Source organism: Lycorma delicatula, chromosome 8 (assembly GCF_047948215.1).
Source record: "Lycorma delicatula isolate Av1 chromosome 8, ASM4794821v1, whole genome shotgun sequence".
NCBI lineage: Eukaryota > Metazoa > Arthropoda > Insecta > Hemiptera > Fulgoridae > Lycorma > Lycorma delicatula.
In genome coordinates this window covers 6,296,859-6,368,947 of record NC_134462.1, presented here as the reverse complement: position 1 = coordinate 6,368,947, position 72,089 = coordinate 6,296,859, and the positions used below count along the sequence as shown (strand labels likewise).

The 72,089-nt window shown below is 30.7% G+C and overlaps 3 protein-coding genes across 6 annotated transcripts in view; 1 reads left to right on the top strand and 2 right to left on the bottom strand.

Moving 5' to 3' along the window:
• LOC142328669 (dehydrogenase/reductase SDR family member 12-like) overlaps positions 1–2,547 on the top strand; it is a 21,129-nt gene extending 18,582 nt beyond the window's left edge. For all 4 annotated transcript variants that reach the window (XM_075372576.1, XM_075372575.1, XM_075372577.1 and 1 more), the window contains exon 6: positions 1–2,547. This exon is cut by the window's left edge and continues 1,121 nt beyond it. The gene's annotated coding sequence lies outside the window, so the exon portion shown is untranslated.
• A 15,307-nt stretch (positions 2,548–17,854) lies between these two features.
• LOC142329124 (death-associated protein kinase 3-like) lies at positions 17,855–39,360 on the bottom strand. The gene is made up of 5 exons (XM_075373462.1): positions 39,225–39,360; positions 28,720–28,858; positions 22,556–22,773; positions 20,771–20,966; positions 17,855–18,109 (listed from the first exon to the last, which is right to left on the bottom strand). The coding sequence occupies exons 2-5, from the start codon at positions 28,804–28,806 to the stop codon at positions 18,014–18,016; spliced, it is 597 nt and encodes a 198-aa protein (XP_075229577.1). The 5' UTR covers positions 28,807–28,858; positions 39,225–39,360; the 3' UTR covers positions 17,855–18,013.
• An 8,969-nt stretch (positions 39,361–48,329) lies between these two features.
• LOC142329114 (putative aarF domain-containing protein kinase 5) lies at positions 48,330–69,481 on the bottom strand. The gene is made up of 5 exons (XM_075373449.1): positions 69,478–69,481; positions 68,338–68,508; positions 57,532–57,709; positions 50,794–50,961; positions 48,330–48,590 (listed from the first exon to the last, which is right to left on the bottom strand). The coding sequence occupies exons 1-5, from the start codon at positions 69,479–69,481 to the stop codon at positions 48,488–48,490; spliced, it is 624 nt and encodes a 207-aa protein (XP_075229564.1). The 3' UTR covers positions 48,330–48,487.
• Between the last annotated feature and the right edge of the window lie 2,608 nt (positions 69,482–72,089).

Sequence of the window (72,089 nt, the reverse complement as noted above, 5' to 3'; positions counted from 1 at the left end):
ACATGCAATGCATATGTGAATTTCACACAATTCACAGTGATTTGAAAGCATTATGATCTTTTGTGTTGAGAAATTGAATCACACTAGGGATTTCACAACCAGCAGGATTGTTTATTTTTGCAGCCATAATTAATCACAGATAACAATAAGGCAAACAACAACAGATTGCTGACAAGTAGCTTCAATTCCTAATGAAACAGTTAAAGCTACTGCATATGCATCATATGATTCATTATTGCAATAATTTTTTATTGGCAATCTGTCGTTATTTTAATAAAAAATTATTAAAGACTTTACGATGCTTAAATAACAGAAAAAACAATACTTTTATGTGTAATGTATTGTGATTCCTACATGTTTGTTTAAAATAAATTAAAATTTTCAAAAGTAAAATTACATAAATTTCACATTATACATATTTTAAATCCAAGTGTTTATTACATAACTTTTTTAATAGTTTAGTACAAAGTATATCTGTTAAGATTAATTCTGTTTAAATTACTATTATGTGAGTGTCAGTAAGCAAGTCACAAATGACTGTTAAAAACTTATTCAGCAAAATAGTTACTTGAAAATAATTTTGTAAATTAAAGTAAATTCCATGAAGATTGATAATAATTATGACTAGTTGTTTAGAGGAGGGTTGCTGTTTCAGCCATGATTGAACTTCTTATTCAACATCTTCATTACATTAACTGTTAGCCACCCAGATGTCGTTTTAATGAGTAAAATATCATAGTGATAGTGCAATCAAATTTTTACTGCTGTTGATCATTTTCTTTCAATATTTAAACATTTTTATTACACTAAGTGGTGCATACTTCCTTAAAACAGGAAGTAATGGTTACATATAAAAAATTTGTGAATTAACAGAAATTTTGATTTACTAATATTTTCATTGCGTATAAATTTTGATAGGTTCATTGTCTCTTTCACATACACATATAAATAATGTTGATCAAAGTTAGTCACCATGTATTTCCTGTGATATTACTTTTCAAAGATTTCCTTTTTGCTGTATGCCCTACGTTTATTAGACCTTATTAATTTTATATTTTCCATTAATTATTATATCAGTATTTTTGCCACTTTAGAATAATTTTTAATTTTAAAAAACGTTTGTTTTGAAAATAAAATTTTATATTTTATTAACATAATTAATCCTTTTTAAATATGTGATAGCGGAAGAAAAATTTTAGAATAAATTTTCTCTGCATTATTATAATTTACTCAACAAGCATGATCATTTATAACCATTCTTGTGTAATATTTTTATCCATGAAATAAAATTATTATAATGTCCTTTAAATGGTAAAGTTGTGAAATTACTTTTTGTGAAACCTATGTCTTTACAGTGTTATTCCAACTATTACAATTGTAAAAAGTATGTATGTTTCATCAGATTGATATCACTGTAATTTACAATTATTTTTTCTTGTGTTTGGTTTTATAATTAACTAACAGCATCTATTTTACGTTAAATTGTATATAATTTATTATTTATTACACTAATGAGTAATAAATTGTATTAATATTGAAAATAGCAATTATCATTTTGTTTAGAAATCTGGCTTTAAGAAATCTGTGCTTGTGTATGTTGTAGTTTTGGAAAGATTAATAAAATTCTTTATTTCATGATTTATGTGATTAAAAGGAAATCATAGTAGCGTATGCATTACATGTTTTAAAAAATACTTAAATGTGGTTGCCGTTTCAGTTTCACTGAACTGTTTCATCTGAAACTGAAACAGCTTTCGTTAGTAGGAATAAATAAAAAATGTTACGAATAATTTGAAATATAAACTTATTAATGTGCCAAATGTAAGGTTACTTCTATTTCTGGCAGATAATTTACTTACTTCTACTGTCACCGTAGAAAGAGGTCCTACTGTTTCCTAATATTGTTATTCATGTAAATCACCTGCATTACTACAGGTGTTAGTAAGAGTTGCTTTTAAAGTAATATTGTTCAATCACTACCATTATCCAAGTTTATATGATGCTTATGAGTGGTTGAGTGTTTTATATTTCAATGGGTTTGGAATGCTGATATGCAACATCAGTTTTTGAAGTTACTTGTTATTTAGGTCAGGTCACCTACAACCATTATAATTATGAAACGCAGCTTATGTGTTTGTTTCTAATAAAAATGTATAACCTTCCATTTGTCAAATACATGTTGAGTTATACCAATACACAAATTTAAAATAATGTACAGAACAATAATCTCTCCTCAGTAAGAGAATAAGCTGCAACTCTTACAAACTGATGCAGCTTATTCCAAGAATGTTTCAAGAAGTAACTTCTTGGAAACTGGAGGTAATAAAGTAAGGTTAATTGCCTGTATCAGTGTTCAATTAATCCAGTAGTTTCTGTACATCACTGAAATTTAGAATGATAGACAGTTTGGCATACTATTGGCATTTTATAATACCTAATGTTAGCAATCTGTAAATTAATTTAAAATACAAAAAAGAAATAGGTTAATTCTTATTTTCCTAAGATAAAAAAATGAATAATGATAATAAAAATTAATAATAAATATTATATTTTATGCAATTTTTTATTTCATTACTACCAATTTATTACAATCTTTTGGAAATTTTACACATTTTTAGGTAAATGAGTTGTTCAGTCCATCTAATCTGTTATTCAATTTATAAATCATTGTTTATAAAACTAGTGATAATTACCAAATTTGATAAATGTTTAAATCAACTATGATGCAATTTCTCTCTGCCAGTTTAATTGTTTGTTAAAAATATACATTACCTACATCAAGCGAGTATATAAATATAGATATCAAGGGACGTGGATTAACACAAACAAGGATAATATTGAAAAAATAAAGGCAAGGATAATACAATACATTTATATGTTTTCATATTCATTTTTTATATATATTCTCCTCTATGGAAACGACATATCTACCCTTAATAATCCAAAGACTGTAAGCCTTTGAGATTTGGTTACCCAGAAATGTTACAAATAGCCTAGACAGACACGGTCATGAATGAAGAGGTCTTGCATATAATGTCAACAAAAAGATAATTAATAACTATTATAAAAATACCCAAATTTGAATATTGTGATATATGATTAGAGGATAACATTATAGACTTCTGAGAGTGATTATGCAAGGAAAGATCAACAAAAAGCAAGGAATCAGAAGACAAAGAATATTCTGGTTGTGCAACTTTATAAAATGGTTTAATTGCACATCAAATCAGTTATTAAGAGTTATTGCTATGAATAAGATACAAATAATGGCAGCCAACCTTTGTTCAAGGATGGCACAATAAAAGGAAGAACTGTTTATTTATTATACATACCAGTTTAATCGTAATTATACGCTTACGTAAATAATTTATGTAATTTGGAGCTTCTTTAATTACATATGTAATTTTTTTATAGTAAGAATGTACTGTTTACTGCTGTAATTGGAAATGTTTATCTGTAATGTTATAACTGGATATATTTTAATTTCAAGGTAATGGTGTTTACAATAGTCTAAACCTCCAATTTTGATGAAACATATATTAAGTCAAACTAGAATAATAAAATTGACAATAGTCACTGCAAAAGCATTATGCCTTTGGACATTGCATAATAATAGTAATTTTAGATTGTAGTATCATAATTTTCATGAAATGTAAAATATTTGTTTTAATTTAATGAAACAAGTGAGTTAGTCATTGCAAAAACATTATGTATAAGATAGATCCTTCAGAAGTTGCAACTTCCTACAGTAGTTGTGTTTGTGATGCTCACCCTATTGGATATGTCATGCTCACACCACATTAAAACACTCTTTGCAAGATTTGCTCCAAAGTAGTCACAACTTCTGCAAGATGCATTTTGGGTGTAATGCCTTAGAGACAACTATTATTTTATTCCAATATTAAATAATAAGTTTAATACAATCAAAAGTGAGACCAGTACAAGATAAATAGGTACAAGGGTAGACCAGTACAAGGGTTATAGGTAAAATTCTAAAGTTTATATTGAGTGCAATGAATTTTTAATAACTAATGAAACATTTATTATTTCATTTGAATCTGTTATACAGGGTTGATAATTTTTTACCAGTTTTTATTTACTCTACTAATTGTAATAAATAATAGTAAATTAATAAAAATTATCACCTTGCATTATAGTGCACAAGCATATTGCCAGGTTAATTGTCTCCAATAACGTGATTCTTTGTCAATGGATTTTTACAAATGAGAAGTCATTTTGTTAAAAATAAAGTGCTTAATAAATTTTGTAAACATAAAAATTTGATCAAACAAATAAAATTACAAAGTTATTGAAGATTAAAAAATTAAGATGGCCACCATTTTTAAATTTTTGAAGGTAACATTATCAAAATTTTTTATTTAACAAATAAAAAGGTTTTGGAATTAATAAATTTAATTAAAGTAGGTTTCCCCATTCCTGAGAAATAGTTTTTTTTGTTGAAAAGCACAAAATGGCATCCAGAACAAAAACAAAGTAAATTAGGACTTATGTCGATATGCGTTTCTTAGCTCATTTTGATGTCCTGAATTAGTTCCTGAAATTCAGCTAATACGACCTGGAACACTCTGTATATTTAAAGTTCTATCAAATCAGAGATATAATTAATTTCTAATAACACGACACAAAAAAAAAATTTGCAACCGAGATAAAAGTAGGTGAATTATGCTGAATGTGAAAAAGTAGAATGTATTTTTATGCTGAATCTTAAAATGAAATCAGTTTTTCTTCATCACCATAAGATTTTTAGTTATGAGCCTTTAAAATATTAAGAAACCTTTTAAATAATAGAATACAAAAATAATAATAATTACAACTAAAATTCCTACCATTTTAAACATTTACATTTATCTTACTTAATTTATTTTTTTATTATTTTCCTTTTGTGTTCAGTGAAGTTTTCTCTTTTTATCATTCAGCAGTAGATTCGTCCCATCTGCTTTGTTCCACCTGCAATATATCTTGGTGGAACCTTTCTTCTTGTTTGTTGCTGATGTCACCCGAGTTTAAAGGGAAAAAATGCAAATGAGAATGTAAAAAATGGATTTTCAATGACTCCGCAGCCTAAATCTCTGTAGTTCACTAAGAGTTCATTTTATAAGCTGATCATGGTGTTTGTTTCCAAGAAAACCAGCAATGACATCTTTGAGCAACTTAACATGGTGCTAGTTATTTAGGATTCAGTTTGCTGTCGGATACATTTTCACAAATTTATTTTCTTATTTATGGCCCAATGAATATTCCCTCTTTTAATTTGTCCTCACTTAATTGTGAAAAAACCTCAGCGAAATTTTTAACATCATCTTCATATTTATGTAACAAAAATTCTTCATCGGGCCTAGTTTTACATGTAGAGGTGGTAAAATAATACGATCTGCTTCAACAAGGGGAATATTGACAACATTTTCCTTTCCTGGGGTAAACTGATTTCTTTTTTATCAGTCTTTAACTCCACAGTGCTTATCTGTAGCCCAAGTATCTCACAAACACAAGAAACATATTATTTTGTAAAGCCACTCTGGAGACCGAGAAAAAGCCCTATCACTTTCAGGTCAGTAATGATTCGCCATGAGTGTTCATCATACTTAATAGGTTTTAAAATTGTTTACATACTTTCATATGTTTCTTTCATTCCTACAGCATATACTACTGGTCTAGAAGAAAACTTATTTGAGTTATACAACACTGTCTTTAAGCTCCTTTTTGATGAATATAATTAAACACCAATTGTGAAAAACATATTCAATGTCCAGTAAAGACATTAGCCTCTTAACATCATGGCAGGAACAAATTAAGCCATCTCTTCTAAAGTATTTCAGTAAATGTTCATTTCGATTTCTATATACAGTACTGAAATTTTAATATCCTTGTTTGATAAATTCAATTCTTTAAGATATGAACTTCGGAGTTCTGCATGTTATTTCAACAAATACAAGTCACAAATTAGGTCACTCAGTTCTGCTGTATGATGAGGTGAGGTTCAATGTCTGATTTTACTGGAATGTAATATCTATTGAAGTTGAGAATTCATCAGTTGAGGCTTCTGTGGAATCAGAAATTTCTTTCCAAGAACTTGGAGTAATCGGAATCAGTAAATCAAAACCATGAAGTACTGGTCTCATAGCTGAACTAAAATTTGGGTATGCAATACTGCTTTTATTGTTTGAACTGAAAAATTTGTTCAAAAATGAAGCAAAAATAGCAGTCATCATAATGGTTAATAGGCTCTCACCAAAACACAGGTTCGCCAAAAGGCAAATGCTCTTTTTTTCCTTTTAACCACTGGGTTAGTTTAACGAAGCTACATGTGGAACCCAGGATTTATCTTGGTCTCCCAAGGGACAGTTAAAGTAATGTTTGTAAGCAGATTTTGTACTGGTTTTCGTTGACTTCTCATGGTGAATTCTCTGCGAGCGTAACAAAAAATATTTGGAAAACGTTTACAAGGCCAATTTTTGTTCATTGTAAAATTCAAAATGTTTTAATGAAGTAAACTGAAATATTACAGAAACTCTTAATTATGAAAATAATTAAGTTTTAATTTATAAATACTTAATTACTTAAAATACATGATAAAAGTTGTTTCACCATGAAGTGCAATAAAACAACACACACACACAACTTAACAAATCTTGATGTTCAATGAAATAATACCAAAAGTTGTTGTCATAAAAATTTTTCACTAAGTTTACAGCATCACTTATGAAACAATCTTTATAATATGTGTATGATAAAACCACTACCACAACTAAAGTAACAAGTCATACCAAGAGCCGAACTTGTACCGAAGAAAATTTCATTACATTGAATTACACATTACTTGACTCACTGACATGTTTGGCTTGACATGAAATGACATCATTCAACTTATACATCAAATATAGGTCTACAGAATGCGCTACTGTAGACGTCGAACGATATCTCCTGCAACTGGTGGATATGAAGAAGTAGTAATGTAGAGTCCGGAAAGAAAACCACGTAAAAGAGTAATACCACTGAAAGATGAGATGATACACGTATGGAGCGAGAAGGTGGCAATAACTAAATGGTCAAATCCTCTTAGAATGGTGGCAGAAGTATATAGAATCTGATAGTACATTGTCCAGCAACAAAGTACGAATTGGCTGTGCATCATTTACAAGGAAGGTTCTCTTCCAGATGGTAAACCTCGCAACTACTGAACAGACTTTGTCGAGAAGAACCCATCTGGGAATGTGAACCTGCAATCGGCACAACTCCTAAAAATTCAGAAGAGAAAGTGCTGAATAAAAAGAGAAACAGCAGATGGGTAGAAACTGTCAAAAATATAACTTCAAAGCAGAGTATTGGTCTGGGAGGAAACATTCAAATGCAGCACCTCTTTCCAGATGTCCCTGTAATGTCAACTAGGTCGAATCACTACTATAGCAGCAACAGACTGGCAGAAAGAAGAAGTGAGAGAAACAAAATTAAGAGATGAAGATATCAATCCAAGTTTAAGTGAGAAAGAGACTGAAGAAAATCCAAAATGAGAGAAGATCAGCGATTGAAGCCAGCTGTACAGTGGTTATTGAGCACAATAGAATTCTCTGGTAGGGAAAGGATGGTGTCCTCTACCAGGAATGGCTGTTCATCAATGGAAAACAGTGTGTCCTACAACTTGTTCTCCCAAACATTTTTTTTTTTTTTTTTAGGGTGTGCAAATAAATAAACTCTATTTACCAGGCGACGTTCAGAATTGATGTAAGTTGTGTATCATGTGTAGAGCTAGTCAAGCACCCAGACAGCAGCCAAGACCACATGCAACAGTGCAATGGGAGAACACTATTTGAGCATGTTGCCATCAATATTTCCAGACCTTTCTCGGTTACCAACATAGGAAGTAAGCAATTGTTAATAGCCATAGATTAAATGACCAGAATTCTATGCTTTACCAAACCAAGAATCATCGTCATTAGCAGAAGCTGTGGTGAATTAATTCTTCTGCCGTTTTGAGGTACCAGAAAAATACACAGTGACAAAAATGAACTATGAATTTTGTCTTTTGTAAGAGGTTTTTGAGAGTTTTGGTTTACATAATATGAAAACAATGTCTCTTTTTCATTTGCAGTCAGGTGGTGAACAACTCTTGCCTCAAATTTTAATAGTTTGGGTAATTCATTGTACTGTTTGTCAGTTACTTAAGAAAAAAGTAACAGGTATTGTTAGGTTAGACTGCAGTTTTATTTTAAGTAACTAAAAGATTGTACTGTAGTCTTACACTTTGATTATTTAACTCTTTCGAGAATGCATTGGTCATAACATTAACAGACCTTACCAGCACAGAAATATTTTTTGTTAATTTTGCCCAAATTTATTAGTATTTCTAACCAAGTAACCACAAATATACTAGGAAAAAATAAATGAATAATTATTTATTAGCTAGCAAGAGGTTCACAGTTTAGATCACCATGCCATGAAAGTAATTTTTATATCTTCATAAAACTAATTTGTTCATCAACAAATAAATTTCAGTACACAGAATAAAATAAAAATGTTCAGTAACAAACTGTTTAATATCATTATTATAATTTGTAAAGTAAAAAACAAGCATAGTCAAAGCCTAAAAACTACTATGAACACAGACAGTTTATAAGGGACAACACCTCTATCATATTTCTTGTAAAACTATTTACTTACCTAAATAAATTTGTAAAGTAATAAAGCAAAATGGCTTATTAATACTTTTACTATACCTAATGCAATTAATATTTAAAATGTTATAGCCTATCATTAATATAATTACAATGCAACATAATAAAAAAAAATTTAATTAATGAAAATTTATACAAATTGTCGTGTGTTTGCAGCTCAATCAGGATATTGAGAGATTGACAGTTTACAATGATTGTATAGTTTCAGATTATTGATTTAAAATTTTCATAATTACAACCAGACAAATCAATAATAATAAGTGACAATAATAAAACAGTTAATAAAAAATAGTAAACAAACAAATATTAATCATATAACCACAATCATCAATAGGAAATAATAGTAATAATAAACAGCAGTAGATGATAACACTACATGTCAATAAAAAACAAGTCATACATAATAAGTAATACATAACATAATCATGACATAAACAGAGCATAATACTTAACGTAATCAACGAAGAGTAACAATAATAATATTACACATCAAATAGCTATAAATGTCAGTAGTAGATAGAGATTACACACAAGACAGAGTTTAAAAAAATAATCATTAGGAATTTATTCCAAATAGATAAATAGAAAACTATAATTCAAACCCGGTTACAAAAGAAACCGCTAGTCTTAACTCTTTTTAACCACTAGTCTTGTATTAATTAATCCTATAAAGTTCACTTGCAAATACCATTGCAGTCTACCTTAACAGTTGAGAATGAAATTTGGTACATTATTTGTTGTACTTACAGTTTTACAGTATCTCACCAATAGTATTTCTTGTTTACTGGAATTACTCATGGCATCACCTTAATCATATCGAACTTAATTCAATTGGAATTCGCTCCCTTACTGTCTTCCCCACAGAATGCTCTCGCTAGACTGGTTCGCAGAACTCTGCCGAACTGACACAACTCGCAGCCTCTGTTTGCTGAACTGATGTCACACCATCTCGCTGGACAGAACTGATTCACCACGGTAGAACAGGTGTTCTACCGTGTACCGTGACATTGTGTGTCAGTAAGCAGTATAACAAAAGACGATTATTAAACGAACCCATATTTTACAAAAAGGGTTCCTTTCTGGATTCCTCCAATTATATTTTCTATTACTTTCATAATTATTCTTGCCCGCTATACCAGTCTTCCTACAATATGATACTTTATTAGTATGATATGTTTGTTAGGAGTCTTTATTTTTTCCCACATAATGCAACATTTCAAGTACTACATGCCCAGTCACTTTGTATAGATTTGTCCTTTGCACTACACAAAGCACAAAATCTCCTAGTGCTTCTTTCTGGTTGATGAGCTGATGAATTTAGTTGTGAAGAAATATTTAGGTTTAGTGTGTTTAATTTCAGTTGATGGTAAAGCAGCAGATCACTTTGTTGACAATTCAATTAACTTGTTACTTATAAGACCATCAATGACCTCATGACAGAAGTCTTTTAGGATTTTTTTTGGTTTTACAGATTTTTGTATATAATATTTAAGCATTGACCACACTGGCATTTAAGAAGTGAAAAAATGTATAATGCCACCGCTTGTGGCTTTTACAATCTATTTCATACGCTAACTTCGGTTGATCAGATTTGTCAACCAAATTCATGTTTAAATTATAATCTTTAATGTTTTTGGACATGATACTTCCGAAACAACACCATCTCGATCCCACCTAGAGACTGTTTCAATATCAGCAGCATTGTGAAAATTTTATAAGACACAAACACATCTTTTGTCTTTCCACAATACTACTAATAAATCATTTCATTTCCACCAATCAAACTCATCCTCATGGAGACATTTTTCATTTACAAATTTTGCCAAATTTCTCCTGCTCTTATTTTATTAACAGTTCACAAACTAAAATGTCATCCCTTCTTAATTCCATAGAATCTAAACTATTGAAATAGTTGTCAAAACAGACAGTTTGAAATTTATTGCATAACTGAGATATCATTCTTAAAATCACTTGTTCCCCTAATTTTTTACTACTATATTTCCAACTTTTCCGGTGTAAATGCCAAAATCAACCCTGTTGTGTCAGCCAGGAGAAACACCTTATACCCCCTTTATATAGGCTTGTTTGGTAAATACTGTTTAATGCTGGATTTAACTTTATTTTAGATTTTCTTTAGATTTATTTTAGATTTATTTTAGATTTTCTTCCAGACTGTCTAAATAAGGCCTTACTTTGTACAGTTTATCGTAACTGAGAAAGTACAAATTGACATAGTACTATTGTCATTTATTTGCAGATTACTTAGTAACCATCCAAAATTATCAATGCACTACTCTAATAATCTCTGTAGCCAGGTGATTTCTTGATTCCCATCATTAGATTGATCCCAAGAAAGGTTTTTATTTCAGCAAAATTGGTGGGAGTGTACCTTTTACCAGATTTCTGGGCATAAAAGTTTGTTTTAAATACTATACTATTAATAATACCATCATCAAATATTAATGAAAATATGGGCTTATATATTCTAGATTTTTAACTATTGTTGTTGGCCCAGTGCAAACGATTGTTGTCCGTGCGGATGATCAGAACTTACAACTGTATTTTTCAAGTTCATATTTTCATTATAGAGACACTGCTGATCTCATTTTGAGGTCTGGTATAAAATCCTACGTTTCTCAGGTGGCAGTCGATTCATTGTTTGTGCGGATGTGAACGGTAAGTCTCTTTTGTGGCATAGCGGCTTCAATGATGATGGCGGTGAATTAATAGGTTGGTTTTTTCGCACAACATAAGTTGCAGTATGCAATGTAACTGGTGGGTTGCCCACCTAAGAAGGTATGGTGACGAGCGTCTGGTTTTTTTAGTTTGAACAAATACATGGACAACCATAAGTTTGGGAAGATACTGTAAAGTGGTTGCCCGCAGGGTAATGTGTTGGTCAGTTATTGTGAGTGGTGGAGTTTGATTCACTTCTGAGGCCGAGGTTGTTCAGCTGGTGTGGCACCGTTTCTTATGCTGATGATGGTCTCCTGCTGGACAAGAGAAGCTCTTGGAAGAAGGTTGAATTTCAAGCCGCTCAAGCATGCAGGATAATCAAGCAAAAGGGTCATCAACATAAGTCGTCCATTAGCTCGGATAAGTCCACGACGATGCTCCTCAAAGACATCAAAGGCTGTGAGGCGGCCAGTCGGCGTATCGATGTATCGCTGTATTAAGGAGAAGGGTTTTAGTCATTGAGAGTACGACATTACCGTCTGTACAGGCAGATGTTGGCTGGCAGAGCTTTCCGCTCCATCAACATAAAAAAAAGTAAAAAGTTGACTATGTAATATGACTGTTGAGTCAACTGGTGGTTTAAAGTCTTTCATTCATAAATTTGTTTCACAGGCTAAGTTATGTTGTTCTTGCTGCGCATATTTTAATATCAAAATTTGAAAGTAGGAAAATTCACATTTTCCACATGAAAAGTCACCTTGTACTGAAAGGTAGTTGTGGATGGGCATAGTTAACTGGCCAACACACAACTCCTAAATCAAAGTGTTGAGGGAATAGAAATTACTGAAAGGCGCATAACATCTCAAATATAACAATATTTTAGATTCTATTTGATTAATTTCAATAATTAATCAGATACTTGTTTAATGTAATCAAACTAATGATAAGTCATTTGAATTGTTTTTTCTGTAAAATTAGCGTAACAGTTGAAGTAGCAATATCCATCACGTAAATAATCGCACATATAGATCGAGACACTTATCTGTTCCTGATACAAACAGAAACAGGTACTTGAATGTTTCTGATACAAAGTAGCAGAAACTAAATAACTGGTGCCAAAATACCTAGCAAGAGGAAAACGTTTTTAATTTTTATATAAACAGCCTCTCTTTCTGTTTGTCCTGACAGAAACAAAATCCAAAGGTTCTGTTTCTATCAGTTTGTTCCAGTTTGCAATGTTTCAAGGTTCAATTGTATTAAATTCTCTTAGCTCATTAACTGTATTGACACTTCCATTTTATCAAACAATACGGTTCAGACATGTGCTTGCCTAGTCATGGTGCCTCTTTGATTAAATGATGTTTAGTCTATGAGCACAGCTTTTTATAATGCTAGTTTTTCGTGTGCTGATTAAAAGATGACAATAAGTACAATAGGATTAAAGTAGTGGGAAGAAAGCAAATACAGTTGTATATGAATTAGGTTCAACTCTAACTGAACGAAAACAGAATCGGGTTGGTTTTGTTTTTAAAAATTAGAACTGTAATCAAACCAAACCATCCAATCACAATGCAAATAGTTGTTCATTGCACTGATTCTGTACACTGAATTTAATACTGCTTAGTTTGTGTACCTGGTACAGAATGTACTGGGAGATTTAGGTGCGTACCAGTTTCATGTTACTATACTTTGTATTCGAACCAAAGAATCGGCACCCCAGCTTCACCTAGCGAGTCCATATTTTGCAGACTTAATTCATTTCAGGAAACTAATATATCTTAGTAATATAAGTTAATTCTATACATAAATAAAATTTTCCGAAATATCTCGAACCAAGCTTCACCTAGCGAGTCTATATTTTGCAGTCTTCAAAGTTGCAGAATATTTTACTGAGGATCCAATGACTTATGTTGCTGATGGTAATGGTTGGTTACCGAACCATTTCATGAGAGGCGATCTGGGTGATTGCGGGAGTGAAACCAATCCATATTGTTGATGCTAGTAATTCTTGCTGCATAGACGTTATGCTGCTAGGATGTTGGATGAGTTGACTTCCGAAAAGATCCTGAAAATCGAGGAGCATAGATTTGATTTATGGCAAGCTAGATGGGATGTGATAGAAGACGGGCATGATCTCTTCCCAGATACTTGGTGCTTGCGGCGTGCTTCTTGGATTTCTCCAAACAAGTATGTCACACAGTTTCTTTCAGGACACGAGGCTTTTCGGTGCAAGCTGGCGAGATTAGGCCTGGTTGATACGGTTTTATGCCTGCAGTGAGGGGTGTTAGATGACGATTTTCATATGCTATATGAGTGCATGAAATATGAGAAGTGTATGAGATCATTTGTCGAGTGAAAATGTTTGGGCAGTGAATTTTTATCATAACTGCGATAATGGTTTGTAGTTGAGGAATTCATGGTTTATCTAACAAAAGAAAGGATAGCAGAAAGGGTTTAGTCCTGTCTGAGCTTCCTTTGTCTCTTTTTTTATTGTTATAGTTTCTTTGTTTTTGTTAACTCTTTACTATTTACATTATGGTTTAAGTTTTAGTTCATGTGTCAGACACACTTTTTACCTTCTTGGGTAGGTGTAGGTGATTTCAGTTCCTTCACTCAAGACTGCAATCACCTAAAATCAACTGAATCTTTGCAGATTCAGTCTTCTTTAAGACTAACTGAGATGTGTTTTGTTTCTACGTGTCCACCTTTGCTAGAAGTACATTGAGACTGCAGTATGTATACCGCTAAGGTTTTTGGAGATGACCTCCAGTAAAGCCATGAGGGCTAAGTACAAAAGGGGTGGCGTGGCGGCCAGAAACATCACATGGTGGGTGTCATTCCATTCAGGGTCAGGATGTGTCTGCCCACGGCATTCGGGAAAGAATCTACCTTTTATCCCAAATAACAGAAGACACCACCAAGTCATCCTAACGTGGCTAAGGATTGGGCACACAAATCTAAGTCACACCCACCTATTTGGCTCCTCTCAGCAGAACTGTGAAACGTGAAATGTAGATTGGTCCATAAATCACTGACTTCCATATTTCCCAATGTTCAGGACTATTCATTATCAATTAAATCTGGGTTCAGATGTAAGGGTTTTCTCAACTGGAAGAAATACACCAAAAGACTGTTGAGGTTTCCCTGTGATAGTGGTAGGAAGAACTCAATTTAACAGTTTTGCATACATGAGATCACTTCCAGAATATTGTGTGTGCAGTGAAACTAGTTTAATTGTCATGTTCCTGTTTCAATATTTGCTATTTAAAAAACTTATTGAACACTTAGTTTCACTTGATGCCACTATAAACAAATAATGAAAAAAATTTTTTTTACAAATGATGAATTAAATAAGTTATTATTAGTTTTGCTGGATAATTTTTAATTCGTGTTTTTTTATACTACCATAAATAAGTAGATTAAAATATGAATGGTTGGCTGAAAAGATTGTGTCTTTTATTTATGCACACACATACATATATTACACATTCATAGAAGATGCAACTTGACAATAATTGATCAGCTGCAATGCTATACGTATTGTGTGAGCATTCGGTAATAAATTAGTTTTAAATTTTTTAAATTCTTTTTTTATGTATTATTATTTATAATAATATTATAATTAACTTAAATAATAATTAAATATTATAATTTCATAACCAACCACAGTTTTCAATTTCTGCTGTAAAACTTTTTAACTAGTGTTAAAAATCACCTTAGTACAGTCACATTTGATGATGGGGAGACTCCTCCCTATGGCTGTTCAAAAATCCAGATCAGTGAGGAAGAGACTGATGACCATATTTTTTAGTGTGAGATGAATTTTAAAGCACGTTTTGTTGGAAACTCAGAGGATAGTTAGAGAGAAGTTTTTTATCGAGGAAAGCCTGCGGTTTATAAGCCTGAAGTTGTATATCTTAGAACTGGGACAACTTTAGATGCCTAGAGTTGTCCCAGCTGTAAGATGCTGCATCTAAACTCAAGGATAGAGACATGGTTTCTTCACCATGATGATAATGCTCCAGTGCAGAGCTCCAAAGTTTGCTCCGAGTATTTGGGGAGCACTGGAATAGAACAGACTGAAAGGAAGGCATTTTACGAGTGATGATAACCTCCTAAGGGCTTGGGATGATGAGTGTGCCCAGATCTTCAATGAAACATGGACAGTATTTTGAAGACTGGTTTCAAAGGATTATAAAAAAGTAAAATCATTAAAACTTTTCTACTGGCCTTTGTAGTTTTTTTTTCGGTTCTACTATACACCACAGAATTCTAGGAATGGACAAGGATTTATCTTAGGAAAGTGTATGCCTCCTCTACTCATACTCATACTCACTGTCTTTCTTTTGGAGATGGCATGCTATGATCTACAGGAAAGTCAATTTGTACATCATGTATCTTACTTGTAATGTAGAATTATTGACCAATAATGAATACTACTTTCATTCTGTATAACTATCCTAATTCCGTCCCTTTGTGAGCAGAAGGAGTGTTCAGAAAGAATGAGCAACCCACTATCTTGGCGGCAATGTGTGCTGCAATGAATACTAACCTTACCACCCAGTCAATTTGCAGGAACTACATTGTTATTCCATGTTTTATCATCAACTGTAATTTTTTTTGTATTTACATGTCCTCAAATAAAAAATATGTATTCACATTAAACTGAATAACAGCATTTAGGTATACACAAATTTACTAGAGAGGCTGCATATACTAATTGGTTAATTTTGATTGTAGACAAAAGTCAATTTTGGAACAGCTGTTGCAGTATGCTGACCTCCTCAATTAGTTATCTCTATAAAAAATAAGTAATCAAAATAATTTTTTTTAAATCTGTTTTTTTTTTATCCTGTTGAATATGTGTAAAAATAATATAAGCTCAAATTATTTTCATTAACAATTGGATTGTTATTTATTTGGTAGTTATTTTAGTGGATAATTTCATACATTTAATTCCCTGTTATTTCATGTATTTATTATTTTTAATTGTTAATATGGAATTCAACCATTTCTACTTTTTATTTTGTTATTAGTACTTGTGCCACTTGTACTTTGTGGTATTGCTCTGATCTAGATTTTAATGTGGTTTCCCTTGATCCATCCAGGCAAATTCTGGGGCAGCTCTGTTTTTTATTTGTGGAGTAGAACATTCTCCTGATGTGATATATATATATATATATATATATATATATAATGTATTATTATACATATCACATAGTAACACATACCATTGAGTAATTTTGTTTAAATTTATTAAAACAATTCACTAAAGAAACAATCCATCAAAAAACACGACAGACTGCATTTTTTTCATTATTAACCAATAACAGTAAATGATATGCATCATTCCTTTATTAGGGAAGTAATGTAATATCTGTTAAGCTTGGACCATGTCGTTCATGGATTTCCCACCTAAATAGTTTGGCAAATTTATTTTTGGTAATGTAAAAAAATTGTGTAAAAGCAGAATATAATTGTGTAAAATTGTGTATAAAAAAGTTGATAAACAATGATCTTTGTTCAAACTAGTTTGAACAAAAACCTCTTTATGTATTCTCTCTACATTATGTGAATACATAATCTGATAGTTGCCCTCATCTGACATAATCTGTCTTCATCTGTTTGTTACTTTTTTATACTATATATTACTTGCTGCACAACTTACTGTAAAAATTTCCCTATAATTTATTTTTAAAAGTTTTATAAAGAGATTTCAGTTTATACACAAGTAAAAAAAATATTTCTGTAAATAATTCTTTATTATAAGAAATAAATTCTGATGTCATATTTATTTAATATTATAGCAGTATGATATAATATTAAATATAGTATACTGACAATATGTACTATATTATATCATTATTATGAGAGTAATAGTAAGTACTGTCATTATTTTTAAGTAATAAAAAACAAAAGACATAAACATGCAAACTAATTTCATATATCTGATTAGTAAATTTTATATCAAAAGAAAAATATTATAAAAAGCAAATTTATTCATTATTTTTTTGTTTGATCTGTTTAATGATTCATGGTAAGAAAAATTTATTTGTAGTAAAAGTACATTTGATAAAGCTATCAAATTGTCAAAACAACTTTTTTAATATACATTTATAAAAATAAAACATTGGTCACAAATCAACATGTTTTGCAAAATGAAAGACAGGAAATGAAAGCTTGAATAAATATATTTATAACCTTAAAAAAAAAACTATATATATATATATATATATATATATATATATATATATATATATATATTTATTTATAACTATCATAAAGAAATCAGTGAGAAAAAAGACTTAAAAATTATTGCAATGCATGGATATATCTCAATGTATGAATATAATTAGAGTCTGCTGTGATACAGCAGAACTGTAAATTAACTGCAGTTTAAACAGTTACCACAGGTTCTGCAGTTTTACAGTTAAACTCCTACCTAACTGTAAAAAATTTAATTTACAGTTAGATTGAAAGGCCAGAAAATCTTGAATTTAAGATAAAAAGTATTTGGTAAAAATATTGGTAAAATAAATAAAAATTAAATGAAAAAACTATTTTATATACACAAAATATAGCTACATAAATACATATTTACAATTTTTTTATAGTAGTTATTAATTAGTATACATTTATTGATTCATTTAATTATTTAAAGAGAGAAAAATATGCTGTGTTAATCCATGTCGTTGAATAAAATGTTTGAAAATAGCAGTTTGAATTGTAACATTTGACATATCCTGAAATAAAGATATCAAAAATTGAGATATATATATATATATATATATATAATGAAGAGCAGTGTTTACTAATAATCTAGTCGGATTTATAAGATCATCTTCAGTTAAATACATATTTATGGTAAATAACTAACATAACATATAAAAGTTCCTTGTTTTAAAGCATGTCTAAAGAAAAATATAACTATGATTACAAAATAATATTGATTACATTAAATCAATACTAGATGTTTAATAATAACAATAAGATTTATTATTCTTAAATATCAGATTGATTTTCCATCATCAGTTGTATTAATCAGTCTGATGACAGAAATGTTTACTCTATTTGTTCATTAATTAATTTATTCATTTATAATTTAGCAATAATCTTGATAAATAGTAATCTTAATTTGTGACTGAGTAAAGAATGACATTGTTCTTGTTCTGCACTATAAAACAAACATCCATCAATTATCAAGTATATTCACCTGATGACACAATACATCATGAAAATTTTTGAAAAAATAAAGAAAAATTCCCAAATAATAATATAGTAATATATATATATATATATATATATATATATATATATATATAGTATTAAATATTATATCATTTTTATGTATATAATCCAATGCTTGGTACATGATGTGGAACTAATTTGTATATGTCTGTAAGAAACACATTACCACAAAGATGTAAATTTCAACTTAAGAAGATATAATATTCATGAGATCAACCGCCATATATAAGAGTTGGTGGTGAAGTAGCCATGTTAGTGTCGATTAGAGCTAGAGCTACCACTGAAGCGGTTGAAATAAACACAAATCCGCAAGCGGTCATAATCAGAATGAAGCACTTGTAAAGATTACAAGAAGGAAGAAGACATAATGGAATTAATCGCTCAGTTTCCTCTACCCATACAAATAATGGGGGACTTCGATGCACACAACCCTGTATGCGGGTTGGATTGACTAGATCTCTGAGGAAGAGTGTTGGAAAAGTTATGTTCTAACTTTCCTATATCAAACAACAGCTCAGTAGAGATCTAGATTTACAGCTCCTGTAAAGATTTAGCATTTATACTTATAATTCGGCATATCACAAGGCTCGTTGTTGAGCAGTACCTTGTTTATGATTGCCGTCAGTTACATTAGCCTTTCCAGGAGAAATCAGCAGAAGCATCTTCATTGATGATCTGCAGTTGTATTGCCAGTAACTGTTATGGTGAAGTATAAATTGCAACCAATGATAAATGCCCTCAATGAAGTTGCAAAGAGTAAAAAAATTCAAATCTTCACTGGAGAACGTTTTACTATGTAACCCTTCTGCAGGAAGAGAACTCCTCATCATAGTCCTATTTTGACCAATGATCATTCAATTTGGTACAAAGATAACGTATACTTTTTTGGTCTATTATTATATAAAAAACCCTTACCTTGAAATTACACATATAGGATTTTAGTGTTAAATGCAAGAAAGCCCTAAACATTACTAAATGTTTATTGACATCAATTGGGGCTCAGAAAAAGACTGCTCCTATATAAAGCAATGGTTCAATCAAAGTTTGATTAAGAATGTACATAACAATGGAATCAGATATGTCATAGGTGCTTTCCATACAAACCTGGTAACTAGTTTAATGGCTGAAGCCATTACATTAAGAAGACAGAACTTACTGTGTGGGCCTTTCCTACCCACTTAAACTATAAAACATTTTAACAGGAATCCTTTGGCTACATCGCACTACCTATTTTAGACCAGCCAGAAAACAGTATTGTTAGTTAGCAACAAAACATGGAATTGCTTTAACGAATACATTAGTATTTTCTACTAGAGAAGTACACCATGGCTTTTACCACTACAAGAACAAGATTAGATCTTTCGTATGGAAAAAAAGAGAAACTAGCAGTGATCATTCAATAGGAATTTTCATCAGTCATCAATAGCAATGAAGGATATATCAAAATTTATACTGATTATTCTAAAATTGAATATGGTGTTGGAAGCTCTATTTACACAAATGGTGAAGCTGATACATGGAAACTGCCAGATATGCCCATTGTTTACATGGCAGAGCTTATTGCTGCACAGCAAGTTCTTCAGCATGTGCTGAAGAGAGTTTTTGAACAATGTCTGTTAAAAAAATAACCAACGTTTTTAGTTATGTTATCTGCCAACACAGATATTTAGTCACATGCAATTGGCAGCATAACCTCTGAAACTACATGTTCTTGGATTGTTGATATCTGTTTAGTTTGTTTAGTTTTCGTGTTATTGTTATTTGAACACAATATGTTTGTGTTAGCAACAATTTTTGTAATGTGGGTTTTTCGGGAGCAACAATACAATGTAAAATTTTGCATGAAACCAGGGAAGACTTTCACAGAAACCTTTCCACAGAAACCCACAGAAAGGTTTGAAACAAGCTTCATCATTTGTTTTGTACAACATTAATTTAACACATAAGCTTTAAAATGGGGATATGAAACAGAAATTTTATATTATATGTATGAAAAATATTGGGATTTAAACTTGGGACTTTTTATATTTTCATCTGCAAATTATAGAAACTCGGTCAAAAAGGTGGATGCTATTATTCCATCATAGCGAGGTAGAGTAGATATCAAAGAATATTTACTCTATTTGTCATTAATTAATTTATAATTCAATACTTACTTGCTTAATCCAGGAAGAGTGCAATGATTCCAAAGGGGTTAATCGAGTTGGTATATCTAAAGTAAGAATACTACAAATCAATTCTTTAGCACTTTCAGTTATATGAGAAAAATATTCCTCAGGAAAACTAAAATCTTGATTTAGAACATGGGCAGTAGTTTCCTCAACAGATTCATCCAGAAACGGTGAAACTCCACTGAAACAAAAAATAAATTAAATACTACTTCAGATATGATAATAATAATACCTTATAAAGTAATGTTAATATATAAATACAATTTTTCTCTTTCTGAATAAAAAAAAGCTTTTCTAAATTAGATATTACATTAGCCAGAAACCTGTCCTTACAGAAAAATTAATCACTTCAAAAAACGTTAGCACAAATGAAAATAAAACAACACTTTTTATTGAAAATTCAGTTAATTTTAGCTGTATTGATTGTAAATAAGAATGAATTTTTTTTCCATTCATTGTAGTTATTGAGGTAATCATGCTAAATGATCTTAAACTGTATTTATGACTGAGAAGTAAGGATTGTGTAATAATTGGTATAAAGGACTAATCTATCAATTATCCCGGCATACTCAATTAAAAAGTAAATCTACGACAAGTATACCGAAGAAATACTGAACACTATTAAAAGCTCATTATCTATTTTTTATTTAATGTATGCTCTCATAATCTAAATTTTAAGGAAGTATGTAATAACAAGTAAAAAATCTCAAAAAAAGATAAATTTCTTGCATTGTTTGTGCACTCAATATCAATTGCATCTAATAAGAAGTGGCAAAGCAAGCTGGTTTAAGCCTGATCATTGGAAATTATAAGAATGGATTGGTTTTACAAATAACAAGAGAATCCTATATTTCTACAGTCAAAATTATTGCACTATTAAATTTTTTAAACCTTCCTTGAAATTTTTAACACCTATAAATGTTACAATGCATATCTTACTTTAGTCTTCTGACAATAATTTTAAAGATCCATTTTTAATACTTTGAATATAAAGTTTTAAATTGTAATTAAAAGTGTATTACATGCATGTTGGTAGTTATTCTGGTGTCAGACTTGTGATGATTGACTAGTAATGGTAAGCTGGAGCTTGGAACTGTAATTAGAAGTAAGAAAAGGAAATCTTTTTAAGTTAAGCTGCAGAAGAAGGTTCCTAAGATTATGATATAGGATTCACACAAGGATCACACAAACAGCAGGCATAAGTAATAATTAATAGGTAAATCAATCCAAACTCTGAGTATAAGTTAAACAAACATCACAGTAATCTACTACTAACAAGCTGTATGTTTCTGTAAACAATTTTCCAAATTTTACATAAAATTTCACTTCAACATGTCGTTCATATAAATTACTCATTGTAAAAATGGAAAAACGATCTAAACAATATTTAAATGGTTACAGTACATGAACTCCATAACATGCATTGAAACTCTTAAAGGAATATGCTGTTTAATTTCACCATACAGTGGTACCAACCTCGCATGACAATAAAATTCATGTAGTCATACAACTCAAATTTTGTATACTATAGTTTGATCTTGTAAGACAAAAACAAATCAGTAAAGGTGAATAAAATTCCTTATTAATTACTGCAAAAAGTAACCCTTATACCAAAGTGTGTAATACTATTTTCTTTAAGAAACTTCAAGCATTTATCAACTGAGTAAAAAGTACTTGAAGAATTGCTATATCAACAGTTTCATTTTAACTGCTTTATTGTTTGTAACAAGTGTGACCAGGGAAAAAATAAATAAATGACAAAATACTTACCTGAGAAGGATATAAAGAACAGCACCTGCACTCCATATATCAGCTGCATTTGAAACTTGTGGAGGAAAATGTAATAACTCAGGGGCAGTAAATTCTAAATCTATTGTAACTGAATATGAACAATGTTTATCTTTATTACAATCAGCAGAACCAAAATCAACAATCTTCAGAAGCGGATTATTTTCATTCTCTGAAATTTCCACCATCAGATTCTCAGGCTAAATCAAACAATTTTTTTTGTTTTAAATTTCATTTAATATATAAAATAAAATAATAATAAGTCCTTCACTTTTACTTTGGGAACATTAAAGACATAGCCATGATTAAATGAAAACAGCAAATGACATTTGTTAAACAAAAATTATATTTACTCAACAGCATAAATTACACAAACAGGATTATTATTATTAACATGTGACCAATAATAGAATTATTCTTATTAACTGTTAACAATAATTACATTAATCAGAAATTTTGAGATTGAGAAAAGGCTATTTCATAATTAAATAACAAAAATAATTTACTTCTTAGAAATGAAGTTTGAACTTACCACTTAAAGAAACAACCATAAAATTCTTTGTTGGAATTGTCCACAATGCTCTGTGGATATTTAAAATGAATCTTTTTAAATGTGTTAAATTAACAGCCTTTTAATGTTGGTTTGAGTTAAGAAACAAAAAAAGGTTGCTAGGGACCAGATGAGGAGCACAGGGGCTGTAATTTTATATTAAAAAAAAATTGTGGATTAGCAACACTGAATAAGAGGGACCCATGACTTGAAGGAAAAAGTTGGGCTTCTTCCTGCTAATTTTTTTTTTTTTTATAGTCTTTTAAAACTTTAAAGAAATAATGCCAATTTATAGTTTATCCTTCAGGCAAAAGTTTATAATGAATGACACTTTTACTGTCAAAAAAACAGTCAACTTACCTTGACATTCAATTTAAGCTTGATGTGCTTTTTGATCTTGGCAATCTTAACCTAGTTACTGAAAAAACTGAACTTTCATTTTGATTTTATAGCTGTAAATCCATGTTTTAACATCTGTTATGATGTAATTAAAGATTTTTTATTATTGTGTAAATAAGTTAACAGCTCTTAATGTTATAAATATAACATTATTATGTTATCATAACATTATTATAACATAATGTTACACTTCACATCAATTTTTTTAACTGTGTAAATCAATCCTAACTCTGCTATAGGTTAAACAATCATCAATGTAATCTAGCACTAACAAGTTGTATGTATCTGCAAACAATTTTCCAAATTTTACATAAAATTTCACTTTAACATGTCATTCATGTAAATTACTCATTGTAAAAATGGAAAAATGATCTAAGCAATATTTAAATGGTTACAGTATATGTGAATTCCACAACACAATAAAACAAAGGAATATGCTGTTTAATTTCACCTTACAGTGGTATCAACCGCACATAACAATAAAATCCATTATAGTCATGCAACCAAAAAGTTTGCCTAAACCTGTTACCGGTGCTGGGAACCAGGCCACAGGGCGTTGGAGTGCAGAGGCCCGGATAGGTCCAGGAACTGTTACAATTGCGGAGCTCTGGGACACTTAAAGGCTAAGTGTAGAGAACAAACCAGATGAGTAGCATGTGGAATGGAGGGGCACAAGATGGGCAGCTTCCGCTGTAATAAGAAATATTAGGCGATGCGGATACTTCAAATAAACCTCAATAGATGTCGGGCGGCCCACGACTTGGCATAAGCCTATGCGTTGGAGGAAAAATATGATTACATGGTAGTGGCAGAGCCGAATAAAAAAATAGTTGCTGCAAGGGGCTGGACCACAGACAGAGAAGAAGATGTGGCCATCTATGATCTAACAGGACGTCACGCACGACTTAGGGTAGACAGGGGGAAAGGATGGCTGTCAATAAAAACCAGCAAGTGAACACTGGTCGCGGGGTATGTCTCACCAAATTGCATGGAGGAAGAGTTTGATAACTACTTGGCTACACTAGAAAGAAGTCTCAGGAGAGTGACAGGTGAAGTTGTCTTAATGCGGGACTTAACGCTACCTGCCGTGAATTTGGTGGAGATTGAACCAGTGTGCGGGGCCAGAAGCTTATGGCAATGGTCGCATCTCTGTCACTAACATGTATCAACAGAGGGGAGGACCCGACATTTATTGGGAGAGGCAGGGGATCGGTAGTGGACGTATCCTTTGCATCCGAAGGCCTAGTGAGGCGTATAGAAGAATGGCAGGTGCTGCCCACGGACTTTGCCAGCGACCACTGCGGAATCAGCATCACGATATGGTGGGGAAATAAGGATCAAATGGGATCCAATGCCATCTGGAGACCAAATGAGATACAGGCACAGCGGGTAGCGGAGAACTGTGCCGCCAGATTGGAGCTGGCGCCACCAGAAGGCCCGGAGATACTCATGGCGGTCCTCACAGAGGAGTGTGCCTGCGTAGCTCAAACTCAAAGGCCGAGGAGGAAACGGGCCTACTGGTGGACGGAGGAGATTCCCGAGTTATGAGGGGCAGTTATGAATGTGCGAAGAACACTGCAACGCACTCGGCACACGCTGGGAATGGATGATGCGGCGCTGGCTGCAGAATTGAAGGCAGAACGAAGAAGGCTCTCAAATGAGATAAAGGCGCAAAAGCAGGGTGCCTGGAAGAAGCTTTGCGCTGAAATTGACAACAACCCCTGGGGGCATTCATACCAAATAGTGATGAAAAAGTTTGGTATGTGCCTGCCCACACTAACGGAAGAGCAGGTGAGAGATGCAGTTAGAGAGCTCTTCCCGGCACAACAACATCAATGGCGAAGGATAGAACCTGGGCTGCCCCAACCTTTCACAGTGAAAGAACTGCGGATGGCAACAAAGGAAATAAACATCAAGAAAAGCCCGGGGCCGGATGGTGTCCCGGGACTAGTGACAAAGCAGTTGATTGAGAAATGCCCTGAACAGGTATTGAAGGCAATCAATATAGCCGCTCAAAGGGGGCAATACCCCGAGTGCTGGAAGGAGGCAAGGCTAGTCCTACTCCCGAAGGCAGAGATCCAACCGGGGATAGCTGGAGGATACCGCCCGTTGTGTTAAAATATAGTTTTTTTGTGAGTGATGTAATTTTTTTTCATAATCAATTTTATTTACGTACTGACAGAACATACCATCTACATTCTATGTCCAGAGTGGTAAAAGCTGTACATCAATACACCACTTAAAGCTGGTAAACGACGCCCTGTGTATTTCCTTGGACACGTATTCATTCTTTTGACCTGACTTCAATATTCAGGTCACTACATCAACAGGACGTTTTGGTCACCTGCAGATCGTGTATAATGTGAACACTTTCGGAAATAGACTTACGCCAAGGTTACACAATCATAGGTTAGTGCTGGCAATGTGATAGCAGGTGTCATAAAGACACTTCTGTTGTCCACATGCCCCCAAGATGGCAAGCATGTTGGAAGGTACTCATGAGTGTGAGGGCATGGGAATCCTGAAAACTTCAGTGAGTAGGGGCCTGGAGTCATTGCAGGATGGTGCATCTGCTCTCTGCTAGGACATATGTCAGATCCACTGCAGTACCAAGTCAGACCTACAGGGTTAGTAGCCTTGGAGTGGGGGTGCACGCTAGTGGCTAACCTTGCTACAGAGGGATTAATTCATCATGCAAGTTGAACAATTTATCATTGCTCAGGCTTCACATAAACACCCTCATTTAAAACAGCCGTGTTGCTGGATGTGAAACAGAAGCGTTTCAGAGCCGTGGAAAAAGAGGAAAAAGGGGGAGCTGGGTTAACCTAACCCAGTTCCTAACTGGACATGGAGACTTTGGAGTCTACCTAAGGAAGTTTCACATAAGAGAGGACTCTTCATGTGCTTTCTGTGGGGAGGAAGATACCCCTGAGCACACCTTCTTCCTTTGCGACAGGTGGGCCCATCTGAGGCGAGAACTGGGAGTGCATCAGCTCACCCCGGACACAGTAGTAGATTACATGCTCCAAGGAGAAGATAAGTGGAGGACAGTGACGAATTGGGCCACGAGGATACTCCGGCACAAGGAAGAGTTAGAAAGATTAGCTAGACAAACATAGGGGATGTGGACGACAGGAGTGATAAACTGTCAAGGAGGATGCAGCCTAATTGTGTATATTGCTTATGTTCATATATAAAATAGATAGATTATAGTAAGTAGTGTTGGAATACCCAATTTATCAATGTGTCAAGTTTTATTGTTACACGGTAGATTAAGAATTATGTATAATAATGATCTGAAGTCTGATCTGTGCTGAGAAAGCTAGGCCTACCAGGCAGAATGGTAGAGATGTGTTGACATTTCTGGATATTATGTTAATATTATATAATAACTTCGTATAAAAATATGTTGTATCTTGTCATGAATTATTATGTTGTAACTATGGAAGTAACTATAAGTCACTATGTTAGTATTAACTGATAATTATGTAGTAAGCTATGTGTATCTTATCATGAATCATTATATTGTAATTAAAAGAAGCAATTAGGCGACATGCTATTTATAGATTGTGCCATAACTTGGGTAATTATGGTGATATATTAAATGATAATTATGTTGTAAATTGTGTTGTATTTTGTATAAATTATTATGTGTACTTAAATGAGGTAATTATGAGTCAAACTATTGCTATAAATAGTTCCATTATTTGAGTGAAATATGTTAGTATTAAATCACAATTATGTTGTACCTTGTCATGAAATATTATGTTGTAATTAAATGAAGAAGTTATGTGTCATACTATTGCCTATAAATTACGCCATTATTTGGCCGGATTATGTTAGTATTAAATGATAATAATTATGTTGTATGTTATGTTGAATCTTGTCATGAATTATTATGTTGCAATTAAATGAAGTAATTATGTACCAAACTATGGCTTATAAATTGTGCTAACTGAATAACCAATTATAACTGCTAACCAATTTATGGCTATGAATTGTGTTAACTGAAGTAATTATGTGCTATACCATTGATTATAAATTGTGCCATTATTGGGTACATTATGTTAGTATTAAATGATAAATATGTTGTAAATTGTGTTGTATCCCTATTATGAATAATTATGTTGTAATTACATGAGGCGATTATGTGTCATATCATTGGCCATAGATCGTGTAAATCATGTTAGTATAAGGATGAAGGAAGGCAAAAACTCTCTGTAATACTACTATGAGGTGTTGGCTATTGCTATCATGTAGAATAATGTGTACTTTTTCCTGTAACAATGTAGAGTTTAACTGTTCAGGTAGAGCCTAGCAAACCAGGCACTATGAAAAAGGTACATGCTGTATCTTGGGCTGGTGTCATAATGTATTATTATGTACCATTATTTATGTATATTGGAAGGATGACTTAAAAACAGTAATCATAGGGCATACTATTACTGAAACGACGTACACGCACAACCGCATAGTGAGGATATGTCTGCGGGAGGTGCAAATAGGTGTAAGCACCAGTTTGAAGAGGGTGATTACCCTATAGAGACGTACAAGCATGGATGTGAAGCATGGAGCAGGGCCTCGGCTGTTCGAGAAGAGGAAGAGAGTGTGCTGAGTACACAACGGGGGAAAAAAAATAAAAAAAGGGTGAATCGTGGTTGAGGGTTAGTCGGGGTGCTCCGATGATGCATTTGGGACCCTCATGGTATGTGAGGGAGGGACGGGGCGGTTTGCCGGTTACATGCAACCTAGAGTAGGGTCGGGGAGGGTAGCCTCTCAGTGGAGGGGTGTAGTGGTCGTCCAGAAGGGAGGGCTACTGCACCTTGGTGAAACTGGGAGGACCCTGTTGGGAGGCCAAGGAATGGCGAGACAGGGGGGCAGTCGACTGCCACGGCACTACGGGCCGACTGAGTTTTGCTTAACGGTGAGGACCAGTTGCCCCGGGGTGCTTAAGAAGGTAAGGAAAAAAAACTCTAAAAGATTGGTTATTTTTTGAATAGACTTCATTTATTTTAAACAACTTTCCTTAGGTATCACAGAAGCTTAGCATATAATACAGCAGTGGAATAAACTATGAATGAAGAATTTAACTTTAAAACAATAAATTAATAATTTTGTATAGTTTGATCTTATAAGATAAAAACAAATCAATAAAGGTAAATAAAATTCATTATTAATTATTGCAAAAAGTAAATACCTTTATATCACAGTGTGTAATACTGTTTTCTTTAAGAAAATTCAAAGTATTCATCAACTGAGTAAAAAGTACTTGAAGAATTGCCATATCAACAGTTTCATTTAAACAGATAAAAGAACATATATCATATCCATGAACCCTGTAAAATAATTTTTTTAATAATTAATTTAAACAGTTGTTCACACCAACAATGATAAACAGAAATTTGCATTTATTAATAACTAGCAGACTCGGCAATGCTATTCACTATTGCTATATTTGAGTATATATACAGATTAAATGAATTGAAAGTTTGATTAAACATTAAAATTTGAACATTATGGATCTTCACAAAATTTAATGTTTCACTTTTCCCCTTCTCCCTTTCTCGTTTTTCCCCTGTTCCATTTCCCTTTATCTCCTTTTCCTTTTCCATTTCCCCTCCCCTTTCCACATCCCATTTCCTTCTTTTCCCTTTTTCTATTATCCCTGATTCCATTTCCCCTTTTCCCATTTTCCTGCGTGTAAATCGGTCAAGTAGTTTTTTTTCTATAGCGAACATTAAAAAACATTGCCTTTTATATACATAGAAGAAGAAAGACAGCCTATATATTTGTTTTGTAATTACCTCGACACCACTGACACCTAGCAAGTCCATTTTTCGCAAAAATATTTCTTTTCACATAATTAATATATATTCTGAATATGAGCCAAATCGGACAATAAATACAATTTTTCACAATATCTCGACCCCAGTGCCACCTAGCAGGTCCAGACTAATTCAGAACCTTTGTGGGCGTACACACAACAACTCACCAAAGTTTCATCGCAATCAGATGAACGGTTTAGGAAGACATGACAGACAAACATTCATTTATATATATATATATATATATATATATATATATAGATGATGTAGATCTGTTTATATATGTGTATGTTATGTCTGTACGTGATGATGTTCATTTAAAAATTCAAGAACTGTTAGACTTATCTGAATGATTCTTTCATTAATGTTTTTTACTAAACTTTTAAGTTAGTTTTAGACATTCGTTAATTTAGATAATCCCATTATATTAGGGAAAATTAGGTTTTATCATACTATATCACATACAGATTTGAATATTAGAGCATGGATCCTGGGGTATTCTTTGGTGGTTGGGATTCAATTAACCACACATCTCAGGAATGGTCAATCTGAGACTGCACTTCATTTACATTCATGTATATCATCCTCATTCACCCTCTGAAGTATTACCTTACGGTGGTTCTGGATGCTAAACAGAAAAATAGAGAGACAGAGAGACTACATCACATTTTACAGTATCATTTTTTGTGAAACAATTTTGAGTTACTGACTAAAATCACATTCTGTGAGAGATAAAACATGATACTCATGTAAGAAATTTAGAAAAATTATTGAATTTTTCTAAATCAATCATTTTCTTTTCTTTTTAGTATTTTCTTTTTTTTTTATTAATCAAAATTGGGTAAACTAGAAACATTTTATATATTAATTGAAAGTTTTATTATCCATAATTTTTACAGTTAAAAATTGAAATAAAATTAAGTTAAAATATAGTTTTTTTGTGAGTGATGTAATTTTTTTTCATAATCAATTTTATTTATGTACTGACAGAACATACCATCTACATTCTATGTCCAGAGTGGTAAAAGCTGTACATCAATACACCACTTAAAGCTGGTAAACGACGCCCTGTGTATTTCCTTGGACACGTATTCATTCTTTTGACCTGACTTCAATATTCAGGTCACTACATCAACAGGACGTTTTGATCACCTGCAGATCGTGTATAATGTGAACACTTTCGGAAATAGACTTACGCCAAGGTTACACAATCATAGGTTAGTGCTGGCAATGTGATAGCAGGTGTCATAAAGACACTTCTGTTGTCCACATGCCCCCAAGATGGCAAGCATGTTGGAAGGTACTCATGAGTGTGAGGGCATGGGAATCCTGAAAACTTCAGTGAGTAGGGGCCTGGAGTCATTGCAGGATGGTGCATCTGCTCTCTGCTAGGACATATGTCAGATCCACTGCAGTACCAAGTCAGACCTCCAGGGTTAGTAGCCTTGGAGTGGGGGTGTACGCTAGTGGCTAACCTTGCTACAGAGGGATTAATTCATCATGCAAGTTGAACAATTTATCATTGCTCAGGCTTCACATAAACACCCTCATTTAAAACAGCCGTGTTGCTGGAAGTGAAACAGAAGCGTTTCATGTCAGTACAGATTTGTAATGAGGTAAGGAGTCTGCAGAGAACTGTCAACAAGAACATTTCATCCAGATCTAAGTATGTGGTGATTATAAAAGAAGATGGTAATTTTGTAAGATAAGCCCTTATTCTTATTGTTCGTCAAATAATTAACAGTGCTGGTGGCCTGCTAAAAAAAAATACGCAAAAATACAAGATTTATGTCGAGGCAATCAATGATACCAAAATATCCTTGCTTTAAACAAAACACAAAGTACAATGTGCATGTTGTGCCTCAAAGTACTATCAATACATCAAAGATTGTTGTAGTTTTTTGTGACGTATTTAATTGTTCTAAGAAGGAAATTGTTGAGTTGTTAACACAGGATGTATTATAGTGCCAAAGGCTGACCATGAGAAAATATGGTGAAGTTCTATCTTCTACTTCTCAAGTGCTCACTTTTAACAGTCCTTCTTTGCCTGAGAAAGTGCAAGCCACCATACACTGCCTAGATGTGTGGACTTTCGTGCCACAATCTATGCGATGCTTCAGATACCACTGATTTGGTGATGCTACAGTTTGATGTGAGAGACTACAAATCTGTGCTTAGTGAGGAAGTCCATGAAGGGGAACCATGCAGGGATTCTCCTATCTCCATAATGCTGATCAAGAAACTGTTCTGTTTATAAAGATGAAGTAGCTGTTCAAGAAGTTAGAACCTTACAGAAAGTCACCTATTTTGAAGCAAAAAAAAAATTGTAAACAGACCAATCACAACAGATGCTCAGGTAGCGGTCACTGTTTCTCTTGAAAGTATTGACCTAGATCAATTCTTGGAGAGGAGCAGGGATTTTCAGATAAATTTGGGTTAGGTATAATTAATAATCATTTAAATATTACAAGAAGGTCAAAACATTTACAATAATGACAATGGTTGCTATACTTGAATATCTGTGAACATTTGGGTTATGTTATTTATTTTTAATGATAATACTCCTGGGCATGTAGAAGAGAAACTGGCATGTGTCATTTCCCCCTATGAAAAAACAAATACTACCACCTAAAAAAAATACTACCTAAATAAAAAATACTTTGGGGATTGGGATGATGGGATTTTCTGTAAATGAAATTGTTGCAGTACCTCTTAGTTGTTCGGTATATGTAAATGACTTCAAGGTTATCCTGAAACCATACTCAGACCACATGGCAATTGAATTAAAATATTGCATGGAAAAAGTAGATATAGAGTTTGAGTAATTGCCATTACTGCCTAAGGATAGTGAGTGATATTGACATTTTGTATAAAGATAAGTTATGACACAGTTGTGATAATATATCACAATGTACGTAGAGCTACATTTAAAAGAAAAACAGTGAAATATTAAATTAGGACTAAATCTAGGATGGTATAGATGTTACAAAATAAAAATTTGGCAGTTAAAAAAGTGCTGTTTAAGGTTTGCTGTAGGGATGTTGTCTGTTATGCCACGTAGGTTTGGGGTTTTAAGTGATATGATAATCTAGAGACGTTGCAGTGCTTTTTAAACCAGAAGTTAAAGAGAGCTGAAAATGAAAGAGCGTAGGTTACTAAACTTTTTTTTTTGTCTTCAGTCAATTGACTGGTTTGATGCAGCTCTCCAAGATTCCCTATCTAGTGCTAGTCGTTTCATGCAGTTTACCCTCTACATCCTACATCCCTAACAATTTGTTTTACATATTCCAAACGTGGCCTGCCTACACAATTTTTTCCTTCTACCTGTCCTTCCAATATTAAAGCGACTATTCCAGGATGCCTTAGTACGTGGCCTATAAGTCTTCTTTTAACTATGTTTTTCCAAATGCTTCTTTCTTCATCTATCTTCCGCAATACCTCTTCATTTGTCACTTTATCCACCCATCTTTATTGCATTAGAAATTATAAAGAGAACTAGTTTAAAGAATGGTCGGTGTTACCTTTAAAATTTGATGTCCATGTAAATTTAGCATTTCATAGTGTACCATGTTGGAGAGGTACTCCATCTTACTTCTCCAGGATATTGTTGGGAAGAATGATAGGTAAATACAGAGGAAATCTGATTTTGAAAGCAGTGGCTTCATTTTATCATACTTATTATAGTCTGCTGAATTTGAATCTGGGGTAAATAGTTATCTTATGCAGGTAAATAAAATCTTGTAATTAGATGGATTATGAAAGCAAAGTATAGGCTAATCAATCAATCTTAATTGTAAGCCGTGGATCAGAGTGTTAAATGTGCGCTGTTCTTATGTAATACGGAAGAGCAAGAGATATTTTTCATTTTGTTACTCAATGCCCTGTCCTTCCTGAGTGAATAAGTTTAGGATCAATAAAGCTGATACATGATTTATTTATAGACTTTTTGAATAGAAAGGACTGCAATAAGCTGGCAGCCTTGCAGAGATGCAAAGCTGCCAGCTTATAGGATGCCGTTATAAGTTGGAATTATTTCAGAAGTTCAATTAGTAACTGCTTAGGATTTCAACTGAAAATGATTATTAAGTTATAGTGGAGTACCAACACAGGTATTTTACCATTTAGTTTCAATATAGATGTTTCTCATTACTTTCTGCCTGAGTTCTGATTGCTTTAAGTTAAAGTGGATGAACTTGAATTTATCAAAGATATTGATTTGAATGATTAAAAAGTAGATAAATTGGTAAATTGTAAATGAAAAGTAAAAATAAATATACTTTCTTAATGTTTTTATGAACTCAGTTCCTAACTAAATTATGTTGTAGTAATTATGTTAAATATGAATACTGAAGTAAATTTACCTTTACAACACATAATGCTACTTTTTGAAATTTATTCTGATTTTTCTAATTTATCTAATTCTGTTCATTTTTATTTTTTGAACTGCATTGTGTTATTCATAATTTCTTTTATAAAGAAAATTGTTTCTTCCTATAAAGATAATTATAGGATGATAGTATTAGCAGTAATAATGTTATTTTAAATTATTATTTTGTAATATTTTAAATATGTTTATATTTCTACTAAGTTTATTAAGTAGATTTCTTGTTTCATTGATAGTATTATTTTATCTTGTCTTAATATTTCAACTTTCCAGCTAACGATTTTTTTAAATTAGGCTGCAAAATGTGTGTTAATTATTTCTTTTATATAATTAATTATTTCTTTAATTATTTTCTTGTAATTATTTCTTTTATATAATGTATTTTAAAAAGAAATACCGATAATAAAGCATTAATATTATTAATCCATATCAACTCCTTAATCATCTCATGCCATGATAGAGAGAATCATCGATAGCAAAATGAAATCTCAATGAAATTTCTCACTCAAAAGCAAAAGGAAGCTTTCAGACTCTGCAAGTTAAGACTCCTCCAATGGAAATTTTAAGATAGCTGAGATACAACCACCAGTAAATATTTTGGAGACATCTGAAAAGGCCAAAATCAGTCCTTTGACTAATCATAAGGTGAAGAAAGATGTGGCAAGGATGCAATAGAAGTCTACATCTAATGTGATGCAGGTTGAAGTTCAAATGGACAGAACCTCTTGTCAGGGGGGTTAGAAGGATGATAGGATGATGTTTGCATATTGAGACTCCTGACATGTAGCTATGAAGTCTCCAAAAGCACAAAGTACTCTAAGAGAGAGGGTGAATATTTCAGTGAGTAGTACATCCAATCTAAACTTGGATGCAATATTCCCGCTCCACCTGAACCGATATCATCCGATACTGACTTCAAAACATCCTCGCAACCACCATCAGTGGTATCGGAGATGGATGAAGGATTCCAACTCTGATTCTTCAGAAATTCTCTCTTCTGAGGTGAAGGCTGTCAACAGAATAGAGAAAAGAAATGTAAAAGGTGGCCTAAGGGAAAACCTAGGTGATAGATGTATGTGAACAATGTTTATGTTTTTTTGTGTTTTATATTTTCTTAACTACTGATAAATTTATTTTAAGGATATGTTTTTAATAATTGTCTATTGTACCCATTTTGATAATGTTTGGTAAAATTTCAGAAATGGTTGTATGTTTTTAAGTTCTTTGTATTGTAAGTCCCATTGTTCTTTCAAGGTTTTAATTTTCTATGACAAGTTTGTTTTTCATAATAATCAGTTCGACCAGACTGGTCTTTTGACTTTGTCACTATTATAGATCAGAGTGAGAAAGGTATTTTTAACTTAGAAAAACGACTAATGACCATATTAGTCAATGCACGCATTCAAAAAAGTAATATTAAAAAAATTAATTATGTATTATTTAGTAGTAGAAAACACTAAGAGGAATGTGTTGGCAGGACTGTTTTAATATCTGTTCTGTTTTTAAAATAGCTAATGAACATTTTTAACTTCTAGTTTCTACATTCATTAAGTTATAGCATGATGAAAATATAGAAAATGTTGTAAGACTTGCTGTATTTGTCTGACAAGAGAAAAATTTTCCATTTTTGTTGTAATTTCAATCAGTAGTTCTACTTTTTGTAACTAGGTCTATAAAGGATAGATAATATTTTTTTATATTTATCACATTTATTACTCAATTCATCATATTTTGGAAATTTCATATTTTATATTTCTCATATCGCATTTATCATATTTTTCGCTCAAAAACTATAAAGTTTTGAGTGTAAATTTGAGGGTTTAATGAGGGCTCTTAGAACATAAACATGTAAAAAAAGTGAAACAATAAATTACATCATTACACGTAATATTTACAATTCAAGTACAATAGTATCAATACCAGGTGAAGGTGCATTTTCAAGGAGAGCAACAGATCGGATTATATTCTGATGAGAAATACTAAGCAATACTAGATATTCATTCCTAGTAGCACATTGTGTTTGTCGTTGGCATTCTATTTGTTTCAGTGCTACTTTTTGACCTGTACCACTATCACGAGCCTCTTCAATGCAACTGTTACGACCTCTGCCAAAAAATTAAATAACCTAACTATAAATAAAGAGTAAAAGAATATAGTTTTTACTAGATTATAACTTAAAGTATCCACTTAGTTCAGGAAATATCAAGATTTAAATATCACATTTAAGGAAATATCAAAAGCTTACTCTTAATTGTTAACTCTTAAATAATTGTTAGTTGAATGACAATGAAATAAAAATAAAAGTTTCATCTTTGAGTATTATGAGATTATATAATTGAAATATTATGAAAAAATTGCATTCTTAGATAAAAAATTCCAAGAATCAAATAGGATTACTGGCAACGATGACAAGAGAGAGACACAACTTAAATAATAAAATTGAAAGTATTGGGGTGCTCAGCTTCGAGTTACAATAATAAATTAAATAATTATGGGATAAACAAACTAGAGGTAAATATTCTGATTATGAATTATGGAGAGTCAAAGATGTAAAGTGTCACCAACGGAGATATAAAACAAAATCAAACAGTAACAGTAGGCTGGATATTGTTATAAGTAATATTCTCCAATTCTTGATATACTTTGGTTTTTAAAACTAAGTAGTTGATATTTTTAAAATCAATACTCATTTTTAAAATTTTAACTGAAGATGAACACTGCATTAATAATGTTTTAATGTCTATACCTCATCAAATAAAAATCATGTTTTTAAGTAGGAAAGAAAATGGGTAAGAAATAGTTTACATAATTAATTTTTTTTCTTTTAAAGTTATAAAACCTTTTTATATTTTAACATTATACTGTGTCTTAATATGAAGTTTTAGTGCCAATCAAAGTACGGCAGATTAAAGGCCAAAAATACAGAAAGTATCAGCCTATTTAGATTGAACAGGAGCTTACCTCAAATTAACGTCACATAAACTGGTATTCTGGTATTCAGTGATACTACTAACTACTCATCCAAGCAGTTGGTTTTAAAATAACAATATGTTTGTTTTTAATAAAACAATAAGTAATTCTATTAAATAATAGTTATTCTAATGTATTTAACATTAAAGATTAGTTAATTGTTAATCTATGTAAACTTGGTAACCACAATTTCCTAAATTATAAATGTTATTTAGTTTTAATTAACCTGCCTACCAGTCTATTTTTACTTATTTAAATTAAAAATAAATTATTTATTTTATAGAATTACTTATCTTCCGTAAATTTGCTTTAGACAAGCATCTGAATGTAAAATTCCTGCCTGCTTACAGAAAATTTTGAAAAGTATGAAAAGCAACCAAACATAGTCACTGGTATTTTATTAAAAAAGTAATACAGAATTCCTTTTTATGGTTTAATTAGCTTTCATGGTTCTGCTGATCATGGATTTTATTTTACAATTGTTATTTAATTTTTTATTTTTATTTTTATAAACTAATATGGATTTGTTTATTTATAAAATGCATGAAGCTGTAATGTATGAAAATTTGAACTTTAAATAATATGGTTAAACCCTTATTATATCGTATATTTTTAAATTAGAATACAAAAATCATTTAAAAATATTAATACACAACTGTATGTGTAATGTTACATGGAAGCGTAGCTGTCTTATACATTTGTCTAGGATCATTATCCTTTAGCTTTCTATTGGATGAGACGAAGCACTGTGTACTCGAAGTGATGAATTCACCCAACGATCAGGTCTTCAAAGCTCAGAATCACATTCATTTTGAGGAAACTTAACAAATTTATTCAGTGAACATTTCTTGTAACTGAATATTATATTAGATATACAAGACTCTTATACTGTGTAATGATAATGTAATGCATTACTTCATGACACAAAGGGACACATTAATGCTTTTCACAATTTCACCTTCTTATTGGTTGTAATGTACAGCATCCAAGAAACAATAAACACCAATCAGAAATGCTTATTGACTGCTGTTCACTATAAACATTTTAGAAGAAAATATTTCACATATAATTCAGTGGACTTTGCATACTGATCAGAAACAATAAACAATTAGAAAATCCACTTTAATATTCATTTTCTCAAGTGTAAATAGCATGAAATGTTTGTTGATCTTGATCGTGGCTATGCCACACCAGAAGTAACATTCATTTCACATCAGGTTGCTCTACAACTTTAGTGATTATAGTACCTAAAAGATATTTACACTAAGCAAAACACACACACACACACACACACACACACACACACACACACATGGCATAATGTTAATAGTCTTTTGTATTTTTGTTTATTTTTCCTTTTCCCACAACTATTAATAACTTTATAAAACTATAAATTCTGAAGGGTCTCAGTGTTGTGTAATATTAGTGAGAATATTAGATTAGTACAGCATATTTCTAACAGGGAAACAGGTGTTCAAAAGTCCTAAAAATTATATAATATTCACTTAAAATAAATTAATAAAAATAACTTAATTGTTGATATCTTCGAATGAGATGATCCTGTTGCCAACCACCAGTCTCATGTGGAATCGTCACAGTTATAGATGATAAAGAAGGTACTGATGGTAATGAAGATGATTTAGGCAATGATGAATCGATGACTCTAAAGCTATACATATGACCAGGAATAAGATTTTTAATATGTCCACTACTATTGCTGTCCCAAGTCGTATCGACATGTTCCCATCGTCCAGTTTTATAATCAACTCTCAATGTTCATATAAATTCCAGTTAACACCAGCACATAATTCTCTTTGACTAGTTGTACACTTGGCGCATGCTAGCCACAGTACCACTAATTTTTATATTTGACCTATTTTGTAGTTTGTACATGCACAGTATATGTAAATTGCATTCACTGACTAGGCTATGATACACTCCAGGCATTTATCACCACTACAAAAAGCCAATACTAAACTACACTGTTTTTTTTTACTTTTTATAAATGCATCAATAACAGCTAATATCAAAGAAAGATTAATAAAATTAAGTATGAAAGATAAGAAAGAAATTTGAAGAATAATCTTTTAAGAAGAGAAGTAAAATACACTAATCAAATAAACAAGACTGATAAATTAAATCTCATTAAGATATATACACTGATCTAAGTATGCAAAGCTGAGTACAACAGAATTGACATTTATTCTATTATAAACCTTATTTCAGGATTATAATTATTGGTAAACCCTTTACTACAGGAAAAATCTATTATTAATCAGTAAATTTTTATCTTAGCACACTTTCCTAGACCTAGCAAATACTTTTTGAACAATTGTATGTTCATTGATAACATTACTTCACGATTGTTAATGAGGGCACTTTTATGCCTTCATTAACAATCATTAGTTTGCTGAACTCACTGGTCATAAGTTAGTAATTTATGCATTTGAAGAGAAAATAAACTAGCCCCAATCCCTAATACTTCTGTTTAATTAGTTATCATAATTATTACTGCTTACTTACAATTGTTTATTTAACAACTCAACTTTAATTGTGAGATAAGAAATTATTTATTTTAACTAATACAAAACTCAAAAAGGTAATGAAGAACAATAACCAAATGTTCTAAGAAGCTGATTTCTTATGACTAAAATTTCGCTTGGTGTAAAATCAGACACAAGCAAATAAATATATATATAGCATAACCTATCAGATAAATTGATAAAGCTTAGGCAATTAAAAATAATAGTATTGAGCAAAAGCAAACTTTGTTTATGTATAAAAACCAAGTAGACAGGATGATGCAATTCAAATTACATATTTCATAAATAAATTATTTATGCTCAGATAGTAGGCTTAACTATTTTATTTTTACTTTTCCTTTGTCTTCAAATTCTCTGTTTCAGCCATAAAAATCATAAACCATGTTGATTAGAAAATTTCAACCCATTTTACCCAAAATATTTTATTATTAATAAGTTATATCAATATCAATGAATATATTTATTTGTAAAATATGTGGTAAATATAATTTTATTAAACATGTTATTTATTGTGTTGCAATTAACAATAATTACCAAAAATAATCTATGAATACAGCAAGATATTACGATTAAAATATCTCATTATTGTAATGTATACTATTTTAAACCATTTGTTAATAGGATAATTATTTTTAATATAATGAATCATTTGTCCTAAATTCTTTTTCATGTAATCTGATAAAACGGTTGGTGATATAATTCTCATTATTATAGTCCTGGATATTTTATTTTGTTAATTTTATATGCGTATTATGTACATAGTTCACTGGGCTGTCTAGTGGTTAACTCATCTCAAGTTAGTTACTTAACACATGATTTTTCAAAGTCGGAGGTTCTGAGGTTTAAATCCTAGCAAAAGCTACTTGCTTTTATAAAGATTTGAATACTAGACAGTGGATACTGGTGTACTGCGATGGTTGGGGTTAATTAACCACACATATCAGGAATGGTTGACCTGAGTCTGTACAAGTCTACACCTCAATTACATGTCATTCATATCATCCTCATCTCACTAGGCTGTGCGGGGGTTGCTTATTGTTCACTAGTTGAACAGATTGCAACATACACATTAGGGATAAAAATATATATTATGTGTGATATAATTTTTTATTACATTACATGATTTTATTGTTAGAATATTAATGACTAAATCAATTTTAGTCATTTTAATTATAATTATGTACTTTGCTATCAATATTTATTGAATGTTTAAAATAATTTTATTTATATTTCTTAATAAATTATTCATTTTCTTATTATGGAAATTGAAAATTTTACTTTTAGATTAATAATTTTACAATCTATTTCTGTTAAAAATTGATAACAAAGAACAAATATTTGATTTGAAGTTAGTTGAATCAGCATTAATGTGTACTTATATACTTAGAAAAATATATTTACAAATATAAACATACACTTATGAATGAACAGATAAATTCTGAACATGATGAATTATTAAAATTAGTTCACCTGTTTAACAGCTAGCTTAACTGCAACTGATAAATTCAGTAGATCATGACAACTTTCAATTTTGACATGTAACAATGGTAATGTACTTTATAGAAATTGCTTTAATTTATTCCAGCAATGATCATAGATGATTTTTGTTAATAATTATAGAATGTTAATAACAGTTAAAAATAGAGTGTTATTAACAGTTAAAAATAGAAAAATGAAATTTAGCAAAAGCTCTTCTCTCAAAATGATCTGTTGTTTGGTATGAAATACTGCAACCAAAACTCAACTCAAAAATGTTAAATGGTAAAGGTTGGGTAGTGACACACTTTTTAAAAGATACTGAAAAACAAAAATTCTTATGTAAAAAAAATTCAGGCTGCATCAGTCCTAATGAAAATTGTGACCATTTAGCATTTGTCACAGCTGGTCTTAAAAGTGGCTGATGGTAAATCAACTTTTATTGTACAGAAAAACAAATTTATTTTGAAGTAAAAGACTACAGAATTTTGTTTTTTTAACTGTTGAACAATTATTTAATATCCTTTTTCTGTAATAAATTTGCAGTTATTTATTATAGACCCTTTTGAAACTAGCTGTGAAACATATTAAATGCTGCTAATATTTTTTGGTTAGGGTTATCATAGCTCAAAGTATTTTATGTCAAAATTTTTATTTTTCATTTTTCAATACCCTTTAAATGATGTCACAACTCTATCCTTTCCATTTAAAGTTCTTGAGTTAATCTCATGGGTGCTTGGGGTGTGGTGGTCTCATACTAAAAAATAAACTTGTTTTGAGATTTCTAGCTCAGAATTTTATGCTCCTGCTCTTTAGGAACTGCTTCTGAATTTGCTAAATATCATTTTTCTATATTTAATGGCAAATTAATGAATTTCTAACAGCAATGAAATCAGTCTTTGTAAAAACTTCATTTTCAAAATACAAGTTATTTTACTTCCTGCTATTGTGGACAAATGGCTTGGGTTTTAAATCTGTCTTTTAAGACAGATATAAAACAGGGTGCTGTTTTATATTATAAGTGCTCTTATAATATATCCGCGACCACTTGTCTAATTTTCATGATTCAAATGGGGTATGTGTTAATAAGTTTGAAGGCTAACTGTTACATGCATCAGGTATATCTTGATCAACCAGTTCTCAGTTACCCAAAAATTAAATTTTAACTTGATCGTTTAGTTTTTTCGTGTTTGTTAGTTGCACTACAGTTCTAGTACAAATTTGGACTCTGATTACTTGTTAATTGCACCGAACACCATGCTGCAGTACTAACAGTGTCTTATGAGGATATATAAAAAATGAGTTTCACATGGTATTACTAAAGAACACAATGAAAATAACACAAATATGGTTTGATTGTGCAGTACAAAATGTTTTTAATTCGATCATTTACATCTTCTGTACATTTGCGTTTGCAGTTGTCCCAGAACCGACATATGGTTTTTTGCCTTCGATTTGTTAGTTACAACTGTGAATATGTGCAGTTGCACTGGTAAGGGGTTAAAGGTCAAATTTATCTTAAAACCGATATAATCATACTGCTTATTCTTAACACCAAACCTCAAAAATCTAATTTTATTTAAATTTAACCTATCCTTTGTCTGTTTTATACTATTTAGTTTGCCAGTCAACATCTAAAATTTGATGAAAGATGTTAACATTCTCATATTACTCCTGATGACTTTCTTTTTAGCAGTTTCCAAATGGACTATCTTACCTTTGCAATGTATTACCCAAGAGGATGAGGTAAACGATTCATTCTTCTTCCATTTTGTATAAAAAAGGAAGATGAATAAACATTAAATTTCTTCAAAAGTACAATGAAATTATAAGAATCAAGGATTCTGGATTATACAATCCAGGAATCACTATAGTTTAGTGATTAATTATTCTATTACACATAACATTAAATTAAAATTATAAAATTTGTCATTCATAATATTCAAATAAAACTTATGAACAGTTAGGAAATTATTTAATGTTATTTAAATTAAGTTAACACAATACGAATTAACCACCAAAAAAAAAAATTAAGAACAATTTGCAAATTTTTGTGCTTTTGAGAATCAGTCATATATTTATCTTTTTATATTTCAATATTTTAAAAATTATACTATTCTAATATGAGGGATGTTTAAAAGATTTACATTTGTTTTCAGTTCACATTTATTTGATATCAAATACAAAAATCAATGAAAAAAAATTATATCTTCATGCATTTTCTCCTTTCTATGTAATCACCAAAATTAGATTATCATTTGTCCCATTACTAATGAATTTATCAAATGCTGCTCTACAAAACTTTTCACTCAGTTTCAATTTTGACTGTTTCTTTCATTTCTTCATCGACCAAATTCTTTTTTCTGAAATTCCCATTAACTTTAAATTAGTGAAACTCAGAGAGGGTGAGGTCAATGGTTTATGGTGAATGCACCATGATAGTAAATTTTAAAAGAGAAACCAGTGATTCTGCCCCAACAAGAAGCTAATTGTTGATGAGAATGGTCTTCTGAGTCACATTTCATTATAAATGATTAAGAAGCCTTTGCTGAATATTTCACATCAATGATACAAATTCCTGATAACCACGACATCTATTCAATATGTTTGAACTAATTTTTTCATAAGATTTAATTTTTTTTTGGTTCAGAAAAAAAAATGGAATATACCTTTTCTTGGATCTAAGCTGACAACAAAGGACAAATTCATAAGGTAGATTTCATAAGAAAGCTGCCTATTGTAATAGTGCCATGATTCGACTTCTGGAAAATTTCGACATATCTTCACATTTCACAAAAATAAATAAAATTTTTCAAAATATCTCGATCCCAGCTTCACCTAGCGAGTCTATATTTTGCAGGCTTTCTTCGTTTCAAGTAACTAATATATATTGGTAACATGAGTTAAATCTGACCACAGATTTTTTTGAAATATAAATATATATGAAAGTGTATACTCTTATTGCCCACATAAAAAAACAACAAAACAAACATTAAGTGTGTAAAATGTAATTTTGTTTTTTGTAGAGAGTATATAGTTACAGTCTGTTCAAAATATAATAAAAAGAAGGGAACTAGACACTGAAATTGAAGATTAGCCTAAAATATTACCCTATTTATAATAACTGAACTATTTTAGTTAAATGGGATACATTTTTCAAAAATGTAACAAAAATCATTCCTGTATTTGTTTTGTTATTGATAGTATAAAAACAATTTTTCTTATAATTCATAAAATGTTGACTATTATCGTTTATTTTTCAAATTGCAATATTAAATGTTAGTTTTATTTTTCTAACAAATAAAATAATTGTGAGAATAAATTATGTGCGTTTCACAAATATGGTGGTATATCTAAAATATCCAGAAGCAACCTCAACAAAAGAGATCATTTACATAAGGAAATAATAGTATATAACAGAAAATTAATTTTATATCATTAATTGTTAATAATGAATAATAAAATACTATTTATTTGCATAAATTTAACAATAATCAAACTACAGAAGAGAAAAAACCAAACGGTGCTCACCAGTCGGTAACAACGTAACTTATGGCCTAGCCATCTATTTCGGTTTAATAATACGCTATATATTATACTCTTTTTTTTCCATAATTCCTGAGATGTGTGGTTAATTGAAACCCAACCACCAAAGAACACCAGTATCTACAATTTAGTATTCAAATCCACATAAAAGTAACTTCCTTTACTAGGATTTAAACTATTCTATAATATACTTAATAATATTCTGTTAATAATATCTTACAAATTGCAAAAACATTTTGAGAATTTAGAGAAGTATTTAAAAAATGTAAGCCAAATTTAACAAGAAGGAAGAAAAAGGTGAAGTCAGGGAAAATTCATTTTCTCATGGAAAATTTCTACCTTATCAGAATTTCTTGAATCATCTTAAACTACTCAAAAATAAACAAATATCAAAGATTGCTCTGAAATCCCAAGGGAAAAATTGGAATGGAGGGAATTTACCTTCCCCAAGAAAAACCCTACTTTACTGAAAGGTTGTAATGGCAAGTAGCAAACGAATTGCATAACATACATCTGCCTGAACTTGATAAAAATCAACTTTGTATTAAGATATGAATTCCACTCCTATTATAATATTTTAAATAACAATAATTTTCTATCCTGCTATCTAGTAAACCTTATTTACTAGGCCATTGAAAGAGATAACGCATTATTTCTTTTCTTTTTGTGTATGTACTACTTGAATAATAATTATAAATAACATTAAATGAAACAGTGGGGGTCTGTTAATAATATGTATAGGTAATTAAGAATTGTTACTATGGATTACCTTGACATGACAATATTATATATGTCATGTATAAAGCGTTTTTTGTAATTACAAATCAATATAACGTTAAATGAAAATATTCATTACCCGTTCAGGTAATAAATGTGTTTTTAAAACCTAGGTTTTTTCTAAGAACTTTTACACTAGTGGGGACGTACTATGTTATAAAAAATAATAGTATAGTTTAAAAAAACCACATACACACATAAGCAAACCTTATCGATCACAGCCTTTGAGTTTTCCAGAGAAGTTGACAAAAGTAAATCTGACTTCAATGTGTAACTTTAAATTGATGTCCTAAAATTGTGAGTGATCTTTTTTAAATGGTTATTGCAATAAATATTTAACACAAATACTATTTTATAGAGTAATACTAAAACAAACCATTTATACATTTAAATGTATGTGTACTAGATAAATTATAATTTAATTTAAAATATACACAAATAATAAAACTAAAAAAAAGTTTATGAAATAATAAAATGTTTTAAATGTTTATTTTAAGCATTGCCAGACTTTTGATTTATTCAATAATATTATGAACGTTATTATTATCAAAGTTCATTCAATACCTTCAAAAGAGCAGAAGCTTTGTAAAATTAAATTTAAAAAAAGATTATGATCTAAGTAAAAAAATATATATATATAATCTTTATATATATATATTTCTTGTGTGCGTGTGTATGAAAGTCCTCCTAGACGGCTGGACTGATTTTGATGAAATTTTGTGTGTGTGTTCAAGGGGATTCGAGAATGATTTAGATTCACAATTTTGTTCACTGGAAAATGTTTTTTTAATTAATTTTTTATTTATAAGTAGTTGTTGATTTTGGAATATTTTACATTGGATCCAGCAGACTGCACTACCATCGCAGTATTGAATATTCAATAATATTCTATTTTAATTTTAGTTTGTCCATTTTAATTTCAGTTGGTGCTGCGATCAAATTGAGAAAAATATTTCGTAATTTTGTGTTAATATTGTGTTACAAAAAATCGCGAGAAAACAGTTTTTTAATAAATAAGAGGCTAAAAAAATCAGATGGAAATGTAAACAAAGGAAAACCAATCAGATCAATGCAAGATGGCCGCTGTCAAACACAACGACCAATCACAAAGAGCCGTATGGCCGTTGCCAATGTAAACAAAATCACAACTGATTAAGTAACAAGTAGGCAGCACTGCGATCCCGTTTATAATTGTGCGCGTATTGAGAAATATTATATTATTATTTACTGAAATAACGTTTTAAAGTATAATTAAAAAATATACATTGTGCAAATTTGTAAGGTACAGTACTGAAGTGAAAATGTTTTTTTAATTTATTGATGTGTTGTTGATCTTGGGATGGTTAAGGTTCACAATTGGGTCTGGTAGGCAGCGTGTGGGTCCGGTAGGCAGAGCTGCAATTGCATTTTAGAAGTTTTTTTTTTAATTTTTGGTTTATCAGTCAAACCCGGTAGTTGGTGCTGCGATCGGATTCTAGGAATTTTTGTTGCTTTTTCGCATGTCAGTTACTTGCGTCGTAGCTTAGTGTTGTTCTTACATTAAAATTTGTATTTAGAGAATAGTTTGAATTAAATCCGATAGGTAGTGCTGTTCTGACAATTGGATTTATTTACATTCTGAATTTTATAAAGTTAAAGGTGAAATTTTATAAGGTTCCGTAATGTTTTGTAAGTTTCTTAATGTTCAGTATTAATTGTAATGATTTTGCAGCCACAACACACTTTTTGTTAAAAAATTATTTTCCACTGAATACTGTGATTAGAGAGTGGTGTGAATTAAATCCGATAGGTAGTGCTGTTGTTTTGCCATTTGGATTTATTTACATTCTGACTTTTATAAAGTGAAAGGTTAAATTTTGTTAAATTGCTAATGTTCAGTTTTTTAAGGTTTTATGAAACTTTCAATTGTTGTGATTTAATGTGTAAGTATACTCAGATGTAGCAATAGCGAAGCATTGCCGAGTCTGCTAGAATTGCGCGCTTATTGAGAATATTATATTATATTATTATTTATTGAAATAACGTTTTAAAGTTGAATTAAAAAATGTACATTGCGCAAATTTGTAAGGTGCAGTATTGAAGTGAGTATTTTACATGATTTTTAATGATGTATACAAGTGCATTCAATAACAATCAACTTAAACTACAAATTTAAATTGTCAGTTCTCATTTGATTCTATGCATCTTATAAAGTATTGAACGGCTCTTTGAAAATAAAAATTTAAGTTTGTAAAATAAATTATAACATTTATAAAATTAAAATATAAGTTACTTATAATATAGTTTAAAATATATTTAAAAAATTGAATTTATAATGTTTTAGCTGATTAATTTTATAAAAAGTTTTCTAAAATTATTTTTAATTTACAATTATCTAAAATTTGATAAAATAATGTTAAAATAAAGAATGAGCAAAATGATAAAAATTTCTACTAAAATTTTAACTACGTTGCTTTTTTACAGTGCTTTAATTTTTTTTATTAATTGATTAATTAAGCTGTTACATGGTTATGAAACATCAAAATTATTAAATAAAAAAAAAAAAAAATTATTCATTTTACGACGTTTCGATTTTTTAATTCAATTATCATCGGACATCTCAATATTTAGTGAAAATAAATATTAACCATACTACACATAATTAATCAATAAACCCATTACAATAATACAACAATCACAAACTGATAATATCATACTAATAATCATTTTAATGAAATTTAGAACACATTCCTGCTAATTTTAACTTAAAATTAAGTTACTTATATTTATGTGTGTGCATTTATTACAGAATAATGCCGCGTCAGGACAACGTCTGTCGGGTCCGCTAGTATATATATCTCTTAAATTACAATTAATTTTATTGCAACAACCAAACAATTTATTCATTTTTATTCTGATTTTTTTTAAATGAAAGAAAAATTACTGTATTTTTTTTAATGAATTTAACTTATAACAAATAAAACTAAAAAAATAACAAATCTAGATCAAAGAAATTCACTATAAGGGAAGAAATTTAATGTTTAACATGCATAAACAAAGATCAATAGTTGTTCTTGCAGATGTAGGCAGGCCAGATGGGATGAAGCAGAGGATGGGCATTATAAGAAATATATAAGAAACAATGATGACTAATATCTCTAAACATCCAGTACAAAAGGTACATAGTCAGTCATATTTATAAGAACAGTAAGAAAAAAACTATAACAAAAAAATCATGTAGGGTGAGCACAACGTTCTTAGCCAGCAACAGCAGGTTAAGAATAATATTAAGAGAAAAAACAACATGTGAAAACAATTTTTTCTTTATTGAGTTAAATTATACATTTACAAAATCAAGAGCACTAGGCTACCAATAATTTAAAAAAGTATATTTTTTTACATATTATTAGATTATATTTTTTACTCTAATCAACAATCCTCATTGATATTTTTACGAATTAAATGTCATGAATGAAGTAGTAAATGACTAGAAGAAACCTCTGGTTTATAAATTAATGCAAATAATCTCAAAACCAGCCGATAACAACTCACTTTCACAAAATCCAACCTTAAACAAAGCAAATTAAAAAAAAAAAAAGATTATTACTTAAGAAACAATGTACAATTTGACTAACCTAAAAATTACACAAAAAGTTCAGTGAAAAACATTTTTAACCTTATGCAAAAAAAAAGGGTCATCAGTCAGGATTTCATTCAGTAAGCTTGGATGACCCCCAAATTTCATGTTAAGGATGATTACCAATGGACATGATATGGAACAAAGACTACAACCCAGATTAAACAACAGACTTTTGCAGGCTGTTCTGAAACCAAAGAAAATAAGATGACATAACATGACCATGAGGCATATATTTTTTTTTAATTTGCAAGGTTTGTACTGTGTAATGTTTGTACAGAGAATTTCTCATTTTTGTAAAATTTTGTTAATTTTTTCTTTCTATGTTCAGTCACATCATTAATTGCATCAGAAAAACAAAGATATTTTAGAATAGCCTGGAAACGATTTCTGGGCATTGTTCTTCCAAAAATAGGAAGATCATATAGAGGCGATTGAGATCAGTAATGTTGAATGGATAGAAAATGCAAATTACCCATAAGCATATATAAACCTAAAAACTTTTTCAATTCTTCTAAATTAATAGGATACCATGTTTTTCATAATGCCATGCCGTGATACAGGCATTCCTAGAATGACCTTAGCACGTTTATTTATCCGACAATTTTACTCATAAGGTCGTCATCAAATAAATTGGCAAATATTTCACTTGGCCAGTAAAATTATGAATTGGAGGGGTATTAGTTGTACCGGTCCAGAAGTTTTGTCTATTTTGTCCATCTTCATGAATACTTTGTACAATATACTGGACATTGGGATTATTGACAATGGAATCATTTTCTTCACTATCATAAACAGACCCAACATTGGGATCACTTGTCAAAGGACTATTTGGGTCTAATCCCATGGCAAAATCAACTCTTTGTGCATTGTTGTGATCAATATTATTAATTCTTACCTCGCTGTCAGTCTCTTCATCAGAATCAGAAGGAAGTTCATACTCCCTTTCACCATCTGAACTAAACAAAGAACTTTCATTTATTACATGCTCAATTTCAAAACTTAATAACTTTCCTTTCCTATTACGTTCCATAATTAGTAGCATCGTATAATATTCACGTAATAAAACACAATGGTACAAACCAGGAGCAATATAAAATGCCGAATAGCACAGGCAAAACAAGCTTTCAATCAGAAATATAATTTGCTTACATCAAAAATTAATTTAAACGTAAGGAAAACATTTTTGAAAGTATATGTTTGGAGGGTAGCTTTGCATGCAAGTGAAACTTGGATCATCGGGATAAAATGTGGATATACCATTTCGAGCCCAAATCCAAACGATAAAGTCTTGAGTGGAAACATCCAGATTTGCCCACCAAAAAAATTCAAAACTCATGCATGAACCAGTAAAGTGTGATGGTCTTCTGGGACTCACAAGGCCCAATTTTTATGACTATTTAGTAGAACAATGTACCATGAACAGTGAGTACTATTCTAACATGCACCAACAGAAAGCGAGACCTGCGTTAAGGTGTAAATGTCTGGGCGCCTCTCACAAGGTGTGATTCTCTTGCATGACAACCTGTACCCTTACATCATTCAGAGAATGGGAGAAATGTTCGAGAAGTTGGGTTGGAAGGTGTTGCTACATCCTCCTTACACCCAAACCTCGCCCCCTCCAATTTTCATTTGTTCAGCTCGCTCAAAGGCTTTTTACATAGCAAGAAGTTCAACAATAACGAAGCGGTACACGAATGGTTCAAACAGCAACAAGATAGAGCCTTCTCCACTGCAGGAATCAGAAAACTCACAGAAAAGGGGGACAAGTGCCTAAATGTTGGTGGAAACTATATTGAAAAGTAGCTTAAGTTTCATTGTCATTGAATAAATCGTTTTTTTCTACATCAATTTGTCCCTTGTACAACATTCAACTCTTCCACATTCTAATTCTAATTCTAATGAGTAAAAAGTTCCTTTTTTATTGAAAAACAAGAACCCAGTGATCTTATCTTTCAATTATTATTAACAAGCTTTATCGATAACTGATTGGTATTAACAAACTTTACCAATAAAGTAACCTTAAAAACACTTTTCACTATAAAATCATTTAAGTGTAGAAGAAAATAAATTTAAAAAACTGAAAAGAATCTTTAGTTGAAGAATGTTTAGTTGAGATGTGAAAAAAACTTACATAAGCCTGTATTCAAAATGTATTTGTGCCATTAAGGATCCTAACTTAGCAATAACTCCACCATCTTTACTGACAAATGCACCTTGCGTGGCGCTGCGAGCCATCACAACATATCTATCCACAGGATCTCCATGACCCCTTGCAATAGATCTTATAGTGTTTATATTCCTGCAACAAAAATAATTTTTTTTTTAAAAACTGTAATGCCTGAATGTATGAACAAAATATATGAATGAAAGTAAGCTTGAATAAAATATAAATTAACAACTGCGAGTAAAAAAAAAAATTTGTACAATATTTATTTGTTCTCATTCTATATTGATAAAAAATTACCCCTTATGGTAATTAGCCAATACAATGTAAGATTATTTAAGTATTTTAGAAAACTTACCTGAGATTACACATTTTGAACATTTTTTTCCAATAATTAAATGGACGTAAAACAATGAGATCATAATACTGCTAAACAGAGAATATTTCCCTGTTGTAGTTTTTCATAAAGAATTGTACTTAAAATTAATGGCTCAAATTTAAAATTAAATAATACTGAAAATTTGTATATATATATAGTTATAATGAGAAATCTCTTTATTGTGACAACTAAGGGATTTGTAATATTATATAATTTATTATCTAGCATAAAAACACAAAAAAGAAGTTGTAAAAAAAGACCTGACGCAATGTGGGGTAAGTAAATTGACTTTCATTTCAACTGAAAAATTTCATACACATACACACCGAGAGGACAATCTGTTTATTTATCTGATCTACTACCAGTATAGTTTTTTTTACATTCTGAAAACTGAAATTGATATTGCTAGAAGGAAACTTTCCAAGTTAAACTTAACAGTATCTTAAAATCAGAAAAAACAGAACTTTTGAAGTAGGAAAAAAATTCTGGTAATAGTGTAAATAAAGTAAAAGCTCAAAAGTAGTTTCAAAGGCAGAAAAAAAATTATAATTAAAACATTTAAGGAATTTATAAGGTAAACCATTTAACTTGTATTACGATCACTAGAATATTCATAAAATGGAACTTGAAATCAGATAGCAGCACACTACATGTGTTGACAGGGTTTGTTTTGGCAGATTCATAAAATTAACATCAAATCAAATGTATCTACATAGATCAGTGTTTCTCAATCTGTGGGGTGGGCAAAAGCATATCACAGAAAAAATTATTAAAATAATGTATTAATTTACTGAGAGGAAAGCAAAATAAAATGCATTCTGATATAATAAATATCAAAATACACATTTACAATGATATAATACTCTTATAAATACGACTGCATCAATACTGCACAATGTATTTAATAATTAACCTATCAATACTAAATTAAAAACAAGTTTAATAAAATTGTCAGCGACTCCCTTGGGCCTGTCTTGAAGAGCAAAGTTTTTTGAAGGTTTAATATTACAAATAGGCATTCTTGAGTTCTTTTTCTATATCTAACTGAGATCTAATTATATTTTGTCTTCAAAGCAGCCACCACAGAAAATTCGGTTTCGCAAAGGTAGTTTGTTGAAAATTGTAATTGTAGTATACGTAGTGCTCTTGTTTTCAGTACAGAAAACTCATCATCCACTCCTGCCAAAAATTCAAAGGGCGATTTATTACTAAACTGTCTTTTGATTTAGCCATTTGGTGTGAAGTCTATGAAGAAGATTTCTTCTTCGGCAGTTGAAAGCCCTTTGGGAGTATTTTGAAATGGATCCCTAACCCACTCATAACTTGCTACAAAGTTTTTGTCGGTTAGAAGTTTAAAAAGAAAACACTTTTTAAAATTCTTTGCCTGCATGGCTGAATGATTTTCAATGGTTACAAAAAACAACTTTCACATGTTGTTCTTCAGCCTTGTAAGTTTTAACACATTCATCCACACTTGCAAACATTTCTAGGTATTTTGCTTTAAATTTCTGCTCCACAATTTCAATTTTCTACAAAAAGGATTAACTTTATCTCTCATATCCAACATACGTGTATTTGCTCCTTGGAGTTAAAGATTCAAGGTATTTAATTTCTCGAACATGTCGACCAAGTAGCTCAATTCCATCATAAATAAACCATCTCTAAACATCTCGGCTTCCGACTGGTTTTCCTCTTCTACCAAAATGGCGATTTCATCTCTTAATTCAGAAAGACATAGCAAAAATTTCTGTAATAACCATCTTGCCTCACAATAAAGTAGTAATGCTGAATGTACTGCATCCATGTCTTTACAAAGTAGAGAAAAGATTCTTGATTTTAAGGGTCTAATTTTTATATAATTTCCTATGGTTACAACTTCCCAAAAAGCTGATGGTGTACATCATCAGCTATCTTACAAAATTACTTCCAAACATACTTTCTATAATCAACTAGTTACAATTGCAGCTGGCAAAATAAGCTCTTCACCAATGGCATGAGGGTTTTTACATCTGGCAATTTTATATGAAACTTTGTAAGAGGCAAATAAAGCTTTTTCATTCGCAGACAAAAGTTTTTTTAAAAAATGATGTTTGCTTTTTATATGATTTTAATTTTAATTCGAAGAATTCTTTGGATTTGTTAATGTACACACTATGAAGCGTTTCCAAATGTCATTTATGTTTATTAGGTTTCATGCTGTCTGCTGCCAAATTGTTCGAGCAACTGATACACAGGAGCCTTTTTTCTTCATTTATTACAGTACTGGTAAACCCAAAATTTAAGAATTCTTGAGAATATTTTCTTGATTGTATTTTCGGAACCACACTCATTTGTGCACTTCTTGATGTTTCACTATCGTCAATGCTTGTTTACACCTGCTTAAAAATTTATCCATGATTCTGTATATTCATGGATATTTTCATATCCATGAATATTTAATACTGTAAAATGCAATTAACAGGCATGTTGTTACAACATACACATTCATGATAGATTCGATAGTGACAGAAGGATCAACTCAACTAAGACTGGCTGGAATTGAACAAGGTGCAGCATTCATACACATTTGCGCTGACGATCATGCAGACATTCCAGAATGTTCAAGACAAATCGAAACTTCTCACGAAGCCATGAGAATCTCCGATATGGTGGATGTAAAACAGAGAGCAATAGAGAGGCATCAATTCTGGTTTTGTCAATGCAGTGGATCAGTGTTGCCAAATATCAATAAATTTACTTATGCTTGGTAATTTGTAAGGTTTGTAATTAAGGATGTAGTGTAACTTTAGGATTAAAATACGCAAAATACATTATTATTGTATACATTGTTAATGTATGAGGGGAGGGGCGCTATGAAAATGATTGAAAATTGGGTCCCAAATACTGAAAAGGTTGAGAAACGCCGATATAGATATTTTCAAAATCTTAAATCTTACCGAGAAATGCTTATGAAAAGTATATATGAAAAAACATTAAACAAAGAGTAAATAAATTCATTGTACTCTTAAATAAAACAACATCAAAACCAATAAAAGATTATCAGATACAAATAAAAAAAGGGTAAAACTCTAACTTCACATTGTCAGTAGAATGCCAATGCAAAGTTAGTCACCACAAATACTTCAGAGTAAGTCATAAGACATTTCAGGTGTTGTGGACCATAATGTTAGAAGAGAATGCAGTCTACTGCCTTATCCCAGACATTTTATACAACGTTTTTTGAAAATTGCTGTGCAGTATTCTTTAAAATTATGGGGTGCATTCTATGCTTTCAGCGTTAGGTTGATTGCCGTGCGGGTTTGTTGGGCGTTGCTCAGTAATAAACCAAGATATCAGTTGTTGAGTTGCGACTGAATGTACTTCATTTCATTTATCAGAGTCAACAGTTGAGAGAAACACATTTTTTTTGTTGAACACATCTTTCGAAAGGTGACACATATATTGATTTAGTGAAGCAGCCGTTTTCTGAAGAGTTTACAAAAACTCCTGTTCCTCACCACAATGCAGTTCAAACTCTTATAGAAAAATTTCAGTCAACAGGCTCTGTTGAATGCTGATTGAAGTGGGACTACCTAAATTTAACCAAAAGAATCCGCTTGATATTTAGATGTAATGGCCGGAAGTCCATCAAAGTCAATTCGTTAAGTTACCATAGCAGCAAGATATCAGACTTACTTGCTACTGCACATAAAGCTGTAAGAAAAGAACTGAAACCTACAGATCATGTCAAAAAACTAAATTGTTGTGTCAATGGTTTAAACATTTTATAGACCAAAATTCCATAGGTATCCTCAACATTACATTTTTTTACAGATGAAGCATGGTTTCATCTGGGAGGGTATATTAATTCACAAAATACAAGGCTGTGGTTGACTACTAACCCCCATAAATTACACGAAGTGAAAATTGGAGTCTGGTCGGTGTGAGTAGAATGCACATTACAGATACAATCTTTTTTTTAAAATACAGTTAATAGTGATTGTTATTTCTGTTTTAACAAACTCATTAGCCAGTTAACAGAAGTGGAAATCAATCACGACTGGTTCCAAGAAGATGACGTCACAGCGCACACAGCTAATAGGTCAATGACTTTTACAAAATGTCTTTGGTGAACAAATCATTTTGAGGGGTTTGTGGCCTGCACAATTGATTGTCTGATCTGACTCCCCCCAGATTACTTTCTATAGGATGAAGTGAAACAAGCAATGTATCGCAACAGAATAAGCACAACTGACAAACTAAAAACCACAATAACTGCATATATACAAGACATTCCAGTATATCAACCGGTTAAAGTGTTGAAAACAAATTGAAATATGTGCAGGGTTGTATTGATGTTGTCATTTTCAACACCTTTTATAAACTAATCCAGTTACTGTAATATCAGTTTCTATAAAAATACAAAGTAATAATTTAAAAAATTTTGTCATTACATTTCAATAATTCCAGTGCACAGCAACTTTCCAAACACCTGTATTATTCCTTCAAAGAAGAATCTATGACTGGCACAATTTTAAATGAACAAAAATGATTATTCACAACCTATACATTAGAAATTTAGAATTTTCTGGAATTGTAGGTACTTTATCACCAATTTTGGTGTGCTGATTTTCCATTTTCATTATACAATAGACATTTTTTTTTCAATACCTGAATTTCAAATAAATCTATATTATTTTATTTGATAAAAAATAAGATAATCTTTGAAAAAAATCATCCCTAGTTATTATTTTAAAAACTTTCACATTCACTGAAGAATTATAAACCCATCCACCAATAAATATATTATTAGTAAATAACATTTAATCATTTACTTGAAGTAAACATTAGTAATAAGAAACTCTGAAGAGAAATATGACATATATTTAACAACAATGAGAACACTGATGAATAGTGAAAAATATTTGTGAAAAAAGTAACATAGAGAAAATGTGAAAATAATAACAAGATATTACAAAGATATGTAATTAAGAAAGATGTCAATAAATTACATGTACAAAAAATAGGAAGAGTAAATTAACAAAAAACAAAATGATGATCTATACAGGCTAATGATTAAGACAGATTAAACGTAACGATTATAGTAATTTAGTCTGTAGTTAATGAATTTCACTTGGATATGTTAAAACCTTTAACATATGGTTTTTTTTTAACGGATGTTAAGGTGATCCAAACAAGTAGTATTAATAGTTGGTTTTTGTTAAGGATTGTGATTATTTTGTTGTAATCTAGTATTATAATCAAATCAGTGAATATAAATTAATCTACTGAATATTTTTATTCCTATTCAATAAATAAGTTAATATGGTCTAAATATAATAAACTTAAAGATATAAAAAGGAAACTGGAAAGAACAACAAAATGAAGACCATTAAGGTGATCAGTTTATTATAATTTCTTAAAAAATTACTTATATAAACACGGCTTCTATTTACTCCATAAACAAAACATCTATTGTCAGTCAAACCTTTTAGTGAATTCCACTCTACAACATGGTGAAAAATAATAATTTATTAGTGAAAAGTTAAAAATTTCCCACATTTATACCGGTAACATAGTTAATACAATGTAAATGGAATCTAACTTGAAATTAATTTTTTAGGTATAACAAAACTGATCAATGCATAACAAAAACTTTAAACAATAATAAATAATTACTATATTAAAACAGTCGTACAATAAAAACAGATTTATTGTACATTGTAATGTGTAATCATCACTGTAAGTCCTGATGATTTGAATAATATCTTTATGATAAAAGAGCTTTAACACAATTATCATTATGTATTCTACATAAAAGTGTTTGATAAGAAAGTACAACAAGCGGCAGTTAGTAAAGCCTTCCTCTAACTTCACTAGTTATATAACATTTTCATCAAATAATATTATGAGGAAAATTCAGATTTAAATTATGCAGAAAATGAAACAAATGCTGAAATTTTACACATAATTAACCTAATTTTAACCTAACATTATTCAGTAAATATTGATAAATACCTACGGTAGATATTACTTTATCTACCACTTGGGTAGTACATTACCTTTAATAGGTTCATTTCTAAATAAAATCACTTAATCATTTTAACTAATCAATTTCAATTGAATCATGCACATTCAAATAAATAATTAATTAATAAGACTGTACAATATATACAGAAATAATTAAAATCACAGAGCACCAACCATGACAGTAGATTAATTAAAAATGTAGAAAGGCCATAAATACATTAAAAACATTGAGAAGACAACCACCAATAAACCATACTTGAAGAAATTATTTAGCCATGATGCATTCTTGAAATTAACTTGAGCGTATTTTTACATACCGAATCACAAAAATAAGATAAGTGGGCATTCTCTTAAGTACAGACGTAACATGATCGAAATGATTTTGAGCTGCTTTTGACAAGTACATAAGCTCTTCACGTGTTAACTTGACGTTTAGTTGCCAACGATTACTCCTCAATGGACTCTGAGTTAAAAGCTCAGCCATCATCTGATAGTCTGCATACCATATCACACATCATACAGAACACAATTCACATTTTATAAAAGAAGTATATGTTCACAAACTTACAATTTTTCAAATTAATGGTAATTTTAAAATATCAGGTATTAATGTAATAGGCAATCTACCAGTTCAGTTAGTTCTTAGATGGTGCCAATCTCACGCTATATTGAAAGAAGAAAATAAATAAATAAAACCATAAAGTTTGGTTAGATTACATTTATAATTCTAATTTATTTATTTTCTTATTTCAATTTAGTGTTTCAGGAGCGCCATCTAAGTACTATGCAACTAACTACAGCAGCAGATTGCCTACTACTTTAATATCAAATATCATTTACAATTTAAACTTTCAACTAATAATATACATCCAGGATAATGAAAATCATACTTTCACAATAATAGCAAAATTCTTCTTTCTTTCACCTTCTAAGAATTTTTATACATATCATCTTTGATGGATGTTAATACACAATTACAATTACCAGTGTTTGATAAGAAAGTACAACAAGCGGCAGTTAGTAAAGCCTTCCTCTAACTTCACTAATTACATAACATTTTCATCAATTAATATTATGAGGAAAATTCATATTTAAATTATGCAGAAAATGAAACAAATGCTGAAATTTTATACACTATCTAAATCCTAGAAAATATATATTAAATTGTTGTAATCAGCATGCAGTGTTGGTTGATTCATTTGACAGGCATGGGATTATTAATAAGTATACAACACATTATTATTAAATTATTAAATATACAGTGTTCAAAAAATGATGCAACCTTATGGAAGAATGTTTCCTTCTTTTATTGAAGGTTTAATCGAGGAAAAATGAATTACACAATGCAGCAGAGAATATTCATTCTCTCCCAATACATTAGATGTCCCGTTATGCCCAGACCCAAATGCCTTTACAGAAAAGTATAGTGTGAATGCACCATACAAGTCCATCAAGCAGTGTATAACAAGTTCCAAGAAGCACGGAATGTGGCAGATACAGTCAAAGGTGGTTGACCGAAAGTGCTAACACCAGAAACGTTGATCGACATGCAAGCTGCATATTCTGTTAGTCCCAAAAAATCTGTACAACGCCTATCTAGCTATTCTCTCTATCAGTAGTACCCACACAACATTTCGCAAGCATTTAAAGATGTATCCATACAGAATTTGTGTTGGTCAAGAATTGTTACTTGCAGACACTGGAAAACATGTAGCTTTCTCTCAGCGGTTCATGTAACACAGATGAGGAAGAATTTGATCGGTTTTCACACATTTGAAAATTCATGCATTTAGTGTATGGAAAATCTATATCAGCTGCATGAGTCTCCTCTGAACAAACAAAAAGTGGCTGTTTGGTATGCACTTTCATATAGGCAAATCTTTATAACACACTTTCATGGCACAGTGAACAGTGGGACACTACATACAGATGTTGCAACAATTTTTAAATAATATACCTGCAGACTGGCTAGAGTACATGTGGTTTCAGTAGGACAATGCTACAACTCATACAGCCAACAACACCATAACTTTCTAGGATCAGTGTTTCCATTGACAAGTAATTTTGAAGGGGTTGTGGCCACCTAGGTCTTCTGATTTATCCCCTCTGACTTTTTCTTGTGGGGATACCTTAAGGATACCGCTTACAAAATTCATCCTCACGCGTTCCCTAACTGCAGAGCAAACTCAAACGATATATTGCTGCAATTCCTCAACAAACATTACAACATGTGTTTAAGAACATGCAATATCACATACAATTATGTGAATCACATAATGGAGGCCACACTTTTAACAACTACTATAACTTACACGTTTTCCCATAAGGTTCCGTCATTTTTTGTGCATGTTAGATTTCAAAAATGTCATTCCAATAATAATGAATTATCGCAAAACGAGATATATTTACAAATGGGTTATTCACTATTGACACATTATGAAAAAGATGGTAATGTGTTTTTGCAATTTATTGTCACTACTTGTGAAATCAAGGTACATAATTTAACTCCAGAAACCAGGGCATATGAAAATGGTGACATATCGCAAAAAATAAATAAATAAAGATATAAAGTGGTGTTTTACACATTAATTTCTTTACAGAACAGACTATAAATGCAGAGTATAAGTCCAATTTACTGAATGGCCTAGTTAAAACATCCATCTGAAACAAGCATTATAAAAAACTAACATTCTATCTATTTCTTCTAACAATTCAAAGTCTTCACTGAACTCTTCTCTCCCCTTACTCTCCTATAGCAAGGACACCACACTTCTGACTAACATGTATTTCCACCACTTAACATAATTTCTAGGAGGCATTAAGTTATGTTCCACTAAAGAAATCACTGAAGTTATTTAATCTTTTATAAGGATTATAAAAATAATTAAATATTGCAATTTTTTATAATGATTAACCTTTTATTAGTTTTACCCTTTTTCTAAAAGTGCTTGTAATACAAAATGACACTATAATAGGCACCCAAAAACCTTTTAATATTATTATGGTTTTGGGCATAGTGTACAAGTACTTAACATGAGGTGGATGACATTAAGTGAAAAGATGCAAAGATAACAAGCTAATTACAATACAAGCTATATCAGGATGATCAAAAATCAAGTAGACACTTTTATTGATGATTTATAAAAAAAAATGTTAAACTTTTACATGCAAAGACAGTAAACCAATTGATTTTATAGTAGATGTTTTTAAGCTAGTAAAATTGCTGTAATTTATATCAACACTGATTATTGTGCCACACATCAAGCCCCGCAAAATGGTCACTACTCGCATGGAGAAAGCTTTTTGTTCTCAAATTAGCCAAAACAAACTCTGTTACTATTGTACAGTATGAAGTATGGTATGCCAATAATTTATCTATGACTAGATAAAGCAATTAGGAAACTCAGGATATCTGTATAAAAAGAAAAGTTCTAGAAGACCTACTTATGTTTGCACTGTATACCGATAGTCCAAGAAAACTAAAAAAACTAATTGAGCAAATTAAGAATTACAAATTCCATAACTGACTGTGTGGATATGTTATTAATAAGTGTACATTTATTCACGTCTTATAAACTACAGTCAGCACAAAGTTTAAATGATGACAATAAAGGCTTAAGAAAAGGTTTCTGTATGGACATGCAGAAAATTTGACAAAGAAGATTGTTTCTTTCATCACTATGGAGAACAGAGAACCCTAGAGCAACATTGCAACTTTATGCAAACTGTCTAAAGTGAACGTGTATTGTGCTATTTCCTCTGAAAAGGTGTTAAGATTTTTTTTTTTCTGTCATAAACATAATAACTAAAGGAATTTATCAACATGTTAAGTGAACAACTAATGCCTCAACTTGAAGAAAGACACTGAAAACTTCAATCTTGTATAAGATGGAGCTCCACTACACTGGAAAATAGAAGTTCAAAATCATCTGTTTGGATTAGTTGTGCAAATAGAGATTCAAAATCATCTGTTTGGATTAGCTGTGCAAATGATGAAAATACGGTGTTGAAACGTTGGGATTTAATGGGATTGATAAATTTTTATGGGGATTTATATAACTCAAAGTTTCTGTCCCTTCCCTTCTTGTTGATGTTGACGTAAATGACTAACAACACATCATTCATGCTGCTGATATTGTTTGGAATTATCTGGGTTAAATTACTGATTTATGTTATATCATCTCATTGTGCACACATAGATCAATAATACTTACAAACTTTCCTCTAAAACCATCTCCACTTAAAAAATGAATTTTTTACAAATATAGAAAGTGTTTATTTCATATTTCAATTTTAATCACCAAGTGTAAAATATAAGAATGTTAGAGGGTTCTAATAAAACAGATGTAATGCTGACATAAAGTACAATCCAGATTGTAACATTTTTTTTAAACACATCAGTTATATATTAGTTATCAGTTAACCTCTTGCTGGTCATCAGTTACATTGATAAAAATTGCCCTTGATGAAGTATTTCGTCATCACCTTTTTTGTTAAAAAGTGCCTTTTATGAAATATTCATTTTCGCATATTGTCCAGTTTTATTCTGTTTTTAGACAAGTTATTTCAATGAGCATGGGTACGCTTATTTCCCTAATTTGTTGTGGTTGCATAGAGAAGCGTTAATGTATGAAGTTTGTTTTGTATCATTGCTCTTAGCTGTTTCCAGCCTATGCCTAGCGCCTACGATACTTGTTTACATTTTTATTGAAGTTCATTTATTGATGCAAGTGTCCATTTCATATTTTAGTTTGTTTTTATTACTTATTTATGTTTAAGGATTATGTTTATTTACATTTAAGGAGGGCCCAGTGCACAGCCTTAATGGTATGCACTGGTGTTTTTAAAACAACCTCCTACAAGGCTACCACTGTACTGGGAAAGGCTCTCCCAATCAATTTAGTGATGAATGTTCAGGTAGCCATGTGGAGGTTGGAAGGCTGAGGTATTTGGGATACGGTTTCGAGCCAGGCCAGTACCAGAGCAGAACGGTGATCACAATGCACCGGATCTAAATTTTGTTCAGTTGCCCATCTCCCGCCTGTGGAAGAGGCTGCAGAGCCTCATGGAAGCATGGCAGCTGGATTGGGACACCATAACGAAGGGAAGATCCTTGTATAAATTTATACAGGCTCTAGGGGGATGGTATGCCTCGAGCTTGTTTTTAAGGGCATCGGGTGCTCGGGTGCTCACCAACCATGTTAATTTAAACCAATATCTGTTTCGGTTCCACCTTGCAGCTGATAAGTTGTGCGTCTGCACGGAGGTCCAGTCAACTGAACATCTGATGATTGACTGCCCTGCTCTTGGGAGGGGGCCAGAGACTGGGCCAACCTGGAACTTAACGGTCATGGGGAAAATTGGCCACTCACAAACAGTGAGTCAATGTGGCAAGAACCGCATTGTCGGACCATGTGGAAGTTCCTTGATGCGGTTGCTATGTTCAACTGACATCAGTAGTTTACCCAAGGGAAAAATTTATTTTTAATAAAAGTATATTTATGTTTTTTTTTTATGTTGGAACAACTATTTAATATATTTTCACTTCTTTACTTGTTGGTGTTCGGATTAGTGGAGTGATTGCAACACAAAATAATAGTAGTGTTATTGTTTGTTATAACCTAACTTTCATTATTATCTTGTGTACTATAAAAATAAACTTTTATTTATTATTAGTGGTAGACTTATAAAGAAACTTCTGATTGTTATCTAACCTAATGTGTTAGTAGTAAAATGTGTTGTATAAACTATTTTAATAAACCTTCAGTCCTCATCATCATGTTGAGTAAGTAGTACATATATTTTATTTTTACATTTAAGATAGTAAAAGTATCTAAATAAGATCTTAGAATATATCAATTCCTTCTAATTAAACACAAAGAACATAAATATTTAAAAAAGGGCATAATGACAAAGGTTTTGGTGAAAATTTATGGGCATAATAACAAGGTTTTCTATTAAAAAAAAGAACCTTTAAGGAGTTAATTTAGTGTCTGAAGAAGTAGATTAGATGATATTTTTAGGTAGTTAATACGCAATGTGGTGACACACAATGCATTTACTTCTTGCAACAAAATCATTTTCGAAACAGCCAGCACTATTATGGTCATTTCAGAGACTTATACATTGTTATTAGTTTTCAGTAATTCAATGTAAGATACAGTAATTCCAGTGGAAGATACAACTACTTTATAAGTCTATAACAATGTTTTTAATACTTCAACAAGCTATCTCCTAATAATACTGTTCTTTTGATTAACCTGCATTTCTTCAATTTTTTCATTGTAGAACTACCAGAATGTTCACTATTCTTGTCATTTCCATAATCATTCCTAACATGTTTTTAACAATAATGAATGCCCACATAAAATAATTCTTTATTAATAAAGTCAATATAACTTGCTACAGATTTATCTGAACGACCAGCTAATTTTTAGAATAACTTTGCACAAATCCACTGCCTCTTGTTTTTTTCTTTTTATTTGGAAATAGAACATGTGCCTAATCAACAAGTTGAAAAAATAATCAGTTATGGAAAAAATACAAGCAACACATGGTAGAAATAATGGAAATGAATAAGCAAACAAATATGTACATAATATTTCACTGTACTTCACTGTTTACAAAAATAAGAAAGTAGTTTTGATCACACATTGTAAAACATGATTTCCATGGTTATTACATCATATCTTTATATCATTAAATCAAATAAAAAGTTTTTAAATGCTATACAGAAACAAATTGTACATTTTTATCCCAAATTACATCTATTGATAAGAACGTCTACAATAGTCTGCATATTCACAAGTGATCTTTTTCACTAACCTGTCCTACATATAAGTATAATATTAGGCATTACAAGAATAAACATTTTGAATACTTCATTACCCATTACTTTAGAACTATAGTAAATCATGGATAAATTAAACCCATAATACTACAACTATAGATAAAGGATTTGTGTACTGCATTTACAACACTCAATATTTATATAACTAAACAAACTTACGTAACATTTCTGTTTTTAATATACTTTTTCTACTTCCATATTGTTAAAATGTTCTTCTGACAGTCTCTGATTTATCCAGGTTTTCATCAATTTTGTCCCAGTGACCTGGTACTATTTTAAACCCAAAAACCAGTAGAAATACTTTTTTTGTGGAGAGTATAAAATTATGTTTGATAATACATGAAGTACATTAACTATAAATAGTCATGTACTTCTTTAATGTTACAATAAAAGATAAAGAACCATCATTTATTAATTAGGAAAATTAGACTGACTTAATCCATTAGATATCCTCAAGTCATCAGATATATAATGCTGCAGGCAAATTTCTTTTAATGAGTATACTTGTAGGTTATTACATCCATAGAACACCAGGCAAGGATGTATTATAGATTAGAACCATATAACAGAATAGTGACCAAGGAGGGAGCAATATCAAGGAACCATTTAGCTTTAAAATAGAGCTTATTCAGCCTGGCCTTAAACTAATAATTTTCCACAAAGGAGGACAAGCACTTAACCGACCATCCATGCTAATCTGACACTAAGGAAAATTAAATGAATGAAATGAAACATTAAAAAAAATTCAAACCCAATAACTACAGTATGCTAATATCACAAACAATAGAGCTACAGGAATAAATGACTGGAGACTGTAAAAATGAGGATGAACAAAGGAAACAAAATTCTACCTAATCTATGATAATCATTATATGTCTTTTGCTACATTACGAAATATAATAGGGCTGTTAAAATTAATTATAATAGGATATTAAATTAAAAATTTGTATAATAAAAATATTATAAATTAATGTTGTATACATAGAGCTTTAAAAACAAATAAATTTCAATAGTACCTAGTTACAAGCATTAGTTTGCTTGGTATTGCTCTGAAAACCACTAACAAACATCCTTTCATGAATATCCACCATATTCTGATGTAACATTTCTTTTTCTTTTTTTGGAAGTGCCTGCATAGCACGAGCAGGACCTCTTTTGGCGAAAAACAGCTTGAATGCATCAGGGCCTTTCTGTTTAGGATCAGGAATGTATCGCTGAACGAGTGCAATGCAAAACAGACGATAATCAGATTCTGGAAAACATCCATTTCCCCAATTACCGAAAATGTGTATGATTTCCCTCTAACAGTGGAAATTTTTCTTTTTTATTTCACAAACAAAAATTAATATAGTAAAAAAATACTATTTCATTTAAAAAGTTCAAAAGATATTTTTAATGAAACCATAAAGACAATAATACTTATAAAAAAAATATCAATTTAATAAATAAAAATTGTAAAAAAAGAAATTTTTTATCAAAAAAAAAGTTACTAAAAAAGCGGAATTATACAAATAAATCTCTAAAAATGTTTATTTAATCTGAAATAAGATAAATATCAATAATAGTAAAAATCTGTAACAAATTTACAAAAAAATAATTAATAAAATCTCACCTTAAAAAAAAAGTTACATTCACATATATGAACGAGGAAACAGAAGCAGAATACACATTTAAGTTAATATATAAACAACACTAAAAATGTTAAGATGGATAGAAGCAGACTACATGATAAAAGAACTTTGCGAGAACGTTGTGAATGCTACGTTCACAATTACTTTCATAAAGGATAAGTTCTGATAAAATAACTAAGCACAAAACAAAATACACATTTAAACAAAGCCACTTATATCAACATTCCATATGTAATAAAGTTTTCATGATATTTATACAGCTTCAATCCATACAATTCAAAAACACTGGCATACCTCGTCAAAAATAACTTGAAAAACATTTCACATTCTAGAAAAATCAATAAATTAAAAAAAACAGAATATGTAACACAAATAACTCTACAATGCACATGTATGTGTATGTGTAGTGTTCACAAGCATGTATATGGAGTTCACATACAATTCCAGAACATCCATCAGTCAGTTGTGTTTAAATTTTATCTGGCAGAGTATAAGCAAGGCAAAACAATGTAGCTTTTATTAACAGACATTCAGATGAGTGTGATATTAAAAATGTATGTACGTGGATAAATGAAAAAACTGACAATAAAGTTGTAGGACTTTCCCATCACACCACTACTTATAAATAAAATATAATTAACACATTAATGACATTGAAAAAAAGCTTCTATTTCAACAATTTAAATATTAAAATTGTTTTTAGTGCCCTTGAAAATGTATAAACTGATACCACACACGACTATGTTTGTTACTTTTTGTGCGAACCCCAAAACGGGAGTCAAAGTTCAATTTTATAAAAAATCTTTTTTAAAGCAGTTTTGATAACAATAAAAATGGGAAAGAAGAAAAATGCATGGCTTTTGGTTGGGTCCAGCTGCTTTGTAAGGTGTGAGGCTCTCAAATTAGTAAAGATTAATTTATATGTGTAATTAGATGACAATAAAAAAAACCACAATGAAACATCCATCATACTGATCGATCACAACAAAGCTTCAAAGTTTAGAGCCTTTTTTTTGGAATGAGTGTGATTTTTCAAAATTTTTTTTTCAAATATTGTTATATTTTAATCATTACACAAATATACCTAAAAATATATGACCTTAATTAGGAAAAATCTCAAGATACGGAGGGTGACCTTGCTCTACAGCCTCATCCCCTTGACTTTTTAAGTTAAAAATTTAATGTCATTAATGCCCCATATATAGAAGCAATCTGACAAAGTTTAATCAAAACTGGGCCAGTAAAATATAAAGTGATTTAGAGGCCAACACTGTACACATGTACATACATCTGGTTTAACATCTGGAAAATTTCCAGATGGTTTTTTTTAGGTTCCTTAGGTCTTAAAAAGTCAAGCTCTGGGGAAAACCGCATATGCTCACATCGAACCGATTACATTACTTTCCCTTCTTGAGCTGCAGTGCTATCTAGACAGGAAAGTAAAAATTGATAAACTGCATTGAATCTCATCTATTTGCAGCAATTATTCAAAATATTAACAACATATTACATCACAATTACTATCACATAATCTGAAATTATAATTTTTATTATCCCTATACAAATCCATTTTTTCCCTAGTTCAAATTTTAATTCCCAATTCTACCAATATAATTTAAAAGGCAAACTTTCAATCCTAGTGCAATGGATGTATAAAGATCAACAATAAACTGATCTGAAATATAAAATGTACTTTAATAGTAAACCAAATATTTTTCAATAAAATAACAATTAAAACACTCCAAAATATCTACATGAAGTAAACTTTGCCACCAGACTGAATTAGGGTCCACTAACAAATAGTAACAAATTTCATTCACAATATAATCACTTAAACAGATTCCACCAATCTTTGTTTTCACAAGCTTAAGTAAATAAGCAATTCTTTAAGTACTTCTATATACTTAAATAACTTTATAATAAACTTTAAATAATCCTATAAACATATTTTTTTTTACATAGAAGCAGATAAGAAGAAACATATAAAGGGGGGAAAAAATAACATGTTAAAATTAAGAAAGAAAAATCAAGTTTTTTTTCAACAGCATGACTTTATTACGGCAGGAACAACACTGCTATGAAAGTAATAGACTTAGTGATGCTAAAACATGGCTTACATGTTTTATTATCTAATGATATTATTCTATACTAAAGTACATATTCAAATTGTTTTGATACATTATTCTTTCAATAATTTTAAATAAACATAAAGAATATGGACACTTTTCCCAAATTTATTTTCAACTAGCAATCTAACAATCACAAACGAACAGAAAAATGTACTACTAAGTAATGGAATTAAAATAAGAGAACTAAGAAAAAGCCTACATCAAAATATTAAATAAGTATGCTTACAGTTCTACACTTATTAAGTTCAATAATTATCAAGAAAGGACAGTCACAAATTTTCCAGTGCCTAGCAAAACTGACCAATCAAAATCATTCACTGTTAATATGAAATTGTATGTTTGGCAATCAGAGAATAACCTGACTAAAACATTAAAAAATTATGAATTAAAAAAAGTATAGAAAATATTTCTCACTGTTAAAAAAATTCAATTAATAAATATGCTTCATACATTTTATATATAATAATATTTAAAGTATATTACGCAGAAAGATGACAAAAAAAGAATACTTACCGGCTACTCCAAGTTCTAAAGAATACTTCTTCATATCGCAATGATTGTTCAATATAATTGACTTCCAAAGGGAACATAAAGATTTACGTACATTAGCAGGAACAGTTTCATAAAGACCATGATCAAGTATTATAAGCTGTGCCTTATTATATTTATCTTTACGAACCAGAACTGCAAAACATAAAAGTAAAAATATACAATTCATTAAAAAAAAAACCAAATAATTATTTTCTGTCTCCTAACTACTTTAAAATTCTTAAAGAACATCAGCTATGACTATGAAGGGAGGCAATCAGATACCAACATATTTTCGCGGAGCGCTAATCAAGCATGGATCATTATGATGGGAGAAGGTTAAACAATTTACTTATAACAGGTGGCCAACCATTTATCCATCTTGTCTATGTGACGCGCAGCTCACATCACATTCCTGGTAACATACCGGTAACAATTTTGAGTTGGACATAACTGATCTAAATACAGGAATCCAACTGTGATTCAATATTATTATAAACTTACAACTTACAAGATTATTATAGTAACTTAGCTTCATTCAGGTATTGTTTTTAACCATGTAGGCTGCAGAATCTGTTATGACATTTCAAAAGTTACATCTTACATATAACTACACGGAAAAAATTTTTTGTTAAAATCATATTAAACCTTATTCTTTTTAGGGACTACTGTTATAGGTCAACTTATTAAAAGAAAATCTTTAGGAATTATGGTAAATTAGATATAAAAGTACAATTTCTTTCAACTTTTTTTCTTAAAAGTACAATTTCAGTGTTCTAACACAACTTTTTTAAAAGATGTTAAAAAATAAGTGGTTATTTACAGTTACACAGTTTAATTAGAAAGTTTTGCAAGATTCTTCAGGTTTATGGTTAAGCAAAGTAATTATTTAGATAGGGAGTTACATGTAATTTTAACAGTTACACGATAATTAACAGATTTACTAGTTTCATTTCTATTGTAAATTCTATTAAATAAACCACCTAGTATGGAATATTAAGATAATATACTAGGTGGTTTATTTACACATGCACGTGTGTACACACATACACACACACACACACACACACACACACACACACACACACATTCATAAAACTGCAGCTATAAATTTAATCTAATTACCCATAACATATCTGAAATATGATATTAAATTATTACTAACCATTTCCTGCATGAGGATCAGCATGAACAAAACCAGTATGAAATATTTGTTTAGCAAACGTACAAAATTATTTTAAATCAATATCAGCAAGTGAAAATCCATTTTTCAACAATTCATCTTTGTAATTTATTTTAATTCCATTTACAAATTCTGTTGTTAGAATTCTCTGTAACAAAAAAAGTTATTTCATTTGCTTTAAAATAGTTTAGCATATAAGGAGACTTTAATTATCCCTTATAGCAAGAAACACGGTGCATTGGTTTGTTTACTAAATATGCTCACATTTTTATTTTGAATGAAGCACTTCTTGGCAAAATGCAACAAATTAGCAAACACATTAGTACGCTAAATTGTATTGTATATTATAAACAGTATGTTGTTTACATTAACATTTACTATAATTATTTTTTTTACGTTTTGTTAAAAAAAACACTATTGTAGACAAAAGATTTTTTTTTTAAATTTTATAAAAATAAATAACTATAGAATAAATGTTAATGTAAATAATTTTACTGTTAATAGTACACAATACAATTTATTATACAGTCGTTAGTTGAATTTTTTGTCATTATTTTGCTTCAATTTGTTTTCTTTGGTATTGTAATGTTTTTATTATTTAATAAAAATTATTTAGACCGATATAAAATGAAAGGAACTGCTCCAGCATTTGCTTGGATGCATCAGGAGAAACCATGATAAAATCTTCGTAAGAACAGCAGCGTAAAATACTTAATCCTCCCTATATTATAAAATGGTAAGAAAAATGCTGGAAACGCAAAATCTACAATAATTCAAGACCTAATAGATCTACTGGAACGGGCAATGGCTTAAAACACTTGGATAATCAAGTCACACCTAATGAGGTCTCACCCAAAATGTTTCTGTAACTCTGAATCAAAATATGAATGAATATTGGTTCTCCCTATATTATGACATTGTAAAAAAATGCTTAAATGCTGGCTGTGAAGCGGCAAGAAGGCACAGCCCCCTAGTGCTAGTAACATTACATTAAGAAGAAATTAATAGAATTAGCAATATTTAACAATTTGTTCTTTTTTCTTTACATTTATTTATGACATCGTTGGAATGGTTCACGTCTATCAGACGAGTAAGCAATATTTTACTCTAAAAATTGGATGTGTCCACAGACTTCTTTTTTAATGAATAACTGTAAATTTAGGATAAATATGAGTCAAGATTATTAACCTTAAACAATAATCTATTCTGTGTGTATATAAATTGTTTGAATTGTAGTCAAGTTTTCGAGAACTTATAAATATTAAATTAATAAGCAATTTACATACATGAATTGTTAGGTTTGTTATTAACTATAATTTGTTTCATGAAAGCAAGCAGCAAACCAAAACATAACAGTATGATGATTCTAATTTAATCTAATTTAGGTCCAACTGAGAAAAAAACACCTCTTTACTTTTAATATAACAATGAAGTAAAAAAAATCTCTTTCCGCACGCCAGAAGGTGGAGGTAGATTTCACTAGTGCTAAGTACGGGATAAAAAAGATTTCCACATTAAAGTTAAAAAAAACTTAAAATTTACTCAATATAACAATGGTTGCATGTGAAAAAAGTTTCACATGTTCTGCATACAAGCTCCATCTTCTTACAATTCCAGCAATATTTTGGTCATCCCTTACCTAAAGGGTTGGTCATATCAAAAATTGTTTCCAACAAAATTTTTAGGTAATGTTTACAGGACTAAGGACCGCTTTAAACCGATTTGATACTAAGGATACTAAGCCTACTAAGGGAGGTATGAAGTTTTTTGTCTTCGAAACCCCACTTTTTCCACTCCTGAGCCAATGGTTGGCGATATCAAAAAACTTTACTTATCCAAAGATAGCCTTATCCAAAGATAGTAGGAACTTTAAACGAATAAATATTTTACTTAATAAGAAAATTATAGTGATATTTTTTTGAAAAAGACCTCCCCCCCATTTCCACCCCCATGGTCTGATTTTACCCATTAATGAACTTGACTGAAATTTTGGATTGTTATATTTTATATATCAATTTGAAAGTGACTGGTGCAAAATTACGCAGTTATCATGTTTACAAGAAAGCGAAATATATTTATAGACATATAATAAAAACTTTTAATCTTTTTAACTTTTATAACTACATATTTTTATATGTTTACAATTTTAAGTTTTAAATTTTTAATGTGTGATTTTTAAAAAGAATATGTTTTATTAACTGATGCTGAGGGAAACCTTTGAAAGCTCTTTTATATAACAAGCAGAAGGTAAGATGCATTTTTGAATTCTGTACTCTTGGTGGTAAACTTTTTATACTTTGGTCTTTGATATATATAAATGTATATATAAACTTTTGAACTGATGGTGGTTTTGGGATCTCAGGGATATGAAGCATGAAGATATGTCAAAATTTTCTGGAAGTCGAACCGTGGTACCCATCACAATAGGTAGCTTTCTCGTGAAATCTACTAACTTGTAATATGAAAATAAGAAAATCTGATAAAATGATATATTTATCTTAAATAAGAATTTAAAAAACTACATTACCACTATATTAAAATTTCAACAAGTACA

Coding starts and splice junctions, on each gene's coding strand:
- LOC142329114 (XM_075373449.1), bottom strand. Junction 57,710..68,337: donor TTTAGAACTTGGAGTAGCCG/GTAAGTATTCTT, acceptor TATGGTATGCAG/ACTATCAGATGATGGCTGAG. Junction 48,591..50,793: donor CATTTTGAATACAGGCTTAT/GTAAGTTTTTTT, acceptor GCTTTGTTTAAG/GTTGGATTTTGTGAAAGTGA.
- LOC142329124 (XM_075373462.1), bottom strand. CDS start 28,806: ATGGCAATTCTTCAAGTACTTTTTACTCAGTTGATGAATACTTTGAAT. Junction 22,774..28,719: donor TTACACACTGTGATATAAAG/GTATTTACTTTT, acceptor TGTTTGATTTAG/CCTGAGAATCTGATGGTGGA. Junction 20,967..22,555: donor GTTCTTTATATCCTTCTCAG/GTAAGTATTTTG, acceptor TTTTTGTTTCAG/TGGAGTTTCACCGTTTCTGG.